The following is a 72,089-nucleotide window of genomic DNA, read 5'->3' as shown; positions in this document are numbered from 1 at the left end:
ATGGACGTACCCTTGCAGATTACAACATTCAGAAGGAGTCCACTCTGCACCTTGTCCTGCGCCTCCGTGGTGGCCTTTAAGCTTGTGATATGTTATTTAAGCCTTGGGTCTTGGATTATGTTTGCAATTGTTGATTGTTCTGTGGTTCTGTATTGTGGTCATTGGCCATTATTAAATGGCGTCAAATAAGTTGTTGGAACTCTTTTCAGTTGCTTTTGTATTTTGGTTTTCAGTCTAGTTACAGTGTTGCAATGGCCGTCAAAGTCGCTGCATGACCTCTGTTTCTATTCTGATAAATTTGTGTTTTGCATTATAGCAGAATTCATGGTGTTTGTTCCTTGGCCTTCTGTTAAATTGCTGTGGCGATTGTATACATTTGATACTGATATAAATTATACTTGGTAGTATGAGTTATCTGTTTTAATATTCGTTATTCGTACTGATGATTTATTCAGATATTGTATTGTTAGGCATTGGGTTCACTAATTTTCTTTTTCATTAGAATGTCTAAATTTGGTTGGATTGGGGCAGGGGTTTTACTGCTTGTTTGCTATGGGGGAATAGAAACTGGTTCCTTGTTTTTTTTCTGGTGAGGAAATAAGCTTGGTTCGCTGTGATGCGATATCCATGGTTCAGGAAATTGTTTGGTGTTGAGTAATAGTTATGAACATAAATGAGGTGTAAGGTGCTTCTGCAAACGATAATTGTTCCTGGTAAAATTGCAGTGCTGCATTTGGTTGGCTGCTACAAATTAAAAATACCCAAAGTAGAGATTCATCCAGTGAATGGAAGACTTATTGTAATACATTATTGCATAGCCATATTAAATATTATTTGTCTCCCAAATTAAAAAAACGCCTGCATGATTAATGAGTTAAAAAAGACTCTTGTTATCCAATTTAGATAATGGCATGATTCCGATGATTTCTGTATCTATTTGAAGAATGTTGATTCTAGTCCTAGAATCAAGCTTTGGCTTGGCTTCCATTCTCCTGGATTTAGCTTCCAGTTAGCTTTCCCTGCCACATAGTGGAGCCTTTTATCTGAATAAGAAGATGAAATGTTTTTCCAAGGGTTACATTTTCCCCAAGCAATGATAATGATATTAATCATTGCACGAATAAAGTCTGGACTCTACATGAACTTTTATAAAGTGAAGACTGGCAATGTCTAAAAAGGCCTTTGAATCCCATGCTGACAAGTTGGTATCGTATTTACATAATCTCGTGGAATTGAATAACGCCATGTTAGACAAAAATTTCTAGAAAATATTTCAGTGAGATCTAGTTACCGACAACTGAATTTATCATATTGGAGATATTGATCAGCCATCAGTGCAGAAGAATCCTGTAAAAATCATAAAATAAAAAATCTTATGCAGTTATGCTCCTGTTGTGAATATGGTGGCACCACAAATGGGGCATACGATAACAACCATAGAAACTCTCTCATGGTAACAGAACTTCACTAGTGGGCCGTATTGCTTTTAGTAGAAAGCAACTCTCTTTAAAGTATTATAAAAAAAAATCAAGTCTTTGCTGTGAAACTCAAATCCCATCAAGAATAGAACAAATGGGAAACACAAATCCTCTCAAGAATCCTCTGGTGAAATTTCTCCTGGTCATTGTTCTATTTTCTCTTTCCTACATTCTTGGAATCCAAACCAACACTTTGAGCTCTACTTCTCCTGCATCTACTCCTCTTCTCCAAAACCAGCAACATTCACTCAGTTGTCTCCAGCACAACTTCTCATTGCCTCATCTTGACTTTGAACCACACCACAGGCTCTCTGTCCCTCAAGAACCTGTCAAAGATCCCCCATTCTTCAATTTTTGCCCTCTAAACTTCACTGATTACTGCCCTTGCCATGACCCACAAAGGGAAATGCTCTTCTCAACTGATAAATTCTTCCATCGAGAGAGGCATTGCCAAGAACATAATACAAAACCACGGTGTTTGGTTCCAAAGCCCGTTGGGTACAAGAAACCGTTTCCTTGGCCCAAAAGCAGGGACTATGCTTGGTTCAAGAATGTACCATTTAAGAAGCTGACTGAATTCAAGAAATCTCAGAATTGGGTTAGATTGGAAGGTGACTTGCTGATTTTTCCAGGGGGTGGGACTTCGTTTACGAAGGGAGTGGAGGTTTATGTTAAGGAGATTACACGTATGGTGCCTTTGAAATCTGGGAGTATAAGGACTGTTCTTGATTTTGGATGTGGGGTGAGTAGTTGGTGGGAATTTAAAGGGACTTGTTTTAATTTTATTTCTGGCATGGTTGTGGTTATCTTTTATATTGAAATCTGATATATCTGTATATTTCAATTTTGCTGTTATGTTTTTTACATTAGATTTTTAATATTCACTCAAATTTTGTCTTCTTCTCTGCATTATTATTTTTTTTTTCTGCTCATTATTACTGATGAGGAAGAGGGGAACTGAAAGGGTATTAAATAATTTTGCCTTACTCATTACAAGGCAAGACTATAATTTAATATGATATTGAAAAATATTATAATGGATTGGGATTTGGGGAGTGTTTCCAATGAGGCAATGACTATTATCTTCCTTGTTTTAGTGACATGGATTCAGTGCTCTGGGGGACTATCAAGAAGAACAGGTGTTCTTGAGATTATTAGTTTTGCTTGTTTAATTATTGCCCTTCATAGTGAGAACGGGGGCTGAAGAGAACAACAATGCTAGTAGAAAACATAAGAATTGGTTGCTATTACAACTAATAGACTTCTAACTATGGTACTTGGGCTCTGCTCTATCTCAGAAAAGCAAGAGCGATAATTTGTTCCTCTGCTTTTCAGCACTTTCTAACCGAACGACTTGTTGGCTCGGGGAACCCTTCGGCGTCACTCTCTTTCTGCCCACAATTTCTCCCTATTCTTTTTCCCTGAACCATTTTTTTTTTCTTACAGCATAAATAACTTAGTTTGTGTTGCATTACAACATAAAAAATAAAAGATACTTTGTTGCTTTGTCTGGTAAAACTAATATTATTTCTTATGTGACTTTCCACTGATTTTACAGCTCTATTGGACTATTAATGGAAGTTAGCGACTCTTTTTCCACAATGAAAACCCAAATTTGGCTTATATTCATGTTTGAGTAGATTTGCAGATATTTGGTTTTCTTGATGCTGACTCTCTTCAGCCTAAAATTTCATGTGAAATTAGATACCATTGATCTTTGAAGTTTGAACTTTCTTTATCTCTCATGTCCTGCTTCATTTTGCATTGAGGTTGTGTTGCCAAATGCGCATTTGGCTTAATTTAAATGCAATACCAAATGTAGCTTTATATTTATGAGGTTATTCATGTGAATAAGAACATAATTTATCACTTCCTGAGATCTGGAAACCAATTAACATGCTTCTAGAATTTTCTTCTGGCTGATTTATTTGCCTATTTAGAGTAAATTTTTATCTTTGGTTTTTGGTTTATGTTTTCCACAGGTAGCAAGCTTTGGAGCATTTCTAATGGACTATAACATATTGACAATGTCAATTGCTCCAATAGATCAACATCAGGCTCAAGTACAGTTTGCCTTGGAAAGAGGTCTTCCAGCAATGCTTGGTATACTTAGTACCCATCGGTTGCCATTCCCATCAAGATCATTTGATATGGCTCACTGTTCTAGATGCCTGGTGCAATGGACTAATTATGGTACTCTTACTTAATTCTCTAAATTTAGTGTCTGTCACCATAACATTTTGTGGTGGTAAGAAAATTTTGATGTTTGATTTTAGCTTTGAAATGATAAAAGGAACATCTGGTTGTGGAATTAATTTCTATAAACCAATTGTTCCTTTTCTTAATTATTTTTGAAATGCAAATGGCTAGATGGACTTTATCTGATAGAGATTGACCGAGTGCTGCGACCTGGTGGCTATTGGGTATTGTCTGGACCACCTATAAGTTGGAAGGTTAGATCTAAGAAATGGGAGACACAACCTCAGGACATGGAAAAAGAGCAAAACAGATTGGAAGATGTTGCCAGGCGACTGTGCTGGAAGAAAGTTACAGAGAGGGGGCATATTGCTGTGTGGAGAAAACCCACTAATCATTTAAACTGCATAAAAATGTCAAGGACTTGGAAATCTCCTCGTTTTTGTATTAACAGTGATCCTGATGCTGGTTGGTGAGTTTGTTGATTCATTATAGTTACACTTAGCCTGTGGAATGAGTCATCATTTATAATATAGCAATTTGTCTCTGATTAATGCAATATTTTTAACATGAAAATCTTAAAAAAAAAAAAGAGATCTTGCACTTTGGGTTGACACCCATGTCAATTAATTTGACACGAAAGACTTGAAAGGAGAGATGGAATCTGCTGCTGTCATCTTAGCAATGTATCTAAAATGCCATCTTATTGGCATTTGTTGCAGCAGGGTGCTCCAAAATAGCATCAAGCAAGTGGTGCTGCTGGTGAAAATTAATTTTAAGTTACCAGCTGTCCCTTGTGAGCACATTCTCAGATAATACCCCCACAAACATTCATTTTGATTCCATTTCATCTTGTATTAGAAAAGGGCAGTGGATGCATTTTCTTTCCGCAGGTGTCCTTAACAGAGGCTAAGGTTAGTGCCTAATTGGAAATTCTGGGGCTAAAATTTTCTTCTCTTTCCCATTATATGTTAGATGCTCCATCCAAGTGCGAGGCCAATAGCTATTTAAAATTAGCTTCTACATGAATATTTTCAATGTGATTCCACTCTCTTTGTTTCATTAAACAAACTGAGCATAGAAATCACTTCTGCTAAAAAACTATAATGCTACATATTCTTCAATTGAGGTAAATGGAATTGCCATGAGCACTCCTCATTGAACATTATTGTTCTGTGAGTGTCAGCTTCCCATTATAGTTACTAACATCTGTCTTGTTTCTCAATGCTTTAATAGGTATAAAAAGATGGAACCATGCATTACTCCTCTTCCGAATGTGACAGACATCCATGATATTTCTGGAGGTGCTCTTTTAAAATGGCCAAAAAGGTTAAGTGCTGCTCCGCCTAGGCTAAGAAGTGAAGGAATTTCTGTCAGGGCCTATGATAAGGATAATCAGTTATGGCAAAGAAGAGTTGGATATTATGAGAAAATACTCAAATCTCTCCCTGAAGGTAGATATAGAAATATAATGGATATGAATGCTGGGATTGGTGGTTTTGCTGCAGCACTGATAAAGTATCCAGTATGGGTAATGAATGTCATACCTTTTGATGCAAAAAAGAACAATCTTAGCATTGTGTACGAGCGTGGCCTTATTGGAACTTACATGAATTGGTAAATACTAGTAGTTCTGCAGTTCATATTCTTACTAGTGTTTGTAACCCGGTTTTGTGCAATTTTCCTGCTCTTAATTTGTTTTATTATTTAGATAGAAGCAAAAAATACACTGCATAAATTTATTGATCTCTGCAATTCAATTCCTTGCACTGCTTAATATATGTGTTTAAGCAATTGCTTTTATTGCTTGGAATTAGATTTTCTGGTTTTTAACTTTATTCTTTTTATGTTCTCACATCAACCTGTATCTCCAGCAATAATGAATCATTTCCTTATGGAAGTGCAACAAAAAGCCGTAGAGTATTAATACATTTATCAGAAAATTTTCTTGTATTTCTAAAATTTCTTATTTATTAATCTAGGTATTTTAGCTGAAGAACTAAGGTGTACTTCAGAACAATTAATAATTCCTTTTTTTTTTTCAAGGTGAAATAATGAACAGTTTAATAATTCTTACTTGCAGGTGTGAGGCCTTTGATACGTACCCCAGGACATATGATTTGATACATGCCTATGGTGTATTCAGCATGTATATGAACAAGTAAGTGATCTAATTCTATTTCTTTTGTTGAGTGATTGCAGAAGTTGTTTACCAATGGTTGTGCGCCTGCGCCCATCTCCTGCAAAAGATCAATGAGAACGTGAAAATAAAGATCAAAAGATCAAAAGGGATGAAAAACTTATTGAAGAGAAAATTTGTCAACGTTAAGGAATGCAAAAATATCAGTTGCCCAACAAAGTTGCTGCTTCTATATACTCTTGTTTGTCAATTGTAAATAAAAATATCACGGAGAATAGAAATGCCCATGTTCAATTTGAATTTATCTTCTCTCGAGCAGGTGTGACATTCTTGATATCCTTCTTGAAATGTACCGGATTCTTCGACCAGAAGGAGCTGTTATAATAAGAGATCATGTTGATATCATTGTGAAGCTGCATGGCATTACAGATAGGATAAGATGGCATAGCAAGGTTTTGCACAGTGAGAATGGACCTCTTCATCCAGAGAAAATACTATTGATTGACAATTCTAAATAGGTATTATATCCTAATCATTCTGTGAACAGCAATCATTTGTTGCCAAGTGTATATTAGAAGCATATAGTAGTTATGATTTCTTAAAAACATTGTTGAAATCATTGTTAATATGGAGAACCATACAAGAGACCGTTATTCATTGTTTTTACAGAGTGCTGAGTGAAAAACATTGGATGGCTAGCTCTCAAATAAGAAACTTGGTTGAAATTCTATCAAAACATAATAATATTGATAAGATCAATATTAAAAGAAAAATAAAATCCAGTAATCTCCATGGTATAATCTGATTCCAAGATGAACAGAACAGATAATTAATACTTCTATATGAACTGACAATTAATAGTTAAAGTGATAGTATTGATAAAGATCAATGTTATGATCCATTACCAACGTTCATTGATAAAGCAGACCACCCATATATTTAAAGGAAAACCGCGCAACACCCTTTGTGATTCTTGCATCTTTGAAGGCATCAATCCAATCTTCTAATTTTGCAAATCAGATTCAAGATCAACTATAGATCTAAGGAATAGGAAGAATCAGCAGCAGCAAAAGAATCACCATTGTTGCTGCTGCCATCACCCATGCTGCTTTGCACAAAACTCTGATGTGCAGCTCCATCCAGAAACCCTTGAACCAGTACATCCACCACACCAGTTGTACCATTATTCCCCTGCATAGAAGGCGGAAGAACTCTATTCTCATGTTGCTGGTATTGATGATTCGTTCCTGGGAAATTCAGACATCGCTGAAAACGAGCCTGAGCCTGAGCCTGAGTCTGAGCCTGACCCCTTGGCATAACATTAGCACTCATTGCACACTCCAAGTGAGCGTCAAACTCGCATGGACCACACCGGTAGAGCCAGTGATTAGACCCGATCTTCTGGCATATATCGCAGGAGAAGCCTTTGGTGTGGTAAGGAGGGTGAAAGGTGAGATGCAGTGCGTGAGGGTGAGATTGATGGGCAAGTGAAAGTGGGTTTTGAGCACAAGTAGCGTGAATATCAAAGCCACATTTGTTGCAGTGGTAGCTGAAGCCATGGCCATCGCTGCCACAACCATCACAGTTGAAAGCTCCACCTGGGTAAGCTGGGGTGGGAAGGAGGGTAAGCGGGTGGATGGGATGGCCTGGGTGTTTGATTAAAGAGGGAAGTTGGCTGCATGACAAGTGGAGGGTGAAGTTGCAGGGCTTACAAGAGTATATCCACCCAGAAGACTGGAGCTTACAGGCTGAACATGGAGTTGTATGTGGAGATAGAGATTGAAGGTTGTTGTTTGATAGCTCTAGGGGATGAGGGTGGCTGAAGTGGTGGATTCTTGGATCATGATTGAGCCTTCCCATTTCTTTCCTTTACAGAGGACTTTCCATACTGTTTTTCTTGAAATATGAGAGAGATTAGGATTAGCAAAGCAATAATGGAGTTAGGGATGGCAAGAAGACTTTTGGGGGGGAGGTGTGGTGTGGGGAGGGGTGGGGAATTGACTTATTTATTTATTTATTTATGTTTATTATGGTAAACATTTTTTTTCCATAAATAATATCCATAAGAATACTTCAAATAGCTTTCCAAGTTATGACTTTCAATAGTTGAATAAATCTATTTATAAAATTAAAATATCAGGAAAAAATTTTTTTTAAAGGAATTGAGGATTGGGAACTCGAATATAATTTTTCGTCTTTAGTCATAAAATTAATCTGGAAAAAGGCGAAAAAACCAAGCAAAGCAAGAAAAACTGCAGCGTTCCTGGAAGGGCAAAGTAGGAAAAGCATATTAAAACACACACAGAGCAATAGGCCAAATGCAAAGCGGTGTCGTTTTGAAAGGCAGAAACACACGATAAAAAAAAAAAATTATACAGTCTCAATTGCCCTCGGAAAGATGGAAGAGGCTTGCAAAAACTTAAAAACAGCCTCAACACAACGGATACTTACGTAATTTACTTAAGTGAAATCATTTTTCACTATTCATTTGGAGTGTGCTTGTGTGTGTGTACCCATTTTACTCCCCTTTGAATTTTCAGATTTTTTTGTTATAAAAAAAATTAAGATATATATAATTATTGTCCTAACCTAATAATGGAATTGACTCAAGAGGGTAAGATGGTAAATGGAGGTCGACTTGTCAACATGGGACGCGGTTCAGGTTTCAGCCTATTGGCTACTTTCAGTTGGCTTTTTAATCTGCTGCACTCGTAGTAGTCTTCTTTCATACTTATCAATATAAGCCTATTCTATTTGACTAGAAATATTATACGGAGATAACATTTTACACTTTCTTAATATACACTATAAAATCAGGAAAAAAATATGTATATACTATAAAAAAAAAATATGTTAACAATTGATTAAATTACTTATTAATTTATTAAAATTATTTGCTAATCAATTCAACAAAAGATTTAACAACAATTTACAATCAATTCAGTTAATAAATTAATTAAATTTAAAAAAAAAGTAGTTAATGATTTTGTAACTGAAATCGATTGTTAATAGCAATCAAAATGTAATCAATTGTAAAAAATTTTAGTATTTTTAATTTTATAATTTTATAAAAATTTAAATATAAAAAATTTAAATATTTTAAAAAAATTAAATATAAAAAAATATTTATAAGACAAATTATTAAAAAAAGTCATCATATATAGTTGATGAGAATAAATTGAAAGAGAAGAGAAGAAAGAAAAAAAAATAGTAGCAAAAAAAAAAGTGTAGTGATTAGTATATGTGCATTAATAACTGATTTTCGCAATCAATTGTCGGTTATTAATTTCTTTTAAAAATTAAATGAGAATTTTTTGAGGAAAATTTTATAACCGATTTGTAATCAGTTGCAAATAAAAAAAATAAAATAAAAAATTGAACACAAATTTTTAGGAGAAAAAATTTAACAACTAATAATAAATCAGTTGCAAATAATAACTTATTTTGGTAATCGATTATAAATTGATCGCTAATTTTATAGTCAATTAAAATAATTTTTTAATTTAGCAACCACTTACCTAGATAAATTATTATTAGTAATCGATTTTGACAATCGATTTCTTAATCGGTTGCTAATAGCAACCGATTTTAAAATCGATTACTAATTGTATATTTAAGATTTTTTCAACATTAACTAGCAACTAATTTAGTAACTAATTATATATTAGTTGCTAATTCTTGAATCAGTTGCTAAATTTTTAAAAATTAATTATTTTATTAAAAATTAAAATCATAAATTGATTACAAAATCAATTACTAATAGCAATCAATTTCAGTCGATTGCAAAACTAATTGTTTTTCATAGTGATAATTATATAGTTGATGAGAATAAATTATTTATACATCTTGTATTACAATCTTAAATCAAAACACAAATTTATTTATTAATTATATAAATTATTTAGATAATTTTTGTATATACATTAATATACTAAAATTATCAAAAATATTTTATAGTTTAGATTTACAATATCAATTTTTTTCCAAAAAAAATTCAAAAATTTACAATGTATAACAATAAAATTATCAAATAATTAGCAATATATGGATCAACAATCATAGTTTAGGATATTAAACTCTTAGGCCATCAAAACTTGCACATGTTAAATTGTTAATGTTAGTATAGGTTTATTGATTTTATATTATTCGTATTTCATCATATAAGTAAAAATAAAAATAAAAAAATAAAAAAAAAACCTATTGAGTTTAAATAGCAGTTTGAGACAATATGAGTAAAAAAAGGAGAAATATTTGATTTAACTTTGTACTTATTGAAAAAGTTTAATTTAGGTTATTTTTATTTTTTTTAAATTAATTTAAAATTTTCATTTTAAATTTAATTTAATCTAAAAATTAAAATTTTAAGTTAAATATTTTGATTTAAATAAAAAATTAAAAAGTTTTATTTTTTAATATGAGACTAATTTTCTTAATTTCTTTATTTAAATTTAAAAATCAAAAAATTTAATTTTCTTAATTTTTTTATTAGATTAAATTTAAATTAAAAATTTTAAACTAAATTAAAAAAATAAAAATAACTAAATTAAACTTCACCATACAATGATATAGTTTAACTTCAAGCCATTCCAAAGCCCAAGGCTAATAATATTCCAAGTAAACGTAGGCCTGTCATCATGCCACCATTTGATTCTTCTATTTCCATTATTTTCCTAGAAATTTAAAGAGACTATGCTTCACACTAGTGTTCAATGCATTTACAAAATGTTAGTCTAATTGACGTTTTCTTCCTTTTACTGATTGTCCCTTGTACAGTTAGACTGCCTATAAAATTGATAATTTTGAAAAACGCTAATTTGAGTGACGTTTTCAATGGCTTTCTATCTCGGACCCATTTTTCCTAGTAACTGACATTTTCAGTGATATCTCTAATTTTTAAATTATTATTTTATATATAAATATAAATATTTTATTATATTAAATATTATGAAAATTTATTTAAAACCTTTTGAATTTAAAAGATAGAGTTTAATTTTCTTAAAATAATAAATTTCATTAATTTTTAAAAAATGAATTTAAAGACCACGTGATAAATTTAAAAATATATTTAAATTCTATAAATTTTTCTGAGTTTTTTAAAATTTTTTTTAAAAATTTTGAGCTTTGTTTTGGGTTTCAGGATATAGTAAAAATTTAATTTTATGTGTCCTGAATTTAACTGGTCAAATCGAACCAGATCAGATCAAATCGGTCGAATCAGATCGCTCCTCTTTTTCTTCTTTCTCTCTTCCCTAATGAGTCACCTGACCAGCCTCCTTCTCCTCTCATTTTCTCTCTCCTCTCTCCTCCCCTTGCTAGCTAATCACCGCTCCTCCCTTCCCCAGTCACCGGCGCACCTCCCCCAAGCCCCTGGGACGACAACTGTCAGCTGTTGTCCCAAGTGGCTGAAAAATCGTGCCAAAGTCCTCCTCTTCATGTGCACAACTTTTCAATTTCCAAGGCTAAATCCGATCAATCAGACCACCAATCAGACTAGGTCTTATCTCCAACACCTTCTACTCATTGAGAGCTTTTTATAGACATCAAGATCACAAATTTTTATCGAGCGGATTGTCTAATTTTAACTCGAGAATTTTAGCCTATTTTGATTTTTGGGTTAAATTTCTCTCAAACTGGGAACCCCACAAAAATTCCGAGAGTACCGGCATACTCCACTCGATGAGAGCTTCGCGGCAATATAAATTTCAAAAATTTTCGACACCAAAAATTTGGTGAGTCTCACGAATTTCGCAGTATTTTTCCAGGCTTTAAAAGAGCTTATTTATTTTTGTAAAAATTATATTCAAACCCTGGTACTATTGGCTTTGCGTAGGTACTTTCGTTTCGTGAAAATTCAACCGACGCCCAGATTTATAATTTCGGGTCAGACAGACAAGCTGCCGGAGCTGTTTCAAAATTTGATTGAAATTGCGATCCTCCCCATCATTTGCAAACGCCCCAGACGAGTTCTAAGCATTGGAATTGGCGTAGGTAAACCTGAATCTTATGTTTCTTCATTTACCTAGTGTCGGGTTTATAATAAAAATTCATAAAATATTCATGGGTAGCCAGAAAATTATAATTCTTTTTGCATGAGCTTTATATTATTGTTAAGGACCGTGGACAAAATTTTAGAAATTTTAGAGCTCGTTGCAATGATTTTATAAAATGTTAGTTTCAGGGACTAAAATATAAAATTTCAATTTTGTGACTATTACCTGTTTTGGAGGGCCCAAGAGAGGCCATATGATATTGATAAGATATGGATTGAGGTGTATGAGTTAGAAGTGTTATTTAAGCCCTTTGTACAGGTTGGATAGATCATACGTATAGAGGAAACTCTGTCAAATTTTCAGTAAAATTTAGGTTGTCTTTAACTCTTTCAAAGTTTTATTTTAAGTAAATATTGATCAGTTTATAATATAATTATTTAGGCGAGCTGGGCCAGTCTTCTTCCTTTGTCTAGCTGTCGCAGTGACTTATGAAGTACAATGAGTAGATATTAATTTTACTTATAATTTCAATATTATTATGTATTCAAGGTATGCTCATGTATCACTTATAGATATTATGTACATAGTTATTTACTAGGAATGCCTTATATTGCATTTGTATTTATTGACATTGCTGTGGTTATTGCTTTATGGCAATATGGAGCCCGTGTTTGAGTTGGTGTGCATGTAGTGTGTACATGGATATGAGTAGAACAGATAGACGCGGTAGGAGCTTGACTCGCTGGGACTCGATCCTTATTATGGATAAGTCGGGGTAGATATGGCTCGAGTTGATCCCGCTGGCCCCCGTATTTGGATATTAAGAGAAAGTTCGGCTTTGAGTTGATCTTGCTGACAGAGGTTGAAGCTAAGAGAGCTGTATAGAAGATCAGCTCCCATATATATATGTGTGAGTATAGATTTGACACACGGGTGTGTAAGTGCTCCAGATTACCTTTGTGTAATTATGACTTGACTTGTTTGAATTGTGTGAAGATGTTGCATTTCATTCTTGGGGATGCACTAGACTTAGATAGTTATAGAAATTATATATAAAATCAATATCTTACTCTATGAGTCGAACACTCACTTCTGTTTACCACTTTTTTCAGGCTACAGGAGGGCTTTTCTTTGTGACTTACTTGCTTTATTTCTCGTAGGTTTACTAGTCGTTGTATTTATATTTATATTATGTTATTGATTTAAATTCTAGAACTCTGCTGTAACAACCCAAAATTTTTAAATTATAAATAAAATAAAAAGAAAATATTATGTTATTAATATCATATGATTTATTTGAACTGATTTTAAAATAAAGGAAGATAATAATAATAAATAAAGTAATAATAAATAAATTAATTAAAGTTAATTTAGTAAATGAGAATAAAATAATTAAATTTTCCTAGACTATATTTATTTTTATCATTACTAGAATTTTATTAAATTTTAACATAATAAAATAATTTTAGACCTAATTGTAAACCCCTAAAAAGTTGGGGGACTAATAGTATAATTAGAAGTTAAAAAAAAAACACAGAAAAATTAGAAAATGCAGCAGCCTCTCTCCCCTTTCTCCCGCGTCACCCTCCCCCTCACCTTCTCCCTCTCGTCTTCCAGCCGGCCAGCCGGCCAGCCAGCACCAGTGCAGGTGGCTCTCCCCCACCTCAGGATGGCGCCAGGCGGCGACAGCGACGGCAGCAAGCTACAGTGAGGAAGAGAAAGAGAGAGAAGAAAGGGAAGGAAAAAGAAGAGAGACAGAAAGAGAGAGAGAGAAGTGGGTCGTTTTTCGGCCGATTCCGACCACCAACGCTGGCGATCCAAGGTGCCACCAACTCTCCATGAACCCAGCTCCATTTTCCGACCAGCCATGCCTGGAATGGTGGAGTCTCCGGTGAGTTTTGAAGAGAGAGAAAGAGGAGAGAGAAAGTGACGGCAGTGGCTTTTTGGCCACTTTTCAGGCGATCCGACCGTCGGATTGGAAATCCGAGGCCACCAATGGACTCAGGACGATGAGATCTTCGAGATAGGATAGATCTCGCTCCGATCAAACGCCGTTTGAAAAAGGCGACAATCGGACGTTCCAGATCGCTTGGTGAGATTTTTGAATTTTTTCGATTTCCAAAATTTAAAAATGATTTTATAATAATTATTAACACAATTTGGATTTAATTTAGGTGCAATCGGATCGAGGATAGCTCACCGACGCCGGAACCGCGTTTTTAGTTAAATCCGACTGCCTGGCAGTCGGTCTCAGAACGTGGTCAATATTACAGTCACTCCTAGCATTTTCAGACGTTCTGGACGCGTCCTAGGTGTTAGAATTGGTATAGGTAAACCCAAACTCCAAGTTGCTCATTTTCGGCTAATACCGATTTAGAATAAAATTCATAAAATATTCGTGGATGATCAGAAAATTATAATTCCTTTTGCAATATCCTTATAATATTATTAAGGACCGCGGGACAAAATTTTAAAATTTTTAGAGCTCGTTTAGGTAGTTTTTGAAAAAAAAAGCTAGTTATAGGGTCTAAATTGTAATTTCTCAAATTGTGGTTGTTGACTATTTAGGTGAGCCCAGGAGGGGCCTTGTGATGTGATTGAGTTGTGATTGTGTGATTGGCAGATATAAAAGTGTATTTTGAAGCCTTCTTGCAGGTTGGGTAGGTCCTAGATATAGGGGAAACTCTGCCGAATTTTGAGCATGAATTAGGCTGTCTGTTGCCTCTTTAGAGTTTTATTTTGACTTAGTACTAATAAATTTATAATTTAATTATTAGGTGATCGATGTCAGCTATTTTCCTCTCTCCAGCAGCCACAATAATCCTCGGTGTACTGTGAGTAAAATATTAATTTTAATTATAATTTCAATATTATTATATGTTCAAGCATGCCCATACATCACTTATATATATATATATATATATATATATCTATGTAGTTAAACTCTAGGCACGTTTTATGTTGCATTCACAACTGTTAAAGTGCCATGGGTGTTGTTGTGGTAATTTGGAGTAGTGAGCGTGCGTTGGCATGCGTGTGATATGGTGTTGGCTATGGACAGGACGGGTAGACACGGCTTGAGATCTTCACTGGGACCCGGTCCTTCAGGGTAGACACGGCTTGCGTTCTTCGCTGGGACCCCGATTTGGTTTATTAAGCGAAAGTCTGGCTTGAGTTCTTCGCTGGCACAGGTTGGATTAAGAGGGCTGTATAGGGGATTAGCTCCTATATATGTATTGTTTGACATTATTGGGTGTGTGAGTGCTCCAAATTACCTTTTTGCTGTTATGATGTGTAAATATTGACGATGTTGCATCTCACTCCACAGGGTGCATTAGCTTTAGATAGCTATAGAGATTACGGTTAAAATTAGTATTTTACTCTCTGAGTTAAACGCTCACTCCTATTCACCTATTTTTTCAGATTACAGAAGGAGACATTTTTCAGAATAACCTGTTCCTTTCCTCGCAGGTTATGGAGAAATTTACTTAACTGTATTATTATTGTCTAAATTGTAATTTAGAACTCCGTATGTACTAGTAGTAGCATTAATCCTGTCAGGGACTGCATGATTTCAAGTTTTTGTATTAACAAATGAAAAAATTTTATGAGTTTTAAATAGTTTGTAAATGATGTAACAGGGTTGAGCTGGGCTCCCCTAATTTTAGTTTCTGATAATTTCTGGGCTAAGTTGGCCCGAAATAAAATTATAACAGTTTAATTTAAATTATTTTTATATGTATATTGGGCCTAAATTGTGGGCCTGGTCATGGATTGAGGAATAGTTAGACTTACTACGGGCCTCAGGGGCTTTAAACTGGCCCAGGTCCTAGTGTCGGTCCGGCCCATAGGTTGGGTCGTGACATCCGCAAGTGCTAAAAATATTTTATTGATTTGGGGCTATAAAAGATTATTAATTGAGGTTGTAAACTTAATATTATCTATGTATGATTGAATGGGATGAACATATATGATGGATGAGGGAGCTGAGCTCCTATTAGACTTCATTAATTGATTGAGGATTGTAAGGATGAGCTGAGCTTTCCAAATTTGCATATTTTATTATTACAGGTCGGGTGAGTTGAAAAGTTCTCATTGGATGGTCCAGGTCATGGCCAGACTATCCAATTGATTTCTTGAAAATGGGCTTGGATTTGGGCTTTAAGGTTGGGCTAGAGAATAGTTAAGCTTACTACGGACTTTAGAGGCCTTATGCTGACCTAAATCCTAGTGCCGGTTAGGCCTATAATTTGGGTCGTGACCCCTACAACCAAACCCGAAGTGATACCGGCAAACTATTGGATAATTCGTCATTGCTTCCCATTGCACTCCTAAACAGCGATAATATTTAGTCATTGTGTTATTACTGAGAGTTGATATGAGGTGAAACAAAATTATCATACTAAGTTAATCACCAGATTATCACACTCGATGGTAGTTGTTTAAAGTGCTAAATTACGTTTTCTTGTATTCAACATTATTTTAATAAAATGTTTAATTTTCACATTACTTTAATAAATTCTTTTGTTTTTACTTTATTTTAATAAAACTACAAAGTAATTCAAATTCATTTGACGATACATTTATTTGATTTGTCAATTTAATTAAAATTCGTTTGGCCTAATGTAATTTTTAATTTGTTTATCACCGAATGATTCACAAAAATAAAAATTAATTTGGATTCAACTTGAATTTGATCAATTTAAATTAATATAAATGACTCAAATTTTGTTTAAAAATTAAATTAATTTAAAAAAAAATTATTTTGAACTAAACCAATTCATAAATTGATCTAACTTTTATTCAATTTTTTTTTATATAGTAAATTGATAAATTTATCTAAAAACAAAAAGATAAATTACTAAAATTAATCTGTAGCTCAAAATTAAATGATCTGAGCTAAATTCATTAGAAAATCAACAAGATTGAAATACTCTGATCTGAGCTATAATATATATATTAGAATTTCAACTCTAAATGTAACACCCCTAACTACATAGCCTGGTATATTTCACTGTTCCGGTGACCGGTGTCGGTCCGGACATTTAAGGGGATTAGAACCACAATTAAGACAATTAGATAAGCCACAAACACAAATAATTAGTAATGTTCAATTAATTAAGTATAAATAAGAAAAACAGAATATAAGAAGTTAAACGAGCCGAGAGTCACAGCGATGGGTGACCTTCTCGAGAACGACTGCGAAGTCGTTTTAAACTCATATTTCGAACCGTAAAAAGTGACGCTGCGGTCCTTAGGACCCTTATAAACACAGTGGAAAATAGAAAATTACGAAAAAGAACTGTTAAGCCAGTCAAATGATTAGGTCAGGGAGCCGAAAGAAATATTGGATTATTTACAAACCGGGATGAACCGGCGAGGGGCAATTTAGTCAATTGACCGAGAGTGACTCTGACCTAATCACAAATAAAATCGGAGAAAAGAAAATTTCGGAATCGAGAATTAAATTAAAGAACTAATAGAAAAAAATAAATAGAAAAAAAAAAAAGAAAGAAGAAAAGGAGAGGAAAATTGAAGATTTAGAATCCAAAGCAAAGGTTAGTGTGCTAACTTTTAATTTTCTACTTCAAATGCATGTTTAGGTATTTAAGTGAGCTTAGAACTTGATTAAATGAAACAAATATGGGGAAGGACCATTGCTGAAATTTTGGCCTGGTTGAAGGGAGTATGAATTGCATGAATTAAATGAGTTAAAATGAGTTTAAAACACTTAATTAGTTGAATGATGATAGTTTGGAATTTTGAATTTGTTAATGGCAACAAAGTAGTGAAATTAGGGTTTGAATGCTAGGGTTTGTGAACCAAATTTTACAGAAATGCTTGAATGATGACTTTGGTCTATCATGAGATGAAAAATGGTCAATAATGACCAAAAGAGATGTGTGGGAATTGTTGGAATGAAAACCAAATTCGTAGGTCAAACCAGCAGCATGACCAAACCAACTTTGAAGGACCAAAACGGAAATTTTACAAATCCAATTGATATACCACCAATTGGGGATGAAAATAGACATAAAATAGCACAATTTTCATTAAGGAACCATGGCCAAAAACTGACTAAAACTTGGTGAACCAATTGACCAAAGTGAAATGAGAGCAGGCTGCCTCTGCACCAAACTGACCAAATGAACAGTAACTGTTCATTTGGTCATAATTCGAGCTAGACAGGTCAAATTGACCTGAAATTTTACCAGAAGTTAGATAAGATATAGACCTAAAACTTTCATGAAGAACACCATCCCAAATTATGCCATTAACCTAGTCAAATTATGAGCAAAGTGGAGTTACTGTACCTGCGATTCTGCAGAATTGCCATTGAGCAGTAAAGTTCCAATGGCTATAACTCTCTCTAGAAAAATCCGATTTAGGCGATTCTTAAACCGATGGAAACCTAAGACATAGTAGAACATTTCATATGAAGAAAGTTAGACCAAATTATGAACTTAACTTGATCAAATTACTGAACAAAGTTAGACCAAAAATCTGCCAGAACCAAAATCTCAGCATGAACAGTGCATGTGAACAGTAATTGTATTTTGGCCATAACTTGAGCTACAAAACTCCAATTGGGGTGATCAAAAAATGAGAATACACTTAAGACAATAAGGAACATTTTCTATGAAGGAGATTTTGCCAAATTCCAACAGTAGATTAACTAATGGAACAGTACAACTTCGGAGCACCCAAAACCGAAAATTGGCAATTTTGCCAAAATGACTTAAGCTTTGAGAAAATGACCAAAACCAACAAGTTTAATGGCCAAAATGTGGTATGTGGGTGAAGTTGGAGTTCCCATACCTATTAAGCCTTAAAAAGTCAACAATTTGACTTGAATAGTATAGTGAATAGTAACCCCAAACACAAAAATTTCAAGAACGTCGAAATTAGCACGTTAGAGCTAGGTATAAATGAAGCTAAATTTATTTTGGATTTGTGTTAAGTTCTAGTAATGAAACATTGTAAAATTGTGTATTTCAGTGGAAAAGAATACCGGGACAGAACTCAAGGAGTCGAGTTAAGGCCAAAAGGTGACTCATTTGAGGTTTGTGCACAACATCACTATGCTTTAAAATGTGTTGATAAAGTGAATGAAATATGTATTTTACATTTGCTTTGAATTATTGAGAATTTATTTGTGACATTAGTTATGATGTTTTGACTTAAATTGTTGGAAGTTATTGTGTATATTTGAAATGACAATGTTTAACAAATTGTTAAGATAAGTTTTGAAACCACAGTATCATGACCATATATTTGAACACCTCACTAACACGATTAGTGGGGGTAATTAGTTTCGAATTTTGATTCCTTCTCTGGAGAAGTGTTGAGGTGTGCCAGTAGAAGAAGATGTGAATGGATATCCATATATTTGAGCTAGCTAGCCTTGTGATGTGATTTCTCTTTAGCCTCTGGCTATTGAGATTCTATTTGTTTCGAATGGCATGATCTAACTGTGGGATTTATGAAACGTGTTTTGATACTTCGAAATGAACTTGGTTTGCATTAAAACCTCATAATTCATATTTTGTGTTTAATGCTCATGTTTAATCAAATTTTTGAATAAGTGTGATTTATATTTTGCATAAAGATTATTTTAGTATGTTGTGCACCACTGAGTCCTAGTACTCAGCGATAGCTTCTATTGCTGTCGCAGATACAGAGACTAGAGGAGCAGCAGTAAATCTTGAGGTGTGAGGAGTCATCAGCTTGAAGTCTTCGGGTATAATTTATACCCTAACTGTAAATATTTCTTTTGATGTATATATTGCACATAAATGTATGGACATGTAAATGGGTCTTGAGCAGCTGTACAAAAATTTGTATGAAGTTTGTAATAAAGTTTAGTTTGTATTTCTTTTAATGTGAATTTTGTAATGTTGTATCTAAATTGTTTTGTTTCTAGTGAAATATGAATGGAACTATTTTATTTAATTTGAATGAAATGGATTGTTAGTATTTTGATGATCATTGGATACTGGATTTGAAATTGAAAGTTGATAAATGTGATAAATGTGTTGAGAAATTGTTTGAGATTGAGTTTGAAATTGAAGCAGTTGTTGAGAAAATTTTTAAAAGTGCTTTTTACAGGTATTTGAAGAACTGTATTCTCAAATTACAGAGGAAACTCTATCAAAATTTTTATAGAAATTGCGGAAAATTAAAATGGACAAAAAATTTTACTAGTATTTAAACTTGAATAAATGGTTTTTAATTCCAACCAAAATGCTCACCACTTCCAAAATGTAAGAAAATTGTTTTAAAATCCCTTATAGGGTACTTAATGAGTTATCGGTAGGTAAAGTTCGGTAGTTCATTAAGTATTCTACGGGATCATGTTATGCCTTATGGAGGGGTAAGGTGTGACATGTTTTAGTGGTATCAGAGCAAGTTTTTGAAGTACGTTTTAAATTGTGAATTTGTGTAATTCTTTGTTAAGTACAACTGCTCAATGTCCATAATTGTTACATACAGTGCATTACATCATAAATATGAACTAATGGAGGGAAATCTCCTTGTGTTACTTGTTCAGGAGATACCCTACTCCAAACTGTTATGGAAGAAGGGGATCGCTCAGTTGAGCAGTCTGTTGAAGCTGAGGCGCAAGGGGAAGCCCCAGTTTTACCGAATGGTAGTGGGTCGTGACAGACCCCACAAATGCCGCAGATTCTACTGAGTTTGCCTGATGAGATGCTGCGATGTTTCAACAAATGGCTGGGGTATGCTGCTCAAGCTCCACCCCAACCACTGTGGCACAACCACGCCTCGGCCGGACAATATGATAAACTCATGAAGTATGGGGTTTGCGAATTTAAAGTGCAGTGGACCCTTTAGAGGCAGAGCAATGGCTTGAAAGAATGGACAGAGTATTTAAGAAGCTACATTGCCAAGATGAACTGAAGTTTGAGTACTCTGTGTCGCTACTGCAAGGGGATGCGTATGATTGGTGGAAGACCATCCCCCACAGCTTGGCTGAAGCACCAGTGTTGACCTGGGATGACTTCATCAGAGAATTCAGACAGAAATACATCCCAGATGCATATATTGACCAGAAACTGTAAGAATTTTTGAGTCTAAAACAAGGAAATCGATCAGTGGCAGAGTATGAGAGGGAGTTCTCCCGCCTGAGTCACTATGCGGGGAGTCTCCTTACTACTAGTAAGGCAAGATGCAAGAGATTTTAGACGGGTTTGAAGCCCAGCATAAGGATGCAAGTTGTGGGATTCCGACACAGCAACTTTTCAGAGCTCATGTCTTAAGCACTTGAGTTGGAAAGAATAGAATCAGAAGCAACCCCAGTGAAAGAAAAATCAGAGAAAGCTGAGAAATCAGACAAAGACAAGGGGGAAAAGTCTGTAGAGCCGAGTTCTGGTGGGACTTCTGGGAAAAAGAAGAAGTTTAGTGGACCCAGCAGGGGTCGAGGTGGAAGATTTGGTAGGGGCCAATTCTCCGGACAGAGACCCCCTAGGTGCAGTCGTGATCGGCAGGGTTCACATTCTGCCCACCCCTGTGAGACTTGTGGCAAGATTCATGGGGGGGAGTGCTACTGGGCCACTGGAGCCTGCTTTAACTGTGATGGCAAGGGCCATATAGCTAAAGACTGTACTAGTGCTCCGAGATATAGTCCAGCTCCTACTACTGCCGAGGGATCTATTCAGAGTCCTGCTCTCAGAGGTTCACAGTCAGTTGGCAGAGGAAAAGGCAGAGGTAGAGGCATTGCTTCAGCGATCGAGTACGCGATTGGTCGATCGGGACAAGGAAGTGCTTCAACCAGAATCTACACAATGAGACAGCGAGAAGAGGCTGAGACTTCTGATGTGGTAGCTGGTACATTCTCTATCTCTGATCAAGAAGTATTTGTGTTGTTTGATCCGGGTTCAACCCATTCATATGTTAGTGCTAGCATAGTTAGTTCACTTGTTGTTCCATGTGTGCAAATGGATTTTGAAGTGCTAGTAACTAGTCCGTTAGGACAAGAGGTCCGGCTCAACAGAATTTATAGAGACTTTCCTTTGGTGATCCAAGGACATGTTTTCCTGTCAGACTTGATTGAAATGCCCTTCAGAGAGTATGATATTATCTTGGGCATGGATTGGTTAGCCAGGCATCATGCTATGATTGACTGTAGACTGAAGATAGTCACTTTTGGTCTCCCTTTGTACGGTGATGTGGTAATACATGGGGAGAGGCATTTACTGCCATCAAACATCATTTCGGCTGCACTAGCCAAAAGAATGATCAGAAAGGGGTGTGAAGTATACTTGGCACATGTGATAGACACCCAAGTGGGGAGTCCAGCACTAAGGGGCATCCCTACTGTATGTGATTTTCCGGATGTGTTTCCTGATGAATTGCCAGGATTACCTCCAGAAAGAGAGGTGCAGTTTGAGATTGATGTTATACCTGGTGTGGACCCAATCTCCATAACACCATATAGAATGGCACCTGCAGAATTAAAAGAGTTGAAAGTGCAGTTGCAAGAATTACTTGACAAGGGCTTTATTCACCCTAGTGTGTCACCTTGGGGAGCGCCAGTGTTGTTTGTAAAGAAGATAGATGGCACTCTCCGGTTATGCATTGATTATCGGCAGTTGAATAAGGTGACAATAAAGAACAGATATCCATTGCCCCGTATTGATGACTTGTTTGATCAGTTGAGGGGTGCAGCTGTGTTCTCCAAAATTGACTTGAGATCAGGTTATTATCAGTTGAAAGAACAAGAGCAGAGTATTGCCAAAACTGCCTTCAGAACTCACTATGGCCATTATGAATTCCTAGTCATGCCATTCGGGTTAACTAATGCTCCGGCTGCTTTTATGGATCTGATGAACACTATCTTCAGACCATATTCATAGATGATATATTGGTCTATTCTAGGAATGCAGAAGAGCATGATAGACATCTGCGGATTGTACTGCAGATTTTGAGAGAGAAATAGCTATATGCCAAATTGTCGAAGTGTGAATTTTGGCTGAAAGAAATATCTTTCTTGGGGCATGTAGTATCAGAAGAGGGCATCAAGGTAGATCCAAGTAAGATTGAAGCTATCCTTAATTGGAGGCCACCTAGAAATGTCACAGAAATTCGTAGTTTTCTGGGTTTAGCCGGATACTACCGTCGATTTGTGAAGGGATTCTCCATGTTGGCATCTCCATTTACCATGCTGCTTAGAAAAGATGTAAAATTTTAGTGGACGGATAAATGCCAACAGAGTTTTGATGAATTGAAGAAATGTTTGACTGAAGCTCCAGTCCTGATTTTACCTACTCCGGGTAAAGAATATACAGTTTATAGTGATGCTTCTCACAATGGGTTAGGTTGTGTGTTGATGTAAGATCGAAATGTCATTGCCTATGCATCACGCCAGCTAAAACCGCATGAGAGGAATTATCCAACACATGATTTGGAGCTTGCAGCTATTGTGTTTGCTCTTAAGATCTGGAGACACTATTTGTATGGGAAAAAGTGTTACATCTATACAGATCATAAGAGTTTGAAGTATTTGGGCACCCAAAAAGAGCTGAATTTGAGACAGAGGAGATGGTTAGAGTTGATAAAAGACTATGATTGTCTGATAGACTATCAGCCAGGGAAAGCTAATGTTGTGGCTGATGCCTTAAGTCGCAAGACTATGGCTAGTTTACGAGTTACTCCTTTGTCTTTGGTACATGAGTTGAGATCATTACATGCTAGTTTAGAGATTAATGATGATGGACAGACAGCAGTTGCATGGCATGTACAGCCAGTGTTGATTGATCAGATTAGAATGGCTGCTCAGAATGATCAGAAGTATCAGAAGTTGATGGAAGAAGTCCGACAGGGTAAGAAACCAGAATTCTCAATCAGAGATGATGGTTTACTATTACACCAGAGCAGAATGTGTGTTCCTAATAATGTTGATTTGAGACAGATTATTTTGAAGGAAGCACATGAATCTCCTTTTGCCATGCACCCTGGTGGCACAAAAATGTATAGGGGGCTAAAGGAGCATTACTGGTGGATGGGTATGAAATGAGATGTGGCAGAGTTTGTATCCAAATGCCTAACTTGTCAACAAGTAAAGGCAGAGCATCAAGTACCCACTGGGTTGTTACATCCACTACCAGCGCCCGAATGGAAACGGAAAAGAATAACGATGGATTTTGTGATGGGACTTCCGAGGACACAGAAGAGTCATGATGCAGTATGGGTCATTGTCGACAGACTAACTAAGTCTGCTCATTTTCTGCCAGTCCGGATGGATTATAGTTTGGAAAGATTGGCCAAGGTATACATCGATGAGATTGTGAGACTGCATGGAGTGCCAGTATCCATTGTATCAGACAGAGATCCTAGATTCACTTCTAGATTCTGGGGTAGTATTCAGAGAGCCCTAGGAACTAGATTGAACTTCAGTACTGCATTCCACCTACAGACAGATGGCCAGTTTGAGAGGGTAATTCAGATCTTGGAGGACATGCTATGGGCTTGTGTGATTGAGTTTGAGGGTAGCTGGGATACACACTTGCCTTTGAATGAGTTTTCTTATAACAACAGCTACCAATCAAGCATTGGGATGCCTCCATATGAAGCTTTGTATGGCAAAAAATGTAGAACCCCATTATGTTGGGATGACGTGGGTGAAAGAAAGATGATTGGACCCGAAATCGTTCAGCAAACTGAAGAGAAAATCAGGGTGATTAGAGGTCGACTTAAGACTGCATCAGACCGTCAGAAGTCCTACATTGATTTGAAAAGAAGGGATATTCAGTATACAGTGGGTGAGAAAGTTTTCCTCAAGGTTTCTCCTTGGAAGAAAATTATGAGATTCGGCAGAAAGGGGAAACTGAGTCCTCGTTTCATTGGGCCATATGAGGTTCTGGAAAGAGTGGGTCCTTTGGCATATCGGTTGGCACTACCTCCAGAGTTGGTGAAGATACATAATGTCTTCCATGTATCTATGTTGAGGAGGTATTGATCAGACCCATCTCATGTACTACCAGTAGAGGAAATTGAAGTAAATCCAGACCTCACATATGAAGAAGAACCCATAGAGATTCTGGCTTATGAGGTGAAGCAGCTACGAAATAAGCAGATACCGTTGGTAAAAGTGCTGTGGAACCATCATTCGGGCCAGGAGACTACTTGGGAACGAGAGGAGGACATGAGGAGACAGCACCCACAGCTGTTCATAAATTGATAACAGGTAAAATTTCGAGACGAAATTTATTTTAAGGGGGGGAGAATTGTAACACCCCTAATTACATAGCCTGGTATATTTTACTGTTCCGGTGATCGGTGTCCCGGACAGTTAAGGGGATTAGAACCACACTTAAGACAACTAGATAAGCCACAAACACAAATAATTAGTAATGTTCAATTAATTAAGTATAAATAAGAAAAACAGAACATAAGAAGTTAAACGAGCTGAGAGTCACAGCGATGGGTGACTTTCTCGGGAACGACTGCGAAGTCATTTTAAACTCATATTTCGAACCGTAAAAAGTAACGCTGCGATCCTTAGGACCCTTATGAACACAGTGGAAAAGAGAAAATCACGAAAAAAAACTGTTAAGCCAGTCAAATAATTAGGTCAGGGAGCCGGAAGAAATATTGGATTATTTACAAACTGGGATGAACCGGCGAGGGGCAATTTGGTCAATTGACCCCGAGAGCTGACTCCTGACCTAATTGTCAAATAAAATCGGAGAAAAGAAAATTTCAGAATCGAGAATTAAATTAAAGAACTAATAGAAAAAAATAAATAGAAAAAAAAAAGAAAGAAGAAAAGGAGAGGAAAATTGAAGATTTAGAATCCAAAGCAAAGGTTAGTGTGCTAACTTTCAATTTTCTACTTCAAATGCATGTTTAGGTATTTAAGTGAGCTTAGAACTTGATTAAATGAAACAAATATGGGGAAGGACCATTGCTGAAATTTTGGCCTGGTTGAAGGGAGTATGAATTGCATGAATTAAATGAGTTAAAATGAGTTTAAAACACTTAATTAGTTGAATGATGATAGTTTGGAATTTTGAATTTGTTAATGGCAACAAAGTAGTGAAATTAGGGTTTGAATGCTAGGGTTTGTGAACCAAATTTTGGAGAAATGCTTAAATGATGACTTTGGTCTATTATGAGATGAAAAATGGTCAATAATGACCAAAAGAGATGTGTGGGAATTGTTGGAATGAAAACCAAATTCGTAGGTCAAACCAGCAGCATGACCAAACCAACTTTGAAGGACCAAAACGGAAATTTTACAAGTCCAATTGATATACCACCAATTGGAGATGAAAATAGACATAAAATAGCACAATTTTCATTAAGGAACCATGGCCAAAAACTGACTAAAACTTGGTGAACCAATTAACCAAAGTGAAATGAGAGCAGGCTGCCTCTGCACCAAACTGACGTAACTGTTCATTTGTCATAATTCAAGCTAGACAGGTCAAATTGACCTGAAATTTTATCAGCAATTAGATAAGATATAGACCTAAAACTTTTATGAAAAATACCATCCCAAATTATGCCATTAACCTAGTCAAATTATTGAGCAAAGTGGAGTTACTGTACCTGCGATTCTGCAGAATTGCCATTGAGCAGTAAAGTTCCAATGGCTATAACTCTCTCTAGAAAACTCCGATTTAGGCAATTCTTAAACCGATGGAAACCTAAGACATAGTAGAACATTTCATATGAAGAAAGTTAGACCAAATTATGAACTTAACTTGATCAAATTACTGAACAAAATTGGACCAAAAATCTGCGGAACCAAAATCTCGGCATGAGCGATTGCACGTGAGCGTAATTGTATTTTGGCCATAACTTGAGCTACAAAACTTCGATTGGGGTGATCCAAAAATGAGAATACACTTAAGACAATAAGGAACATTTTCTATGAAGGAGATTTTGCCAAATTCCAACAGTAGATTGACTAATGGAACAGTGCAACTTCGGAGCACCAAAACCGAAAATTGGCAATTTTGCCAAAATGACTTAAGTTTTGAGAAAATGACCAAAACCAACAAGTTTAATGGCCAAAATGTGGTATGTGGGTGAAGTTGGAGTTCTCATACCTATTAAGCCTTAAAAAGTCAACAATTTGACTTGAATAGTGTAGTGAATAGTAACCCGAAACACAAAAATTTCAAGAACGTCGAAATTAGCACGTTAGAGCTAGGTATAAGTGAAGCTAAATTTATTTTGGATTTGTGTTAAGTTCTAGTACTGAAACATTGTAAAATTGTGTGTTTCAGCGGAAAAGAATACCGGGACAGAACCCGAGGAGTCGAGTTAAGGCCAAAAGGCGACTCATTTGAGGTTTGTGCACAACATCACTATGCTTTAAAATGTGTTGATAAAGTGAATGAAATATGTATTTTACATTTGCTTTGAATTATTGAGAATTTATTTGTGACATTAGTTATGATGTTTTGACTTAAATTGTTGGAAGTTATTGTGTATATTTGAAATGACAGTGTTTAACAAATTGTTAAGATAAGTTTTGAAACCACAGTATCATGACCATATATTTGAACACTTCACTAACATGATTAGTGGGGGTAATTAGTTTTGAATTTTGATTCCTTCTCTGGAGAAGTGTTGAGGTGTGCCAGTAGAAGAGGATGTGAATGGATATCCATATATTTGAGCTAGCTAGCCTTGTGATGTGATTTCTCTTTAGCCTCTGGCTATTGAAATTCTATTTGTTTCGAATGGCATGATCTAACTGTGGGATTTATTAAACGTGTTTTGATACTTCGAAATGAACTTGGTTTGCATTAAAACCTCATAATTCATATTTTGTGTTTAATGCTCATGTTTAATCAAATTTTTGAATAAGTGTGATTTATATTTTGCATAAAAATTATTTTAGTATGTTGTGCACCACTGAGTCCTAGTACTCAGCGATAGCTTCTATTGCTGTCGCAGATACAGAGACTAGAGGAGCAAAGATCGAGTGCTAAGGTGTGAGGAGTCATCAGCTTGAAGTCTTCGGGTATAATTTATACCCTAACTGTAAATATTTCTTTTGATGTATATATTGCACATAAATGTATGGACATGTAAATGGGTCTTGAGCAGCTGTACAAAAATTTGTATGAAGTTTGTAATAAAGTTTAGTTTGTATTTCTTTTAATGTGAATTTTGTAATGTTGTATCTAAATTGTTTTGTTTCTAGTGAAATATAAATGGAACTATTTTATTTAATTTGAATGAAATGGATTGTTAGTATTTTGATGATCATTGGATACTGGATTTGAAATTGAAAGTTGATAAATGTGATAAATGTGTTGAGAAATTGTTTGAGATTGAGTTTGAAATTGAAGCAGTTGTTGAGAAAATTTTTAAAAGTGCTTTTTACAGGTATTTGAAGAACTGTATTCTCAAATTACAGAGGAAACTCTGTCAAAATTTTTATAGAAATTGCGAAAAATTAAAATAGACAAAAAATTTTACTAGTATTTAAACTTGAATAAATGGTTTTTAATTCCTACCAAAATGCTCACCACTTCCAAAATGTAAGAAAATTGTTTTAAAATCCCTTGTAGGGTACTTAATGAGTTATCGGTAGGTGAAGTTCGGTAGTTCATTAAGTATTCTATGGGATCATGTTATGCCTTACGGAGGGGTAAGGTGTGACACTAAATCTCACATTTCTTGAGATGATTTCATTTCTATATCACTGAATTAAAATTTATTGGAAAACACTTGTGTATTAATTGATAAGAGTCTTTCAGTTTCTAAATTAACCAAGCATCAAATGATCTAATTTTGCCAATCAAATATATTATCCAAAAATGAAGATTGATCGGATGAGGAAGAAGGAAAATCACCACCACCCCCATGATTTGGATCAGCATGACAGATGCCATTCGCAAAATTCTGACCAGCCTGTTGGCCAACCCCATAAGCAAACCCATGAGCCACATCATATATCATAGGGAGCCCAAGGCCACCACCATGTGGACTGTTGATTCTATTCCCATACTGCTGAAATTGAGAATTGGCTTGTGGTGAAGAGTTGTAATGCTGATGAACCAATTTTGCACAATCCACATGTGCATCAAAGTTACAGAGACCACAGCGGTAGGAACAACGGCGACCGATGTTTTGGCATATATTGCAAGAAAAGGCTTTAGATGGGTAAGGAGGCAGAAAGGTGAGGTGAAGTTGGTGATGAGGGTGAGAATGGTGAATAAGTGAAGGTGGGTTTTGAGCAGCAGCACAAGCAGTGTGTAAATCGTAGTTACAATGATTGCAGCGGTAGCAAGAGTCACGGCCGACGCCACCGCAGCCATTACATGTGAAAGTTCCACTAGGGTAAGCTGGGGAGGGGATGAGGGTAAGTGGGTGCACGTGAGCTGGGTGGCCAATTGAACTGGGCAATGTCTCCATTTCTGTGGAATGAGAGTGGCTAAAATGGTAGCTATTGAATATGCATATTTATCTTTCTTGCTTTTGCATGCATATATATAAGGAAAATTTTAAAGAAAATTTCTGAAAATTGCGCAGATGAAGACTTGGGAACATGGATGGAGTCATGAAGGGTGAAGGCTTAATCAACGCGCTTTTTATTTCATTTTCTCACACGATAGTTAAGAATTTTCCTAGTAGTAGAGGAGAAAGTAATTACTCGTACTAGAGGGGGAATGGTTTGATGTGATCGAGTCAACTATAATTATAATTTTTTTTTTAATTTTTATATGGTAATTAACGGTAACTAATTGCTATAATTTTAATAGTAAATTAATCCTATCACTAACTCTTATGCATATGTTTTTTTTTTTTACCAAAAAAAAGCCGTAAATAGATTTTTTATAATATTTATATATATATTACACTGTTTATCTATTTTTATTTATCTTATTTAAATTTTATATGATGATAAAAAAATAATTAAATAATTTTTTTATAAAAATATATTAATAATTGATTAAATTATTATTTATTTTATTTAATTATTTATTATATAAATATTTATTTTATTTATTAAAAATAAAAAATAAAACTGAAAAAAATAATTAATACTCTATAATATTTAAAATGTGACAAATAATTATAAAAAAAATTTTAAATATCAAGTGTGATAGATAAAAATAAATAATAATTTTAATATAAAATTTATTTTTTAAAATATATATTTTTGTCTTTATACATGAGAATATTTATAATGTTTATTATATCTGTAAAAATATATATATATATTTTTTAAACTAATACTAAAATTTTATTATAGAATAATAATATTAATTACTTTTTATTTTTATTATTCAATAATTAATTTTTTTTAAAAAAAATATTAAGTGGGTGCACATGGGCTGGACGGCTGATTGAAAGGACAATTTCTCGGAAATGGGAGCGACTAGAGTGGCAGCCATGGAATGTGCAAAATTTCTTCGAAATTATGCAAATAAAAATGAGGTCACCAGTATTCAATTTAAATGAAAAAAATTAACGAAATCATTTTAATTCAGAAATTTAATTAGGTTTTTAATAAATTAATTTTGTTTAATATTAAAATTATAAAAAAATATAATTATAATTATTTTTATTTTTATATTGTGATCAGAAGGAAATTTATATATATATATATTATAATTATATTAAAACACTTATTTTTTATATATATAATTAGATTTATGATTTTTTTATTTTTGTTTTTATTATTTAATAATTAATTTTTTTAAATAAAATATTTTTATTTTTTAATATCATTGCAACACAAAATAAATCAAAAAGTGTGATTTTCCCATTTTTTGACATTGAATAGCTCCTCATCGTCACTATCCTTGAAGAGGCAGCTTCATGAGGGCCACGTCACTCCATTCCATTGGCTTTAAGCCCTCTAGTTTTAGAGAAATTTTATAATACATCGGTGATTTTATATCTTATATGAAATGACAAATTAATTAAAATTAAATACATAAATAAAAATAGTCTATAAATATAAAATTAAAAAAATAATTAATCTATTATCACCATAACCATCACCACTACTACCATGACCATCATATTACCATATCGCTATCACCATCATATTATCACCTTATTATCACTTAATTATTTTTACTTACCACTTGATCATTACTACTACTATTACTTCACCTTGCCGCCGCCACCACTATGACCATCATTATTTAATTAATGTTGTTACCACCATCACTACTTAGCCACCATTACCATTTAATTACCAATCACTGTAATTAATACTGATTATTATTAACAATATAAATAAATTACATATTAAAATAAAAATTATCATTACATTCTGCTACTTATATTTTTATTTTACAATCAAACAAATGAATGTAATGATAATTTCATATTTATTTATGTTTATTATGGTAAACATTTTTTTTTCCATAAATAATATCCATAAGAAGACTTCATATAGCTTTCCAAGTTGTGACTTTCAATAGTTGAATAAATCTATTTATAAAATTAAAATATCAGGAAATTTTTTTTTTAAAGGAATTGAGGATTGGGAACTCGAATATAAGTTTTCGTCTTTAGTCATAAAATTAATATGGAAAAAGGCGAAAAAACCAAGCAAAGCAAGATAAACTGCAGCGTTCCTGGAAGGGCAAAGTAGGAAAAGCATATGAAAACACACGCCGAGCAACAGGCCAAATGCAAAGCGGTGTCGTTTTTAAAGGCAGAAACACGCGATAAAAAAAAAATTGTACAGTCTCAATTGCCCTCGGAAAGATGGAAGAGGCTTGCAAAAACTTAAGGGCGGCCTCAACACAACGGATACTTACGTAATTTACTTAAGTGAAATCAATTTTCACTATTCATTTGGAGTGTGCTTGTGTGTGTGTACCCATTTTACTCACCTTTAAATTTTCAGATTTTTTTTTTCGTTATAAAAAAATTAAGATATATTCAAAGGGGAGTAAAATGGGGACAAATCTACTTGATTATTGTCCTAACCTAATAATGGAATTGACTCAAGAGTGGAAAACCGAGGTTGACTTGTCAACATGGAACGCGGTTTAGGTTTCAGCCTATTGGTTACTTTCAGTTGGCTTTTTAATCTGCTGCTCTCGTAGTAGTCTTCTTTCATACTTATCAATATTTACACATTCTTAATATACACTATAAAATCAGGAAAAAAAATGTATATATTATAAAAAAAAATATGTTAACAATCGATCAAATTAATTATTAATTTATTAAAATTATTTGCTAATCAATTTAGCAATGAATTTAACAATAACCAACAATCAATTCAGTTAATAAATTAATTAAATTTAAAAAAAATAAAATTTTTGATAAAAAATTATTGATCGTTGGTAGTTATCGATTTTACAATTGAAATCGATTATTAATAACAATCGAAATATAATCAGTTGTAAAAAATTTTAGTGTTTTTAATTTTATAATTTTATAAAAATTTAAATATTTAAAAAAATTTAAATATAAAAAAAATATTTATAAGACAAATTATTAAAAAAAGTTATCATATATATATATAAATAAAAAATAACCAAAAATTAAGACTACAAATAATTTACTAAAAAATATATTTGTACAAAAATTTTTATTTTATATCAAATAAAAGTAAATTAAATTAAAAGATAAGAAAGAAAAAGATTATGAGAAAGGAAAATTATGAGAAAAAAAGATGATGAATAAAATGAATGAAAAAAAAAAGATAAAGAAAATAGATGAGAAAGAAAAAGATGATGAATAAAATAGATAAGAATGAAAAAGATGATGAAGAAATTGAAAAAGAAGAGAAGAAAGAAAAAAATGAATTAATAACTGATTTTTGCAGTCAATTGTCGATTATTAATTTCTTTTAAAAATTAGATGATAATTTTTTGAGAAAAATTTTATAACCGATTCGTAATCAGTTGCAAATAAAAAAATAAAATAAAAAACTGAATACAAATTTTTAAGAGAAAAAATTTAACAACCGATAAGAAAACAGTTGTAAATGATAACTTATTTTAGCAATCAATTATAAATCGATTGCTAATTTTATAGTCAATTAAAATAATTTTTTAATTTAGTAACTATTTATCTAAATAAATTATTGTTAGCAATCGATTTCTTAATCGGAGGCTAATATCAACCAATTTTAAAATCGATTACTAATTGTATATTTAAGATTTTTCTAGCATCAACTAGCAACTAATTTAGTAACTAATTATATATTAGTTGCTAATTCTTAAATCGGTGGCTAAATTTTTAAAAATTAATTATTTTATTAAAAATTGAAATCATAAATTGGTTATAAAATCAAATACTAATAGCAATCAATTTCAGTCGATTGCAAAACTGATTGTTTTTCGTAGTAATAATTATATAGTTGATGAGAATAAATTATTTATACATCTTGTATTACAATCTTAAATCAAAACACAAATTTATTTATTAATTATATAAATTATTTAGATAATTTTTGTATATACATTAATGTACTAAAATTATCAAAATTTTTTATAGTTTAGATTTACAATATCAATTTTTTTCCAAAAAAAATTCAAAAATTTACAATGTATAACAATAAAATTATCAAATAATTAGCAATATATGGATCAACAATCATAGTTTAGGATATTAAACTCTTAGGCCATCAAAACTTGCACATGTTAAATTGTTAATGTTAGTATAGGTTTATTGATTTCATATTATTCGTATTTCACCATATAAGTAAAAAAAAAAAAAAAAAAAACCTATTGAGTTTAAATAGCAGTTTGAGACAATATGAGTAAAAAAAGGGAAAATATTTGATTTAACTCTGTACTTATTGAAAAAGTTTAATTTAGATTATTTTTAATTTTTTAAGTTAATTTAAAAATTTTATAAAAAATTAAAAAGTTTTATTTTTTAATTATAAGATTAAATTTCTTAATTTCTTGATTTAAATCAAAAAATTAAAAAATTTAATTTTCTTATTTTTTTAATTTTTTTATTAAATTAAATTTAAATTAAAAATTTTAAACTAAATTAAAAAAAATAAAAATAACTAAATTAAACTTCACCGTACAATGATGTAGTTTAACTTCAAGCCATTCCAAAGCCCAAGGCTAATAATTTTCCAAGTTGGCGTAGGCCTGTCATCATGCCACCATTTGATTTTTCTATTTCCATTCTTTTCCCAGAAATTTAAAGAGACTATGCTTCACACTAGCGTTCAATGCATTTACAAAATGTTAAGTCTAATTGACGTTTTCTCCCTTTTACTGATTGTCCCTTCTACTGTTAGTCTGCCTATAAAATTGATAATTTTGAAAAACGCTAATTTGAGTGACGTTTTCAATGGCTTTCTATCTCTGACCCATTTTTCCCAGAAACTGACATTTTCAGTGTCAAATTCTCTCTCATGAAAATAATATTTTATTTATTTGTTTTTTTTAACATATAAAAAATAAATTTATTTAAATATGACATTCATAACCTTTTTAAATTTAAAATTTAAAATTATTAATTAATATTTTTAATTTAATTCAACCCTATAAAAAAAATCGGCTGCAATATCTCTAATTTTTAAATTATTATTTTATATATAAATATAAATATTTTATTATATTAAATATTATGAAAATTTATTTAAAACCTTTTGAATTTAAAAGATCGAGTTTGATTTTTTTAAAATAATAAATTTTATTAATTTTTTGAAAATTAATTTAAAGACCACGTGATAAATTTAAAAATATATTTAAATTTTATAAATTTTTCTGAGATTTTTAAATTTTTTTTAAAAAATTTGAGCCTTGTTTTGGGTTTCAGAACATAGTAAAAATTTAGTTTTATGTATCATGAATTTAACTGATCGAATCGAACTAAATCAGATTAGATCGATCGAATCAGATCACTCTTCTTTTTCTTCTTTCTCTCTTCCCTAATGAGTCACCTGACCAGCCTCCTTCTCCTCTCAATTTCTCTCTCCTCTCTCCTCCCCTTGCTAGCCAATCGCCGCTCCTCCCTTCACCAGTCACCGGCGCACCTCCCCCAAGCCCTTGGGACGACAGCTGTCAACTGTTGTCCCAAGTGGCCTAAAAATCATGCCAAAGTCCTCCTCTTCGCGTGCACAACTTTTCAATTTCCAAGGCTAAATTCGATCGATCAGACCACCAATCAGACTAGGTCTTATCCCAAACACTTTCTATTCCTTGAGAGCTTTTCATAGATATCAAGATCACAAATTTTTATCGAGCGGATTATCTAATTTTAACTCGAGAATTTTAGCTCATTTTGATTTTTAGGCTAAATTTCTCTCAAACTGTAAACCCCACAAAAATTCCAAGAGTACCGGCATACTCCACTTGATGAGAGTTTCGCGGCAATATAAATTTTAAAAATTTTTGACACCAAAAATCTGGTGAGTCTCACGAATTTCGCAGTATTTTTCTAGGCTTTAAAAGAGCTTATTTATTTTTGTAAAAATTATATTCAAACCCTGGTACTATGGGCTTCGCGTAGGTACTTTCGTTTCGTGGAAATTCAACCGATGCCCAGATTTATAATTTCGGATCAAACAAACAGGCTGCCGGAGCCGTTTTAGAATTGGATTGAAATTGCGATCCTCCCCATCATTTGCAAATGCCCCAGACGAGTTCTAAGCATTGGAATTGACGCAGGTAAACCTGAATCTTATGTTTCTTCATTTACCTAGTGTCGGGTTTATAATAAAAATTCATAAAATATTCATGGGTAGCTAGAAAATTATAATTCTTTTTGCATGAGTTTTATAATATTGTTAAGGACCGTGGAACAAAATTTTAGAAATTTTAGAACTCGTTGCAATGATTTTATAAAATGTTAGTTTCAGGGACTAAAATATAATTTTTCAATTTTGTGACTATTGCCTGTTTTGGAGGGCCCAAGAGAGATCATATGATGTTGATAGTATATGGATTGAGGTGTATGAGTTAGAACTTTGAGCCCTTTGTACAGGTTGGATAGATCATAGGTATAGAGAAAACTCTGTCAAAATTTCAGTAAAATTTAGGCTGTCTTTGACTCTTTCAAAGTATTTTAAGTAAATATTGAGCAGTTTATAATATAATTATTTAGATGAACTGGGCCAGTCTTCTTCCTCTGTCCAGCTGTCGCAGTGACTTATGAAGTACAATGAGTAGATATTGATTTTACTTATAATTTCAATATTATTATGTATTCAAGGCATGCTCATGTATCACTTATAGATATATGTACATAGTTATTTACTAGGAATGCCTTATATTGCATTTGTATTTATTGACATTGCTGTGGTTATTGCTTTATGGCAATTTGGAGTCGCGTGTGTGAGTTGGTGTGCATGTGGTGTGTACATGGATATGAGTAGAACAGATAGACGCGGTTGGAGCTTGACTCACTGGGACTCAATCCTTATTATGGATAAGTCGGGGTAGATATGGCTCAATTGATCCCGCTTGCCCCCGTATTTGGATATTAAGAGAAAGTTTGGCTTTGAGTTGATCTTGCTGACAGAGGTTGGAACTAAGAGAGCTGTATAGGAGATCAGCTCCCATATATATATGTGTGAGTATAGATTTGACACACGCGTGTGTGAGTGCTCCAAATTACCTTTGTGTGATTATGACTTGACTTGTTTGAATTGTGTGAAGATGTTGCATTTCATTCTTGGGGATGCATTATGTAACATCATCCTGGTAGCAACTCCGTACATTTTACTGTTCCGGTGACCGGTGTCGGTTCGGACAGCTAGAACGTCCGGAAAAATATTTAAACTAAAGTGAGGAACCATAATTAACTCAAATATTAATGAGAAAAATTTAGTAAAAATTTTAGAAATAAAATACAGTTAAGTCAAATGAGCTGGTGCCCAAGCGATGGGTAACCCAGAGGGAAGTTGCGGTTCTCGCAACGATGAGCCCTAGACCCGGAAAAAATTTATAAAATAATTTTTGGGACTCCAGAGAAGGGTCATTGAGGTTCCTATGGCATTAGAATGCCAAGAAAATATTTAGAAAAATTTTTCAATCGGTACAGACAATTTTGACCCGTTAAGCCAAACGGAGGGCATTTCGGTCATTTCGCCTTCAGAGGTGATTTTTGGTCGACTTGTCCAGTTAAGTAAATAATTATTATGACTCAAAATATGAATAAATATTGCTAAAAATTAAATTGAAATGTGGTAGAAAAGAAAAGAAAAGAAAAATAAAAAATTAAGCAAATTATGACATATTATGATGTCACTCACTTACTTCCAACCAATCACAATTAAACAACCTATTAATTAATAAATAAAAAGAGATAAATATGGCCAAAAACAAAAGAAATCAGCAGCCCTTCTTCTCCTTAGAAAAACGTTTTACACCCCCTCCCCTCTTCCTCCATTGAATCTCAACCAAAGCTCCATTTTCATCCTTATTTCATCACAAACTCTCCTAAGTCCTTTCACTAAAACCTTGTCTATACCTCTTGGGAAGTGTTTGGCAGCCAAGAAGAAGAAAGAAAGTGAAGATTGGGACTTGGAAAAATCTGCCTACAAGAGGTTAAAGTGAGGTTAGTGCACATATGTATTTAAAACTCCTTAATTCCATGTTAGAGATGTGTAATAGGTAAGAAATTGTGAAATAAATGAACTAAACTCATGTGTATGAAGCCCATGGATTTCGGCTGCCCCTAAGGAAGGAACAAGATTGAGTGTTTGGATGGACTTGGAGTGCACTAGAGATTATGTTTAAAGTGTATGAACATAAGGATAATGAAGTAGTTGGTTGATTAAGGTAAATTGTGTAAATTTTGAATTTAAGCTAGGGTTTTGGGAGTGAAAATTTGATTTGGATTATGGAATGATTAGTGGACATTTTAATGGTCAATTAGTGACCATTTAAGGCAAGTAAATCATAATTTGAAGTGAGCTAATGCATGGTAAACTGAAATGGGGAGGCTGCCAAGAGATAGCAGAAATGAGGCTGTGAGTCCAGCATGTTTGGACTGCCATATCCTTGGCTGTGTAGGTCCAATTGGTGTTTGACCAATTGGACATGAAACTAGGCTTATAATGGCACATTTTTGCTGAAGAAACCATGCCCAAAAGACCAAAGCAAGAGGACCAAAACTTGGCCCCAATCCGGATACCATGCAAACAGCCCCTGCAGAAATGACCAAATGAATAGTAACTGTTCATTTGGCCATAACTCACTGTAGATATGGTCAATTGACCTGAAATTTTTACAGCAATAAGATAAGATATATACAAACAACTTTCATGAAGGACACCAATCTAAATTATGCCATTAACCTAATCAAATCATTAAGCAAAGTGAAGTTTACTGTATTGAGATTTCCAGAATTTTCATTTGAGCAGTAATGTTTGGATGGCTATAACTCTCTCTAGAAAACTCGGATTTAGGCGATTCTTGAACCGATGAAAACCTAAGGCATAGTAGAACATTTCATATGAAGAAAGTTAGGCCAAATTATGAACTTAACCTGATCAAATTACTGACCAAAGTTGGACCAAAATCTGCCAAAACCCAAAAGTGTAGCATGAACAGTGCACGTGAACAGTAAAATTATTTTGGCCATAACTTGAGCTACAAAACTCCAAATGGAGTGATTCAAAAAAGGAAATTCAACTAGACAAAATAAGGAACAACTTTCATGTTTACCATTTCCTCAAATTTCCACTGTAAAAATAACAAATGTAACAGTAAAAATGAAGCACCAAATCTGAAAATTTTGTTCAATTAGCATTAAGCTTAAAAATGGTATTGGCAACCAATACCAACAAGTTTTAAATACAAAATGTGGTATGTTTGGGGTGTTAAAACCAATACACCTATTTTCTATCCAAAAGTCAACATTTTTGTTGACCAATGAGGTGAATAGTGACACCAAAACCAAAAATTGGCAATTTTGCCAAAATGACCTAAACTTTGAGAAAGTGACTAAAACCAACAAGTTTTGAATACAAAATGTGGTATGTTGGGAGTACTAAAACCAATGTACCTATTGTTTATGCAAAAGTCAACATTTTAGTTGACTAATGAAATGAATAGTGACATGAAAACTTGAAATTCAAAAATTGTGAAACTTAAAAGTGCAAAATGCCCTAGTAGGCCTAATGTGATTGGTTTGGATAGGTTGGCATGCCAATAGGGTATTGTTTTAGCAGTACTGCGAAAGGCTTTATGCCTGTATTCACGGCTTTATGCCCGTATTCATGGCTTTATGCCCGTATTCATGGCTTTTATGCCCGATTATGTGATATCATGGCTTTTTAGCCATACTGACTGCATACGTGGTTGACGTTCTGCGTCCCATGGTATGACGGCCCGAGGCACCGCGGTGTCCAGTGCCAACGACCCGTTATCCAGTCCAGTCGTCCAGTATAGGTTACTTGGGCATGGAAAAGTATAACTGTGATTGAACTGATTATTAAAGAAAATACGAAAATTAAGTATCAGGAATGATTACAAAAATACAAAGAAGCTCAATATCATGAAGAAAATAATTAACGAAATGCATGAAGAAGTTAATATCATGAAACATGATTAGCCTCGACTACACAATAAGTTAGTAATTATTCATTTCTTATGAACACAATAGCAAGGAAATTATTATTTTTATTTGCATATTGTATTTTCTTGTATTATTGGCACCACTAAGCTTTATGCTTAGCGCGTCGTTTTTGCAACGCGTAGGTACTGAAGATTTGGACAGAGGGCCCAGTAGACCACAGATTGGGTAAGGTCGTTCACAGTTCTGCACAGTGTCCGTGTCACCTCAACTTCTGCAGTGCATTGGTAGGACACTAGGTGTCATTTTGACATTTTGTAACTTAATTTTGATTTTCTCATATGTAATTAAACTTGTGTAATGTATATTGAGGTTTATGTAAATTATGAAAATTGTATTTGTGAATGGAAAAGTAAATGGTTATTTATGAATTATATGTGATCATCACATGTGATGGATGGTTGAGAATTGAAATTGAAATGTGAGATCTTGATATTGAGTTTTGTGATGATATTGGAGTTGAGAATGAATGAATTTGTTTATTGGAAGTGTTTTTCACAGGTTCCGAAGAACTGTTTTCTCCATTTTTAGCCGGTATTCTGCCGGATTTTCTTTAAACTTTACGGAACCTCAAATAAATTATGATTTCAATAAATGACTTAAATGAGTTATATTTTACAAGTTATATTCAAAATTATGATGAAAATTAATTAGGGTATATTAGAGTGTGCCAGTACACCGTGTGACATTACTTACTCGGGTATACTGTACACGGATACGGGGTGTCACACATTAGACTTAGATAGTTATAGAAATTATATATAAAATCAATATCTTACTCTATGAGTCGAATACTCACTTCTGTTTACCACTTTTTTCAGGCTATAGGAGGGCTTTCTTTGTGACTTAATTGCTTTATTCCTCGTAGGTCTACTAGTCATTTTATTTATATTTATATTATGTTATTGATTTAAACTTTAGAACTTCGCAAGTGCTAAAAATATTTTATTGATTTGGGGCTATAAAAGATTATTAATTGAGGTTGTAAACTTAATATTATCTATGTATGGTTGAATGGGATGAACATATATGATGGACGAGGGAGCTGAGCTCCTATTAGACTTCATTGATTGATTGAGGATTGTAAAGGTGAGCTGAGCTTTCCAAATTTGCATATTTTGTGATTACAGGTCGGGTGAGTTGAAAACTCCTCGTTGGATGGTCCAGGTCATGGCCAGACTCTGTCCGATTGATTTCTTAAAAATGAGCTTGGATATGGGCTTTAAGGTTGGGCTAGAGAATAGTTATGCTTACTACGGACTTTGAAGGCCTTATGCTGACCTAAATCCTAGTGCCAGCCAGGCCTAGAATTTGGGTCGTGACCCCTACCACCAAACCCGAAGTGATACCGGCAAACTATTGGATAATTCGTCGTCGCTTCTTATTGCACTCCTAAACAGCGATAATATTTAGTCATTGTGTTATTACGGAGAGTTGATTTGAGGTGAAACAAAATTATCATACTAAGTTAATCACCAGACTATCACACTCGATGGTAGTTGTTTAAAGTGCTAAGTTGCGTTTTCTTGTATTCAACATTATTTTAATAAAATGTTTAATTTTCACATTACTTTAATAAATTCTTTTGTTTTTACATTATTTTAATAAAACTACAAAGTAATTCAAATTCATTTGACAATACATTTATTTGATTTGTCAATTTAATTAAAATTCATTTGGCCTAATGTAATTTTTAATTTGTTTATCACCGAATGATTCCCAAAATTAAAAATTAATTTGGATTCAACTTGAATTTGATCAATTTAAATTAATATAAATGACTCAAATTTTGTTTAAAAATTAAAGTAATTTTTAAAAAAAATTATTTTGAACTAAACCAATTCATAAATTGATCTAACTTTTATTCAAATTTTTTTTTATATAGTAAATTGATAAATTTATCTAAAAACAAAAAGATAAATTACTAAAATTAATATGTAGTTCAAAATTAAATGATCTGAGCTAAATTAATTAGAAAATCAACAAGATTGAAATACTCTGATCTGAGCTATAATATGTATATTAGAATTTCAACTCTAAATCTCACATTTCTTGAGATGATTTCTTTTCTATATAACTGAACTAAAATTTATTGGTAAACACTTGTGTATTAATTGATAAGAGTCTTTCAGTTTCTAAATTAACCAAGCATCAAATGATCTAATTTTGTCAATCAAATATATTATCCAAAAATGAAGATTGATCGGATGAGGAAGAAGGAAAATCACCACCACCACCATGATTTGGATCAGCAAGAAAGATGCCATTCACAAAATTCTGACCAGCCTGTAGGCCAACCCCATAAGCGAACCCATGAGTCACATCATATATCATAGGGGGCCCAAGGCCACCACCAAGTGGACTGTTGACTCTATTCCCATACTGCTGGAATTGAGAATTGGCTTGTGGTGAAGAGTTGTAATGCTGATGACCCAATTTTGCACAGTCCACGTGTGCATCAAAGTTACAGAGACCACAGCGGTAGGACCAACGGCGACCGATGTTTTGGCATATATTGCAAGAAAAGGCTTTAGATGGGTAAGGAGGCAGAAAGGTGAGGTGAAGTTGGTGATGAGGGTGAGAATGGTGAGTAAGTGAAGGTGGGTTTTGAGCAGCAGCACAAGCAGTGTGTAAATCGTAGTTACAATGATTGCAGCGGTAGCAAGAGTCACGGCCGACGCCACCGCAGCCATTACATGTGAAAGCACCACTAGGGTAAGCTGGGGAGGGGATGAGGGTAAGTGGGTGCACATGAGCTGGGTGGACAATTGAACTGAATGTCTCCATTTCTGTGGAATGAAAGTGGCTAAAATCTTAGCTATTGAATATGCATATTTATCTTTCTTGCTATTGCATGCATATATATAAGGATAATTTTAAAGAAAATTTCTGAAAATTGCGCAGGTGAAGACTTGGGAACATGGATGGAGTCATGAAGGGTGAAGGCCTAATCAACGCGCTTTTTATTTCATTTTCTTACACGATAGTTAAGAATTTTCCTAGAAGTAGAGGAGAAAGTAATTACTCGTACTGGAGGGGGAATGGTTAGATGTGACCGAGTCAACTATAATTATAATTTTTTTTTTAATTTTTATATGGTAATTAACAGTAACTAATTGCTATAATTTTAATAGCAAATTAATGCTATCACTAATTCTTATGCATATGTTTTCTTATTTTTGACAAAAAAAGAGCCGTAAATAGATTTTTTATAATATTTATATATATTACACTGTTCGTCCATTTTATTTATCTTATTTGAGTTTTATATGATGATAAAAAAATAATTAAAATATTTTATTTTTATAAAAATATATTAATAATTGACTAAATTATCATTTATTTTATTTAATTATTCATTATATAAAAATAAAACTGAAAAAATAATTAATACTCTATAATATTTAAAATGTGACAAATAATTATAAAAAAAATTTGAAATACCAAGTGTGATAGATAAAAATAAATAATAATTTTAATACAAAATTTATTTTTTAAAATATATATTTTTGTCTTTATACATGAGAATATTTATAATGTTTATTATATCTGTAAAAATATATAATTTGTTTTAAACTAATACTAAAATTTTATTATCAGAATAATAATAATAATAATAATAATAATAATAATAATAATAATAATAATAATAATTATTATTATTATTATTATTATTATTATTATTATTATTAACAATTACTTTTTATTTTTATTATTCAATAATTAATTTTTTTAAAAAATAATATTAAGGGCATATTTAGATTAACTGTTGAATACAACTGATAGCTGTTAGTTGATAGTATTCTTGTTAGTGATAGCGATAGTGATGATAAACATTTTATATTAAGTGTTTGGTAAAATTATATTTAGCTGTTGCTGTTAATATGTGAAATAACTAATAAGGCTATATATTATATAATTTATTTTATTATTTAAATAAATCTAAAATTATAAATTTATTACATTATATTATTTATTTTATTATTAAATTAAATATATAATTATTAAATTAATATATTATATTATTTAAATAAATATATAATTATTAATGTTTTATATTATATCATTTATTTTATTATTGAAATAAGAAAATAATTATTTTTTTAAGATAATTAAATAATTTTAAAAATAAAGATAAAATAATAAAATAATTATTATTGTTAATAGAAAATTTTATAATTAATTTTAAGTTTTTGGATATAAATAAATATTTTATATTTTATGTTATTAATAAAAAATATTTTAACAAAGTTGAAATACGTTAATTAAAATATTAAAATTATAAATAAAAAATAAAAATATTAATAATATTAATTTTCAAGTTAAATAAAAAAGATAATACGATCAAAATAAAAAATAAAATCAGATCAACTATCAGCTGATGAGAAATAGCTCTAAAAATAGAGTTGATACAAACTGAAGCTGATGGGTTTCATATCAGTTGCCCATCAGCTATCAGCTCTATTTTTTTAAACATGCCAAACACCACAATTTACCTATTTGGGTGTCTATCAGCTATCAACTGCATCCAATAAATAAACTAAACACCCCTAAGGGCCTGTTTGGATTAACTGTTGAATACAACTGATAGCTGTTAGCTGATAGCTGTTACTGTTAGCTGATAGCTGATAACTGATAGCTAATGATAACTGTTTTATATTAAGTGTTTGGTAAAATTATATTTAGCTGTTGCTGTTAATATGTGAAATGACTAGTAAGGGTATATATCATATAATTTATTTTATTATTTAAATAAATATAAATTATAAATTTATTACATTATATTATTTATTTAATTATTAAATTAAATATATAATTATTAAATTAATATATTATATTATTTAAATAAATATATAATTATTAATCTTTTATATTATATCATCTATTTTATTATTGAAATAAGAAAATAATTATTTTTTAAGATAATTAAATAATTTTAAAAATATAGATAAAATAATAAAATAATTATTATTGTTAATAGAAAAATTTATAATTAATTTTAAGTTTTTGGATATAAATAAATATTTTATATTTTATGTTATTAATAAAAAATATTTTAACAAAGTTGAAATACATTAATTAAAATATTAAAATTATAAATAAAAAAATAAAAATATTAATAATATTAATTTTCAAGTTAAATAAAAAAGAATAATATAGTCAAAATAAAAAATAAAATCAGATCAGCTATCAGCTGATGAGAAACAGCTCTAAAAATAGAGCTGATATAAACTGCAGCTGATGGGTATCATATCAGTTGCTCATCAGCTATCAGCTCTATTTTTTTAAGCTTGTCAAACACCATAATTTATCTATTTGGGTGTCGATCAGCTATCAGCTAAACTCAACAAGTAAATCAAACACCCCTAAATGGGAGCACATGGGCTGGACGGCTGATTGAAAAGGACAATTTCTCGGAAATGGGAGCGACTAGAGTGGCAGCCATGGAATGTGCAAAATTTCTTCGAAATTATGCAAATAAAAATAAGGTCTCCAGTATTCAATTTAAATAAAAAAAATTAACGAAATCATTTTAATTCAGATTTTTAATTAAGTTTTTAATAAATTAATTCCACTTAATATTAAATTATTTGTTCAATTCGATTTTACGGATTAAAAATTTTGATTGAATAGAATTGAATTAAATTAGATAAAATAAATTTATTCTAATAAATCAGTACATCTTAATAAATTTTTCTATTAAATTGTTCTAAATTTCTATGCAAATTTACTTTTCCTAAATATTATCTCTTTAAAATACATAAATTTATTAAATTAATAACTTCTAAATTGCGTAATAAAATTGGGTAATTAATATTTTAATTTAATTTAATTTCAACTCCTTTAATAAAATTAGCTCGATCCATGTTTTAAAAACTCGTTAAATTCGATTTTAATTTTTTTTTATTCGATTGGGAACGTGAATGGATAGAGAAAGCTCAGTCAATGCGTTTTTATTTTATTTTCTTACATATAATTATATTTATTTCAAAAAAATATAATTATAATTATTTTTATTTTTATATAGTGATCAGAAGTAAATGGATTTTTATATATATATATATATTATAATTATATTAAAACACTTATTTTTTATATATATAATTAGATTTATGATTTTTTTTTATTTTTATTTTTATTATTCAATAATTAATTTTTTAAATAAAATATTTTTATTTTTTAATATCATTGCAACATAAAATAAATCATAAAGTGTGATTTTCCCATTTTTTGATATTGAATAGCTCCTTATCGTCACTATGCTTGAAGAGGCAGCTTCATGAGGGCCACGTCACTCCATTCCATTGGCTTTAAGCCCTCTAGTTTTAGAGAAATTTTATAATACATCGGTGATTTTCTATCTTATATGAAATGACAAGTTAATTAAAATTGAACACATAAATAAAAATAGTCTATAAATATAAAATTAAAAAAAAATTAATCTATTACCACCATAACCATCACCACTACGACCATGACCATCATATTACCACATAGCTATCACCATCATAGTACCACCTTATTATCACTTAATTATTATCACTTCTGCCACCACTTGACCATTACTACTACCATTACTTCACCTTGCCGCCGCCACCACTACGACCATCATTATTTAACTAATGTTGTTACCACCATCACCACTTAGCCACCATTACTATTGGATTACCAATCACTGTAATCACTACTGATTATTATTAACATTATAAATAAATTATATATTAAAATAAAAATTATCATTATATTTTACTACTTATATTTTTATTTTATAACTAAATAAAGGAATGTAATGATAATTTCATATTTATTTATGTTTATTATGGTAAACATTTTTTTTCCATAAATAATATCCATAAGAAGACTTCATATAGATAAGAATGAAAAATGCGATGAATAAAATAGATAAGAATGAAAAATATGATGAAGAAATTGAAAGAGAAGAGAAGAAAGAAAAAAAAAATAGTAGCAAGAAAAAATGTGTAATGGTTTGTATAAGTGAATTAGTAACTGATTTTAACAATCAATTGTCGGTTATTAATTTCTTTTAAAAATTAGGCGATAATTTTTTGAGGAAAATTTTATAACCGATTCATAATCAGTTGCAAGTAAAAAAATAAAATAAAAAACTTAACACAAATTTTTAGGAGAAAAAATTTAACAACTGATAAGAAATCAATTGCAAATAATAACTTATTTTAGCAATCGATCGTAAATTGATTGCTAATTTTATAGTCAATTAAAATAATTTTTTAATTTAGCAAACACTTACTTAAATAAATTATTGTTAGCAATCGATTTTTTAATCGAATGTTAATAGCAATCAATTTTAAAATCGATTACTAATTGTATATTTAAGATTTTTCTAGCATCAACTAGCAACTAATTTAGTAACTAATTATATATTAGTTGCTAATTCTTGAATCGATTGCTAAATTTTTAAAAATTAATTATTTTGTTAAAAATTAAAATCATAAGTTGATTACAAAATCAAATAATAAAACCAATCAATTTCAGTCGATTGCAAAACTGATTGTTTTTCTTAGTGATAATTATATAGTTGATGAGAATAAATTATTTATACATCTTGTATTACAATCTTAAATCAAAACACAAATTTATTTATTAATTATATAAATTATTTAGATAATTTTTGTATATACATTAATGTACTAAAATTATCAAAAATATTTTATAGTTTAGATTTACAATATCAATTTTTTTCCTATTTTTTTCCAAAAAAAATTCAAAAATTTACAATGTATAACAATAAAATTATCAAATAATTAGCAATATATGGATCAACAATCATAGTTTAGGATATTAAACTCTTAGGCCATCAAAACTTGTACATGTTAAATTGTTAATGTTAGTATAGGTTTATTGATTTTATATTATTCGTATTTCACCATATAAGTACAAAAAAAAAAAAAACCTATTGAGTTTAAATAGCAGTTTGAGACAATATGAGTAAAAAAAGGAAAAATATTTGATTTAACTCTGTACTTATTGAAAAAGTTTAATTTAGATTATTTTTAATTTTTTAAGTTAATTTAAAAATTTTAATTTAAATTTAATTTAGTCTAAAAATTAAAATTTTAAGTTAAATTTTTTGATTTCTTGATTTAAATAAAAATTTAAAAAATTTTATTTTTTAATTATAAGATTAAATTTCTTGATTTAAATCAAAAAATTAAAAAATTTAAATTAAATTTAAATTAAAAATTTTAAACTAAATTAAAAAAAATAAAAATAACTAAATTAAACTTCACCGTACAATGATGTAGTTTAACTTCAAGCCATTCCAAAGCCCAAGGCTAATAATTTTCCAAGTTGGCGTAGGGCTGTCATCAGGCCACCATTTGATTTTTCTATTTCCATTCTTTTCCCAGAAATTTAAAGAGACTATGCTTCACACTAGCGTTCAATGCATTTACAAAATGTTAGTCTAATTGACGTTTTCTCCCTTTTACTGATTGTCCCTTGTACTGTTAGTCTGCCTGTAAAATTGATAATTTTGAAAAACGCTAATTTGAGTGACGTTTTCAATGGCTTTCTATCTCTGACCCATTTTTCCCAGAAACTCACATTTTCAGTGTCAAATTCTCTCTCATGAAAATAATAGTTTATTTATTTATTTTTTTTACATGTAAAAAATAAAATTATTTAAATACAATAGCCATAACTCTTTTAGATTTAAAATTTAAAATTATTAATTGACATCTTTAATTTAATTCAACCCTATAAAAAAAAATTGGCTGCAATATTTTTAATTTTTAAATTATTATTTTATATATAAATATGAATATTTTATTATATTAAATATTATGAAAATTTATTTAAAACCTTTTGAATTTAAAAGATCGAGTTTGATTTTTTTAAAATAATAAATTTCATTAATTTTTAGAAAATTAATTTAAAGACCACGTGATAAATTTAAAAATATATTTAAATTCTATGAATTTTTTTGAGTTTTTTAAAATATTTTTAGAAAATTTGAGCCTTGTTTTGAGTTTCAAGACATAGTAAAAATTTAATTTTATGTATCCTGAATTTAACTGGTCGAATCGAACCAGATCAGATCAGATCGATCGAATCAGATCGCTCCTCTTTTTCTTCTTTCTCTCTTCCCTAATGAGTCACCTGACCAGCCTCATTCTCTTCTCATTTTCTCTCTCCTCTCTCCTCCCCTTGCTAGCCAATCGCCGTTCCTTCCTTCCCCAGTCACCGGCACACCTCCCCCAAGCCCCTGGGACGACAGCCGTCAACTGTTGTCCCAAGTGGCCGAAAAATCGTGCCAAAGTCCTCCTCTTCACGTGCACAACTTTTCAATTTCCAAAGCTAAATCCGATCGATCAGACCACCAATCAGATTAGGTCTTATCCCAAACACTTTCTACTCTTTGAGAGCTTTCCATAGACATCAAGATCACAAATTTTTATCCAACGGATTGTCTAATTTTAACTTGAGAATTTTAGCCCATTTTGATTTTTGGGCTAAATTTCTCCCAAACTGGGAACCTCACAAAAATTCCGAGAGTACCGGCATACTCCACTTGATGAGAGCTTCGCGGCAATATAAATTTCAAAAATTTTCGACATAAAAAATCTAGTGAGTCTCACGAATTTCACAGTATTTTTCCAGGCTTTAAAAGAGCTTATTTATTTTTGTAAAAATTATATTCAAACCCTGATACTATAGGCTTCGCGTAGGTACTTTCGTTTCGTGAAAATTCAACTGACGCCCAGATTTATAATTTCGGGTCAAACAGACAAGCTGCTGGAGCCGTTTCAGAATTGGATTGAAATTGCGATCCTCCCCATTATTTGCAAACTCCCCAGATGAGTTCTAAGCATTGGAATTGGAGCAGGTAAACCTGAATCTTATGTTTCTTCATTTACCTAGTGTCGAGTTTATAATAAAAATTCATAAAATATTTATGGGTAGCTAGAAAATTATAATTCTTTTTGCATGAGTTTTATAATATTGTTAATGACCGTGGGACAAAATTTTAAAAATTTTAGAGCTCGTTGCAATGATTTTATAAACTGTTAGTTTCAGGGACTAAAATATAATTTTTCAATTTTGTGACTATTGCCTGTTTTGGAGGGCCCAAGAGAGGCCATATGATGTTGATGGTATATGGATTGAGGTGTATGAGTTAGAAGTGTTATTTGAGCCCTTTGTACAGGTTGGATAGATCATAGGTATAGAGAAAACTCTATCAAATTTTCAGCAAAATTTAGGCTATCTTTGACTTTTTTAATGTTTTATTTTAAGTAAATATTGATCAGTTTATAATATAATTATTTAGGTGAGCTGGGCCAGTTTTCTTCCTCTGTCCAGCTGTCGCAGTGACTTATGAAGTACAATGAGTAGATATTGATTTTACTTATAATTTCAATATTATTATGTATTCAAGCCATGCTCATGCATCACTTATAGATATACGTACATAGTTATTTACTAGGAATGCCTTATATTGCATTTGTATTTATTGACATTGCTGTGGTTATTGCTTTATGGCAATCTGGAGCCGCGTGTGTGAGTTGGTGTGCATGTGGTGTGTACATGGATATGAGTAGAACAGATAGACGCGGTTGGAGCTTGACTTGCTGGGACCCGATCCTTATTATGGATAAGTCGGGGTAGATATGGCTCAAGTTGATCCCGCTGGCTCTCGTATTTGGATATTAAGAGAAAGTTCGGCTTTGAGTTGATCTTGGTGACAGAGGTTGGAACTAAGAGAGCTGTATAGGAGATCAGCTCCCATATATATATATGTGTGAGTATAGATTTGACAGACGGGTATGTGAGTGCTCCAGATTACCTTTGTGTGATTATGACTTGACTTGTTTGAATTGTGTGAAGATGTTGCATTTCATTCTTGCGGATGCACTAGACTTAGATAGTTATAGAAATTATATATAAAATCAATATCTTACTCTATGAGTCGAACACTCACTTTTGTTTACCACTTTTTTCAGGCTACATGAGAGATTTTCTTTATGACTTACTTTGTGACACCCCTTACCCGTCTACAGTGTAGCTGAGCAAGTTATGCCACTCAGTGTGTCGGAACATCAATTCATGTTTCAATTACAATTTATCCCTTTTAATTCATTTATTTATAATTTTTAATAAATCTGAATTTTTCCACAAATTTTATAGAAAATCCGGCAGAGTGCCGGCTATAATTTGGAAAACAGTTCTTCTGCACCTGTTTAAAAACACTTCCAATATAATTGTAATCTCAGTCTCAATCAACCACCAATATTTTTCAACCATTTCTCAAATCAATTCAATATCTCAAAATTTACATTCATCTCATATCACACCAAATTCAATGTGAAATACTCATATTTATTTCTGAACACAGTTCATAGATAATTACAGCAAAAATATGATTACATGAGTTTATAATGTACATAACAAATCTTTACACAATACAAAATATCAAAATATCCCAGGTGGTCTAATGTCCTACCAAATGCACTGCAATGTGAGGTGACTCTGAACTCTGAGTGCAGTTATGATGGCTCACCCAGTATGCGGTCTGCTGGACTCCCCAGCTACGTCTCCAGTACCTGCGCGTGGCAAAAGCGACGCGCTAAGCAATTCTGCTTAGTGGTGACAATATAAAATAAAATAAAATAAATTAAAATAAAATATGCAGAATGTATATTTACATTTCTGAGTAGACTTAGTTTCTGATATTTATTGCAGTGTTATTCGATTTAAGTTTCGTAAGATTTATTAACATTGCCCGAGTAACCTAATTTAGTCAACTGGACTGGACAAACGGGTAAACTGGCACTGGGTACTAAGTACCTCGGACCATCACACCATTGGTCACATTGTGTCTCCTTGTGCAATGTAGCGACTAATAAGCTGTAATAATTATCGGGGATTAAACCCAAGTATAATAACTCAATATCATAGCCAAAGGCTATTATGTTACAGAATGGCATGGGAAGCCATGAAATACAGAATGGCATGAAGCCATATGCAGTACTGCTAACAGAACCCTATTGGCATGCCAACCTATCCAACCCAATCACATTAGGCCTACTAGGGCATTTAGCACTTTTAATTTGTGAAATTCTTTGAAATTGAACTTTTTATGACTACTATTCATTTCACTAGTCAACCAAAATGTTGACTTTTGCATTGATAATAGGTAAATTAGTTTAAATATCATCAATAGACTACATTTTGCATTTAAAACTTGTTGGTATTGGTTGCCAATACCATTTCTAAGCTTAATGATAATTAGACAAAATTTTCAGTTTTCATGCTTTGATTTTACTGTTCCATTAGTCATCTTTGCAGTGGAAATTTGGAAAAGTGATCAACATGAAAGTTGTTCCTTATTTTGTCTAGATGAGTTTCTTTTTTTGAATCACTCCATTTGGAGTTTTGTAGCTCAAGTTATGGCCTAAACACCATAACTGGCCGGATTGGACAGATTCCAAATTTCTGGGCAAAACTGGTTCTGCCAGATTTGGTAGCTCAAGTTTGGTTGGCAATTTGACTAGGTTATGGTCATAATTTGGGTCAGGTTTCTTCATGAAAGTTGTTGGTCTATATGTCACCTTATTGCTGGTAAAATTTCAGGTCAATTGGACCTTTCTACATTGAGTTATGGCTAAATGACCAAACACTGTTCATTTGGTCATTTTGCCCAGGCAGAGTGCAGGTCACCCGGATTAGGGCAAGCTTTTGGTCAAGTTGGTTTGGTTTTCTGGGCATGGTTTCTTCATCAAAGTTGTGTCATTATGTGTCTAGTTTCATGTACAATTGGCCAAACACCAATTGAACCTCTACAATTCAAGTTATGGCTGTCCAAACAGGCTGGACTCTCAGCCAAACCTGCAGGTTACACAAGGCAGCCACTCCAACCTCAAATCCCACAACCCAATTCACTTCATTTCTGGTTCAAACCAAACCAAATGGTCACTAATTGACCATTAAAACCTACTTCCATCATCACAAGATCAAAGTCTCATTTTTCAACCCAAACCCTAACTCAACAATTTCAAACTCATGCATTTTCACTTTATTTCATCAATCTACTTAGCAAATACATATTGTGGGCAGCCCTAATACCCTTTTAAACTTCATTAAATTCAACACCATCAAACCCTAACCATGGCTGCCAAAAAAAAGGGATGGCATTGGTCACCGGAACAGTAGACCGTATGGACTAGCTAAAGTGAGGATGTTATATACTTGCTTTATTCCTCGTAGGTCTACTAGTCGTTGTATCTATATTTATGTTATGTTATTGATTTAAACTTTAGAACTCCGTAAGTGCTAAAAATATTTTATTAATTTGGGGCTATAAACGATTATTAATTGAGATTGTAAACTTAATATTATCTATGTATGGTTGAATGGGATGAACATATATAATGGATGAGGGAGCTGAGCTCCTATTAGACTTCATTGATTGATTGAGGATTGTAAATGTGAGTTGAGCTTTCCAAATTTGCATATTTTGTGATTACAGATCGGGTGAGTTGAAAACTCCTCGTTGGATGGTCTAGGTCATGGCCAGACTCTGTTCGATTGATTTCTTGAAAATGGGCTTGGATATAGGCTTTAAGGTTGGGCTAGAGAATAGTTAGACTTACTACGGACTTTGGAGGCCTTATGCTGACCTAAATCCTAGTGCCGGTCATACCTAGAATTTGGGTCGTGACCCCTACCACCAAACCCGAAGTGACACCAACAAACTATTGGATAATTCGTCGCCGCTTCCCATTGCACTCCTAAACAGCGATAATATTTAGTCATTGTGTTATTACGGAGAGTTGATCTGAGGTGAAACAAAATTATCATACTAAGTTAATCACCAGACTATCACACTCGATGGTAGTTGTTTAAAGTGCTAAGTTACGTTTTCTTGTATTCAACATTATTTTAATAAAATGTTTAATTTTCACATTACTTTAATAAATTCTTTTGTTTTTACATTATTTTAATAAAACTACAAAGTAATTCAAATTCATTTGACGATACATTTATTTGATTTGTCAATTTAATTAAAATTCGTTTGGCCTAATGTAATTTTTAATTTGTTTATCACCGAATGATTCCCAAAATTTAAAATTAATTTGGATTCAACTTGAATTTGATCAATTTAAATTAATATAAATGACTCAAATTTTGTTTAAAAATTAAATTAATTTTTAAAAATTAATTTTAAAAAAAAATTATTTTGAACTAAACCAATTCATAAATTGATCTAACTTTTATTCAATTTTTTTTATATAGTAAATTGATAAATTTATCTAAAAACAAAAAGATAAATTACTAAAATTGATATGTAGTTCAAAATTAAATGATCTGAGCTAAACTCATTAGAAAATCAACAAGATTGAAATACTCTGATCTGAGCTATAATATGTATATTAGAATTTCAACTCTAAATCTCTCATTTCTTGAGGTGATTTCATTTCTATATAACTGAACTAAAATTTATTGGAAAACACTTGTGTATTAATTGATAAGAGTATTTCAGTTTCTAAATTAACCAAGCATCAAATGATCTAATTTTGTCAGTCAAATATATTATCCAAAAATGAAGATTGATCGGATGAGGAAGAAGGAAAATCACCACCACCACCATGATTTGGATCAGGATGATAGATGCCATTCACAAAATTCTGACCAGCCTGTTGGCCAACCCCATAAGCAAACCCATGAGCCACATCATATATCATAGGGGGCCCAAGGCCACCACCATGTGGACTGTTGACTCTATTCCCATACTGCTGGAATTGAGAATTGGCTTGTGGTGAAGAGTTGTAATGCTGATGACCCAATTTTGCACAGTCCACGTGTGCATCAAAGTTACAGAGACCACAGTGGTAGGACCAATGGCGACCGATATTTTGGCAAATATTGCAAGAAAAGGCTTTAGATGGGTAAGGAGGCAGAAAGGTGAGGTGAAGTTGGTGATGAGGGTGAGAATGGTGAGTAAGTGAAGGTGGGTTTTGAGCAGCAGCACAAGCAGTGTGTAAATCGTAGTTACAATGATTGCAGCGGTAGCAAGAGTCACGGCCGACGCCACCGCAGCCATTACATGTGAAAGCACCACTAGGGTAAGCTGGGGAGGGGATGAGGGTAAGTGGGTGCACATGAGCTGGGTGGCCAATTGAACTGGGCAATGTCTCCATTTCTGTGGAATGAAAGTGGCTAAAATCTTAGCTATTGAATATGCATATTTATCTTTCTTGCTTTTGCATGCATATATATAAGGAAAATTTTAAAGAAAATTTCTGAAAATTGCGCAGGTGAAGACTTGGGAACATGGATGGAGTCATGAAGGGTGAAGGCTTAATCAACGCGCTTTTTATTTCATTTTCTTACACGACAGCTAAGAATTTTCCTAGTAGTAGAGGAGAAAGTAATTACTCGTACTAGAGGGGGACTGGTTAGATGTGACCGAGTCAACTATAATTATAATTTTTTTTAAAAATTTTTATATGGTAATTAATGGTAACTAATTGCTATAATTTTAATAGCAAATTAATCCTATCACTAATTCTTATGCATATGTTTTTTTATTTTTGACCCAAAAAAAGCCGTAAATAGATTTTTTATAATATTTATATATAACACTCTCTTCCTCTAATTTTATTTATCTAATTTGAGTTTTATATGTTGATAAAAAAAATAATTAAATAATTTTATTTTTATAAAAATATATTAATAATTAACTAAATTATCATTTATTTCACCTAATTATTTATTATATAAATATTTATTTTATTTATTAAAAATAAAAAATAAAACTAAAAAAAATAATTAATACTCTATACTATTTAAAATGTGACAAATAATTATAAAAAAAAATTTAATACCAAGTATGATAGATAAAAATAAATAATAATTTTAATACAAAATTTATTTTTTAACATATATATTTTTATCTTTATACATGAGAATATTTATAATGTTTATTATATCTGTAAAAATATATAATTTTTTTAAACTAATACTAAAATTTTATTATCAGAATAATAATAATAATAATTATTATTATTATTATTAACAATTATTTTTATTTTTATTATTCAATAATTAATTTTTTTAAAAAATAATATTAAGCGGGTGCACATGGGCTGGATGGCTGATTGAAAAGGACAATCTCTCCATTTGTCGGGAATGGGAGCGACTAGAGTGGCAGCCATGGAATGTGCAAAATTTCTTCGAAATTATGCAAATAAAAATTAGGTCACCAGTATTCGATTTAAATGAAAAAAATTAACGAAATCATTTTAATTCAGAAATTTAATTAAATTTTTAATAAATTAATTTCACTTAATTTTAAATTATTTGTTCAATTCGATTTTACGGATTAAAAATTTTGATTGAATAAAACTGAATTAAATTAGATAAAATGAATCTATTCTAATAAATCAGTACATTTTAATATATTTTTCTATTAAATTGTTCTAATTTTCTGTAAATTTGCTTTTCCTATAATAAAATTGAGTAATTAATATTTTAATTTAATTTAATTTCAACTCCTTTAATAAAATTAGTTTGATTCATATTTTAAAAACTCGTTAAATTCGACTTTTAATATTTTTTATTTGATTGGGAACGTGAATGGATAGAGAAAGCTCAATCAATGCGTTTTTATTTTATTTTTTTACACATAATTATACTTATCTCAAAAAAATATAATTATAATTATTTTTATTTTTACACAGTGATCAAAAGTATATGAATTTATATATATATATGTTATAATTATATGAAAATATTTATTTTTTTAATATATATATTTAAATGTATGATTATTTTTTATTTTTATTATTCAATAAATAATTTTTTAAAAAAATAATATTAAGTGGGCGCACATGGGCTGCATGGCTAATTGAAAAGGATAGTCTCTCCATTGTCGGGAATGGGAGCGACTAGAGTGGCAGCCGTGGAATATGCAAAATTTCTTCGAAATTGTGCAAATAAAAACCTATTACCACCGTAACCAACACCACCGTATCACTATTCTATTACATTATCATCATTTGATCACATTATCATCACTTAGCTATTAACACCTCTATCATCACCTGACTATTATCATCACCACTATTTTATTTTATCATGATTATCACCATTTAATTAATATTGTTATCACCAACATCACCATTTTATCACTACTATCATCTAATTGCCAATCACTACAACTGTTATTATTTATTGTTAATATTATAAATAAATTAAATATTAAAATAAAAATTATCATTACATTCTATTATTTATATTTTTATTTTATAATTAAATAAAAAAATATATTGATAATTACATTATAATTTTAATTATAATACATAATTAATTAAATTGTATTATATTATATTCTATCAAACGTAACGTGAGAGAAATAAAAGCTAAATAAATGAGTCCACAAGTGTAATGCGTAGAGATAAAAGGCACATTAACTTATATTTAATGATGGATAATAATATTAAAATTATGAAAAATACTTATCTAAGTCTTATTTATTATAAATTTAAAAAATAAATAAATATATTTTATTTATTTTATATATAAATTTTATTATATATATTATATTTTAAGTTTATAATAAATAAGATGTTATTAAAAATTTCCCATCTCAAATTTCGTAAACAAGTAAAGGAAAAATTCTATCAACCTGAAGTCTCTTTAGTTTCAATTGAGGAAGAGTTTTAAAATCCTCTGGAACCAAAGTCTCTCATTGATAAAAGAAAAAAAAAAGGAAAAGAAAAATAATTTAAAAGAAAGGGTGGCCAACCAAGTGCGGCTGAGCCCATTTGAAGAAGTCCAATAATGTGAGCCAGCCTTATATTAATGTTGACTGCAAATAGCAACCGGGATAGGGGGTATGCATATTATATGTGCGCACACAATTTTATAAATTTTTTTATTAAAATTATTAAATTTTAATTATTTTTATTAAAATTTTTAATTTCAATATAATTTCATAAAATCATTATGATTAAAAATTAAAAAATTTTTAAATTAGACATGTTAACCATTTTACAAATGAAACTATTTTATTTTATTTTTTTTAAAAGAAAATAAAATATATAAAATATATTCAATTACCCCTTTCGTCATTAAATTTCTCTATTTTTTCATTTATTCTTCATTAATAATCACTAGTTAAATAATTTTATTTGTAAAATAATTGATAGGTTAGCAGATTAATCTAAGAACTTTTAATTTTCGATCACAGTATCTTTTATAAAATTAAATTGAAATTCAATAAGTTTTATAAAAGAAATTAAAATTCATTGATTTTTATAAAAACACTAATAAAATTAAGTGATAGCCTATGATAATTACCCATTTAAATTTAATTAAAATTCATATTAAAGTATTAGTATTTAGTTCAGTGACCTTTCTCCTTTTGCCCTTTTCTGTTGAAGTAATGGATTCAATGCATGGCTTGGTTGAATGAGAATCTGAGGTGAACTTTTATTGTTCTTATTGCTTATTTATTAAATTCTTTTAATGGATTGTAAGTCCATTGATGTGGCTGCACAAAAATCCAATTCAGTGCGACTTAGCATAAAAGTTCTTTGTAGATGATACTCTGTTTTCATGCTTCGGCAAAAGTCTTGTATTATGGCCATTCAAGAATCACGATCTATACTTGCACTTTATTTCCATTTGCTGGCTCAAAGGAGAAAGTATGAAGTGGCATTAGAATTTTGCATTTCATGAACAATTGTTATTATATTTCTAGTTGAATGATCTAGCAATTGCTTTGGCTGATCCTATTACAAAATGCCTCTCATTGAGCATGGTGCGGTACTTCCAGTATGCACCAAACCATGTTTATTGTTTTTTGGCATCATATTATTAAGTCTATTTCCTCACATTAAAACAGTCCAGAGGCTTGCTGTATCTTTTGGATCCCTTAAACACTTTTTATTTGGTTGTCTTTGAATTTTTTAGACTCTATGTATGTTTACCTGTGGTGATTCTAATAAAATAATTATGATTTTTTTAAGCAAAAATGATATTAATATAAGAAAAGCAAGGGCCAAAGAAAAGGATCTCCCATTAATCTCATGCTTTCGTACACCCAAAATTAACAAAGCAATCGAATCCTTGGCACAAGGGGAATAAACACAAGGCTGGGAACAATCAAAATTCAAAAGTAAACACCAAGGACTTCAACCAGTGAAGCACCGTGCTTTGATTGTAAGATTTTGTTTAGTAATTAATATTACCATATGGGCCAAAATCAATTTCTTTAATGTGACCCAATATTAATTGATATTTATTTTAATTAATATAAATCCTAATTATACAAGGATTACTTTGATTAAGGTAAATTCTAATTCTAATTGTATAAGGATACTTATGGACGTACCAGATTAAGTCTTAGAGAGGACTAGCTTATATATATATATATATATAAGCTAGTCCTCTCTCTACTCATAAGATCACAAACATTCTCTTTCATAAAGTAAGAGATATTAGGGTCATCTTAAGAAAGTCTTCCATCACTAGAGTTTTGTGTGTGAATTAAGAAGAGTCAAGAGGGAGAAATCGGTTAATTGAATCAAATGGTCTCTCTCAATTACTACCATGGCTCAATTAAAATTTCGCATCGGGTACACTTTCTAGATATGTGAGAATTTATTTGTTCAAGATCCATTATTAGAGTGATAGTTGAATATTACGTTTATAATTTACATTATATTTATAATTGTTATGATCTAAGATTTATTTTACATGCGGTATCAAAGTCCTAGGTTTTGAACAATTAAATTTTTTCATTAAATTTATGATGATGAACATAATGTTGAAGTTCTTACTTGTTATTATATATGGGTAAAATTAAAGTGTAGATTGTAAAAGTTTTATGATTAATGTTAATAATTAAAATAATTATAATAATATTGTTATGAAAATTTGATCCAATTAAGTTTTGGACATGAGGATTATTAACACGATGAAAAATCATGTTATAAAGAGATTTAACTATGAGTTCATGTTTTCTCAAAAAAAAAAAAAAAGAAATTAAAAGAAACAAAACCAAAATTATATATCAAAGTGGCTTAATTATTTTGGCCATGAATTTCAAACTACAAACTACGTGAAAATATGTTTATGATGGAAGATGCTTAAAATTAATTAATTAATTACTAAATTAAAGTTTTGTCCTAAATTTAATTAGGCCATGAAAGTTCAACATGATGAAGAAAACGTATTAGAAAGAATAATTCTTTTAGGAACATGTTCTTCTGAAAGCAAGGAAAGCGAAAAAAAAAATTATGTTTTCTACCTAATCTAATTAAGATTTGTAATTAAACCTCATGAATAAATAAATATTAGGTTTATTAAGATACAAAATTTATATGCATGCCTTATGATATTTGTTTTAGTTTGTTAGTCACTAAAGTGGCCAAGCTAAAATAAAATAAAATTAATAGTTTATTAGTCACCAAAGTGGCCGAACTATGAATAATGTTTACATGTATATAAAAATTATCAATTATCCATACTAATAGATGCCTATGATGAAAAATGAATTAATTGATACCCACTAGTCATCAGAACTTAAGGATTTTATCCAAAGGTAAATCAATTATTCTATGATAGTGAGAATTATGAGGATAATAATATTTTATCAAATATATATTGGATGTCCAAAGACAATATGTATATTTGAAGTTAATTATTATCCAATCAAGTTTAAGGGCATTTAATTTAGGATAATATATTATAGTATCTACCCAAAGGAGAACTATAGTATACTCTAATTATTAAAGTTATCTAAATCTATTTTGAGCATGTAAATATAATATTGTAACTTTTTCTCTTCATTCGTGAGCTTAATCTGTTATTATTTTAATGGGTTGAACTTCTTTGAATGGTGTGAGCAAGTCAAGTTCCATTTAGGTGTCTTGGACCTTGACTTCATATTATTGGAAGGCTAACTCGCTACCATTATGGATACAAGCAGTGAGGAAGAGAAGTTATACCATAAGCAATAGGCATTGGTAAACAAATTGAGCCTTATGTTTTTGCGAATGACTATTGCCAATAATATTAAGACTATTGCGAATGACTATTCCACAAACTAAAAATGCAAAAACATACCTTAAACTTATGAACCTTAAACTTATGAAAGATATGTTCTATTATGAGGTTAAGTCACTCACTGTTACTCTAATTGCATAACTCATGACCATAAAGTATGAGGGGTCAAAGAGTTTGCAAGAGCACAGTATTGAAACGAGTGATATTGCAGTAAAACTAGAAACCTCAAGGATGACAGTTGATGATTCCTTCTTGGTGTAGTTCATTACCTCTTGAACATGGGTCATTTCAAATTAACTACAACACTATTAAGGATAAATGGAATGGTAATGAATTGGCCAATAAGCTAGTTTAGGAGGAAATAAGACTAAAAAATCAAGAGACTCATTCTATCAACATTATGGGGTCAAGAATCTAACAAAGGACTTAAAGTTAAAGCCTACAAATTTAAGAAAGAAAAGAATGGATCTTCAAATGTTATTCAAGCTGAGTAAAATGAACAAATGATAGATGAGTGTTGCTTCTGTATGAGAGTAGGACACTATCAGAAAGATTGCCTAAAAAATAAAGCTTGATTTGAAAAGAAAGGTAATCTTTATGCTTATGTATGTTTCAAATCAAACTTATTTGAAGTTCCTAATAATACTTGGTGGCTTGATTTTGGACCTACTATTTATGTCTCTAATGTGATGAAAGGATTCCTTACGGTCCAAACCAAAAACTCAACTAAAGACTTTCCATTTATGGGAAACAGAATGAAGGCCCCAATTGAAGGCATAGGGACTTACCGTTTGATCTTGGACAATAGTTATCACTTAGATCTTTTATAAACTCTTAATGTACCTTTAGTTTCTAGGAATGTTATTTCTATTTCAAAACTTGATGAATCTGGGTTTAATGTTAAGTTTGAACATGAATGTTTCAATTTATTTAATAATAATAATAATTCCGTTATTGGTTCTGGAATTCTTATTGATGGTTTATATAGGCTGAAACTTGATGATAATTTTGTTGAATACTTACTTGTCACTTATTGCAATATTGGAATCAAGCGTATTAGACAAAAAGAAAATTCTGCTTTTTGGTGGCATAATCATTTGGGTCACATATCCAAAGAAAGATTAGAGAGGTTGGTAAAAAATAAGATTCTATCAAGTTTAGATTTTATTGATCTTGATGTGTGTGTGAATTGCATTAAGGGAAAGCAAACCAAACATAATAATAAAGGAGACGCAAGAAGCAGTCAACTTCTTAAAATTATATACACTGATATATGTGGGCCTTTTGATACTCCATCTTTTGGTGGAGAAAAGTACTTTATTACCTTTATTGATGATTTTTCACATTATAGACATATTTATTTACTTAATGAAAAATCTCAATCAATAAATGCACTTAAAGTGTACATAAATGAGGTTGAGAGGCAATTAGATAGAAAAGTGAAAATAGTAAGGTTAGATAGAGGTGGTGAATACTATAGGAAACACACTGAAATGGGACAATATCCCTGTCCATTTGCAAAGTTCTTAGAAAGTCATGGCATGTGTGCACAATATACTATGCCAGGTTCTCCTCAACAAAATGGGGTGGCGGAAAGGCGAAATCGAACTTTAATGGATATGGTTAAGAGTATGACGAGTAACTCTTCTTTACCTATATCTTTGTGAATGTATACACTTAAAATCGTTGTATACTTCTTAAATAGGGTTCCTAGTAAGGCAGTATCAAAAACCCCTTATGAATTGTGGATTGAAAGGAAACCTAGTTTAAGGCACCTGCATGTTTGGGGTTGCCGAGCAGAAGTAAGAATTTATAATCTACATGAAAAGAAATTAGATTCTCGAATAATAAGTTGATACTTTATTAGTTATCCAGAGAAATCTAAAGGATATAGGTTTTATGTTCCAAACCATAGTCCAAGAATTGTGAAAACTGGTAATGCAAGATTTCTTGAGAATGGTGAAGTTAGTGGGAGTGTTGAGAGACAGGATATGGATATACAAGAAAATAAAGTTGATTTACATGTGCCTATTAATGTTCCAATTTCCACTCCTACTCCACATGATGTTCCAGCAGTTGATGAAGGACCTAACAATGCTACACAACATAATGATGAAACACATCCTGAAGAAGCTAACCCACAAAGAGTTAATGAAGGTGAACCACAAGAAATGCCATTAAGAAGATCTCAAAGAGAAAAGGAGATTTGTAATTACTAATGATTACGTGGTTTACTTGCAAGAGTCAGATTTTGACATGGGAATTAATAAAGATCCAGTTTCCTTTTCATAAGCTATAGAAAGTAATGAGTCTCATAAGTGGTTAGATGCCATGAAAGATGAGTTAAAATCTATGGAACAAAACAAAGTATGAGATCTCATGGAATTGCCTAAAGAATCTAAACGAGTTGGGTGTAAATGGGTCTTTAAGACCAAGCGTGACTCAAATGGCAAAATCGAATGATATAAAGCAAGACTTGTTGTCAAGGGTTATACTCAGAAATATGGTATTGACTATAAAGAAACATTTTCACCAGTCTCAAAGAAAGACTCATTAAGAATTATTATGGCATTGGTGGCTCATTATGACTTAGAGTTGCACCAAATAGATGTGAAAATAGCGTTTCTAAATGGAGAACTTGAAGGGGAAGTTTATGTGGACTAACCTGAAGGTTTCTCAGTTAAAGGAAAAGGCCATATGGTGTGTAAACTTAAGAAATCAATATACAGACTTAAGTAATCTTTTCATCAGTGGTATATTAAGTTTAATGATACCATGGAGTCTTTTGATTTAAAAAAAAAAGTCATTAATTGATGTATATACCTTAAGATCAGTGGGAGTATGTTTATTTTCTTAATTTTGTATGTTGATGATATCTTACATGCTGCAAATGATTTGAGCATATTATATGATACTTAAGATTTTCTCTCAAAGAATTTTGAAATAAAAGATATAGAAGAGGCATCCTTGGTGATTGAAATAGAAAATTTCCATGATTGATCACAAGAACTATTAGGATTGTATAAGAAAGTCTATAGAATTCTACAGAGATCTAATATGCATAAATATTCAGCAGGAATTATTCCCATATAGAAAGGGAACAAATTTAGTCTCAATCAAAGTCCAAAGAATCGTATGGAATGTAAAGAAATGGAATCAATTCCTTATGCTTCAGTTGTGGGCAATTTGATGTATGCTTGAACCTGTACAATTCTTTATCCAGAAATTGATCACTAAAGAGCTATAAAGAAAGTTTTATGGTACTTGCAATGAACTAAAGATTTCATACTCACATGTAGAATATCTAATCATTTAGAAGTGGTTGGATATTCAGATTCAAATTTTGCTGGATGTGTTGACAATAAAAGTCTATTTTGGCTACTTGTTCTTATTAGCTAAAAGGGTAGTATCATGGAAAAGTGCCAAACAGTCTATTATTGCTTCATCCACTACAGAAGCAGAATTTGTGGCATGTTTAGAAGCCACAATTCATGCATTGTGGATGTAGAACTTTATCTCAAGACTTGGGGCAGTCGACACAATTAGCAAGCCACTGAAAATTTATTGTGATAATTCCACAGTAGTATTTTCTTCAAGGAATGACAAATATTCCAAAGGTGCAAAACACATGGAATTAAAGTATTTTGCCGTTAAGGAAGAAGTTCAGAAACGAAGAGTGTTTATTGAGGACATTAATATTGATCTCATGATTGTAGATTCGTTGACTACAGGTTTATAACCTAAGACATGTAAAGAATATTTTCTTATAATGAGTCTTAGTTGTATTAATGTATAATGTATTAGCTTGACACTCTGAGCTCATTGATGTGTTTCTGATATACATTAAAGCATTTTTTATTTCTCATAATTGTGTGCAAATAATATCGAGTGAATGATAACAAGAAAAGTCTTTTCAAGACATTATTGTGGAAGATATTATTGTGGACCATGATATGATATACATATATCCATTATACACCTACTATGGTAAGTTGCTAGTGTTATGGTATATGGAAGGAAGTATGTTATTAAACAATGTACAATCGCCATAACCCACACTTAGTAATTTATTATAGTAAGGTAATTATGAAGTATATTATGAAAATGATTTGTTTATTCCATGCGTGCTTAATGTTTATGTTATTAAAGTTTATATCACTTAATTATTGTGTCCAGTGAGAGAATGTAAGATTTTGTCCAGTAATTAATATTAGCATATGGGCTTAAATCAGTTTTCTTAATGTGACATAATATTAATTGATATTTACTTTAATTAATACAAATCCTAATTATACATGAATTACTTTGATTAAGGTAAATCCTAAATTTAATTGTATAAGAATACTTGATTAACGTACCAGATTAAGTCTTATATATATATATATATATATATATATATATATATATATATATATAAGCTAGTCCTATCTTTAGCCATAAGGTCACACACATTCTCTTTCATAAAGTCAGAGTTCTTAGGGGTTATCTTAAGAAAGTCTTCCATCATTAAAGTTTTGTGTGTGAATCAAGAAGAGTCAAGAGGGAGAAATCAATTTATTGAATCAAAGGGTCTCTCTCAATTATTACCATGGCTCAATTAAAACTCCGCATCAGGTACGCTTTCTAGATCTGTGAGAATTTATTTATTCAAGATCTATTATTAGGGTGATAGTTGAATCTCATGTTCATAATTCACATTTTATTTATAATTATTATAATCTATTAACATTTATTTTACATTGATAAGGAGTTAGCCACTGAATTAGCTTCACAAGTCTACAGACTGATCAAACCATAGCAAGAAGCAAATTAGCGAAGAAGATAAACAGGTCCAAAGCCTTTGAGATGACCTTAACTCAGCTTTATTTGGAATATTCTCTGGAATTGCAAGATCTCATAGCTACCATCTCCTGGAAGGGTCAATGATATGGATGAATAAACACAAATACTCCATCTTGAAACCACCCACACAGCATACAAAAATCAAAGCTCCACAAAAAAAAGGAGAATTTGCTGGGGAATAATTTCCAATGGCAGTAGCTCCTCTCAAACCAAACAAGAATAGCAACCTCACCTACCTACAAGATTCACTGAAAAAATAAGCTGTCCAAATAAAGACACCCCCAAGATGCTAGCGGAAGATTCAGAACCTAGAAGCCACTTGGCACTTGCACAACTATGATTATGAAAACCAAGTTTGGAGCCTAAGCATAGACAGTGACACTCAGCAAGAACTAAGAGAAACTAGGGAGATCAAACAAAGCAGTGTAACAACGACCCTATTCAATACTCGCGGAACATGATAAACACAAAAGATGGCAAACCTTAAAGTTCTAGACACTTCAGACTAGATTTTTATAATTCATCCAGTTACCAGAGATGTTTTTCATCAAATGCTCCAAGATAAGAGATTCATCACCTTCAAAAATTAAACCCAAGTTTTTCCCCGTTTCCAGAGTAAGAGCTGCTTCTTTATGAGGTGAGAGGAGTAACGACTTAGGGAGCAGAACAATGACGATTGTTCATCCTCTTAATATCCTTATTTGTGGCAACGAAAGGCTTTGTGGATTTTGGTTTGGGCTTGTCCTTTTCACTTGAACCAAGCTTAGGGTAAAATTCCTAAAGATCCTTGATTGGCCTAGTGCTTTGTCTTTGTTTGAGCAACCTATTTACGTTGTAGTTTGAGAGAGGAATGTCACTTAGAAGACTTGGGCTTTCATTAGCTGGGCTTGAGCTGGTGATCTAGGAGGGTTACAGGTAGCAAGAAATACACTACTATCATACTCCTGTGATCTATTGCAGACAGTTGTAGTGTGTGATGATGACTATTCTCTTTCAAAAATCTTAATATTTAAGGGGGGAGGTTCGGCTGTCAATGGTTGTCGATAAAGCATATCAGTTGCAAATTCTTCAGATTCGAAATTTAGGCCTGAAGTTGCCGATGCAGCTCTTGAATCCTCATGATTCTCAATTACATTCTGGAAATTTGAGAGCCGCAACGCATTACTACAAGAATTGCGGCTATTTTCATGAATCGATGCAATGTCATCATTCATTATGGGACTGCCATAGAGGGAGAATTCATTCGCGGCATTGGCCACAGCACCACCATTTGACATGTCAAGGAGAGGCCACTTCATCGTCTTCTCGAGACCACCCTTCCTCTTCTGGACTTTCAAACTTTGATACTTGGCGATGGAGGACCTGCGGTGCAAGGAACTCATGGCAAGGTTCCTCAGTAGCCACAATATAAAAATGCAGGCTGTCAATGTCTACTGCCATTGTATTATTAATAAAACTAGCAATTTCTGTGGTTATTAAAGTTCTGGCTGAATCTAATCTTGCTCTTGATTGAGTATTGCTATCCATCAAAATGAGATCCCCATAAAAACTTACAACGCACTTGAAGAAATCATAATCCCACACATGCAGAGGCACGCCTTGTAATCTTAACCATATCAACCTTTTCGAGGGTGTGTTAACCTCGTCAAACCATTGATTGAGCCAAGATTTCTTTTTTATGGAATGTTCTATTGACTCCTTGTTTTCAAATTGGGTTCTGTTTTGTCTTGGATGCAGGGGAGAATTGAGAGGAGGGTATTCAAGAAGGTTTTGGGTGGCCATGCCAACTTCACAGACTTAATCTTAAGGCATGGGACATTTAGAGTATTACAATTCATGGAATGCCAAATAATTATGAAGTTTTTGGTCCTCATAAAAAAAAAAGTTCTCTCTCCATGGTGGCAAAAATTGGAAATTAAATTTGATTTAGTATAGCAAAGGAAGTCTTTCCTACTTGGGCGACTATGCTTTGTTTTTCTTCTTGGTTTGATTTTAGATGAGGTTAAATAAATTGAAAGACCATAGAATATGATACTATTAGTTTATGAAATAGAATCATAGAATATATGGAATTATTGGTTATCAAAAAAGAAATGGCTCAATTAGGGATGGCAACGGACAGGATATTTATAAAAATCACGTTATTCAAACTCGAATTTGATTAATATTCTCAAAATTCGAATCCATCCAAATCTAATTAAAATTTATTATCAACTATCTGAACTTGATTATTATAAAAAACTACTCAAACTCATTTAATTTTATAAATTTAATAATCTATGTAAATTTTTTTATTAATAATTTATATTTTAAAAATTAAATAATTTCATAAAATATTTAAATTTTATTTTATTTCAAATGAAATATATAAAAAATTATAAATATTATTAAAAAAATATATTTTATATTTAATTAAGTATTTATATAAACGAGTTATATAATGGATTTCTAACATGTAAAATTCAAACTCGTTATGGATATTATTCTTCAAACTCAAACTTATTTTATATTCGATTATATACTATCCAAACTTATCTTATTATAGTTGATTGAGTTGAGTACTCGTAAAACCTAATCCACTGTCATCTCTAGGCTCAATTTTTAGAGCTAACAAGTGTACAACAAGAGGAGGACTTATTGATAATTAAAATATTATTTTTATATTTTATAATTAATATTTTTTTATTAAAAATAAAAAAATATTAATTTTATATATCCATATTAGTAATTAAAATAAAAAATATCATTTACATATTTTGATATAATTAATTAAAAATCAAAAATATTAAAACATAATATTTATAATAATTAAAATATTAACAATATTATTTTTATATTTTTCATATAATTAAGATTAAAAATATAAAATTAATTAATTATAATTAATTAATTAACATTAAAAAATAATTAAGTAATTAATTAACGTTAAAATATATATAAAAAAAAACTCGTGCACCAATTCAAATAGATTTTTGGGCTAAATTCAGTTTAAATTGGAATTTCTTGTCTAATTTGGACATAAAATTAAAAATGAACTAAATTAAATAACTCCAGTAAGTACAGGGATGAAATTTCCATACTTAATCTCATAATAACTTTGTGTATCTAGTTAAATTCATTTATTATTTTCTTATCCATAGTTAAAAATATATTGAACTTGATCTTATTTTTTATTTATAGATTTCAATTGATCATTAAATTAAATGACTTTCATTTCCAGGTACTAGCCATTTGTGCAATCTACAGCTTTCAATTTCTCTTTGGCATTGTAAGGAAATTTAATCAGTAGGAGAAGCTGACAATAGGAATAATTTAAAAACCTAGTAAGTAAATATGTTAAAAGCTATTATACAACTTCAATTTGGCTGCCTCTACTTGCTTTTTTATGTGTTTTTCTTAAATATACATCTGTAGCAAGTATTAAGATATGTGTAGATAAGTATAAGTTGATTACTAAACTATGCTCCATTTGATAATATATATTTTTTTCTTCTCCATTTTATTGTTTTTTAGAATATTATTATGGATAAAAGTTGGATGCAATGTGAAAGAGATAGCAGAGCATTTCTAGAGGGCCTCACACAATTTCTTGATCTTGCTTTCTCCAACTCAAGTTGCAATGATAAGATATTATGTCCTTGTAAAGTCTGTTATAATCGTTTTTGGATGTTACGGGACGAAACATATAATCACTTAGTGTGCGATGGGTTTATAAAGGATCATACACATTGGATATTACATTGAGAGTGTTCATCTTATTCATATGATAATGATCCCAAAAATGATTTTTTTGAGGGCGATCGAAATGCTTAACATGATATGCAACAATTACTGCATGATATTATAATGGGTGACCAATCATAATCAACGGAAGGTCCAAATGCAAAAGTTACAATTACTGCATGATATTACAAGTTTTATAAAAGATAGTCAGGTTGAACTTTATCTTGGATGTACCAATTATTCCAAACTATCATTTCTCACCCAATTATTATATATAAAGTGCCTTGGAAGGTGTAATGCCCTCGCCGTAGGTAGTCCGTACATTTTACTGTTCTGACGACTAATGTCTGTTCGGATAGTCAAAATGTCTGGAACTACACCTAAACTATAGTGAGGAGGCATAAATTGAAGAAATAAATGTTAAGAAAATATAGGAAAAATTTAGAGAAAAAAAAAATTAAAGTTTAGAGGATTTATAAATTAGTACAAAAACAAAATTTAGAGAATAAAAATAATTAACACAAATTAATATTATGAGTTGAATTAGGAAAGAAGAAGAAAAGAAAAAGAAAAGAAGAAGAAAAGCAAAAAAAAAAGAAAAAAGAAAAATAAGCTTATGAAAATTTAAAACAAAATTAAGCATAATAAAAATATAAATATATAAGCCACATAAGATAAACCCCCAACCACCTTTATCTTCTTCCTCCACTTCTTCTCTCTCTCCCTCTCCCTTGTGCCGCCCACCTTGGCCCCTCAAGTCCTCAATTGATATTCAAGCTTCCAAGCTTGATTTTCCAAGCTTTCACTCACCAAAACCCATAACACTCTTTATTAAAATTACTCCCCACACCCTAAGGAAGCTATAGATACTAAAAAGAAGTAAAGAAAGTGAAGTTAACAAGTTACAAAAAAGGTTAGTGCTCAAAACTCTTAATCTCTTCTTTAAGCATGAAAATCATGCTAAACCAAGTGAAGATTTATATGAAATTAAAAAGAAAAATTTGGGAAAAAAACCCTTGAATTCGGCAGCCCTAGAGGAACCATGAAAATGATGGATTTTGTTAGCTTTAGTTTAGTTAGGGAATTTAATTAACAAGGTATTTTATGTGGGAATCGATTTCATGGTTATATATGTGAGTTTGATGTTTGAAATTAGGGTTGTACACTTGAAAGTGGGGATTTTGTGACATTTTTGAATTTGACATAATTGTGTTGAGATTGATGATAATAGAAGTGAATGTATGCTTATTTGGAGTTTGGAGAAGGAGGAGATTGAATTTTGGGAGTGTCAAATTTTCTGCAGGTTGGGACTCAATGAGTCCAGTGTGTTTGTTGAACCCTAACTGACAATGTGTGACTCCAATTGGTATGAGGCCAATTGGAGGTGTTTTGGGACATCCAAACCTTCATTTTTCAAGAAGAAACCCTGCCCAAATTCTGTCAAAATCATGACCAATTCTCTGCCCAAACCCGGATGACCAAACACTGCCAACCCAGAAAATGACCAAATGAACAGTACGTGTTCATTTGGTCATAACTCTCTCTATACTGGTCCAAATGACCTAAAATTTCATCAATGGAAAGCTTAGACATAGGGCTACACTTTTCATGAAGACCACTTGACCCAGTTTTGCCTTTAACCAATTCAAATTGTTAGCACAAGTTGGGTCACTAAAACTGCCAACCCAGAAAATGACCAAATGAATAGTACGTGTTCATTTGGTCATAACTCTCTCTATACTGGTCCAAATGACCTAAAATTTCATCAATGGAAAGCTTAGACATAGGGATACACTTTTCATGAAGACCACTTGACCCAGTTTTGCCTTTAACCAATTCAAATTCTTAGCAAAGTTTGGGTCACTAAAACTGCCAATCCAGAAAATGACCAAATGAATAGTACATGTTCATTTGGTCATAACTCTCTCTATACCAGTCCAAATAACCTAAAATTTCATCAATGGAAAGATTAGACATAGGGCTACACTTTTTGTGAAGACCACTTCACTCATTTTTGCCTTTAACCAATTCAAATTGTTAGCACAATTTGGGTCACTAAAACTGCCAACCCAGAAAATGACCAAATGAACAGCGTTCATTTGGTTATAACTCTCTCTATACTGGTCCAAATGACCTAAAATTTCATCAATGGAAAGCTTAGACATAGGGATACACTTTTCATGAAAACCACTTGACCCAGTTTTACCTTTAACCAATTCAAATTGTTAGTAGAAGTTGGGTCACTAAAACTGCCAACCCAGAAAATGACCAAATGAACAGTACGTGTTCATTTAGTCATAACTCTCTCTATACTGGTTCAAATGACCTAAAATTTCGTCAATGGAAAGCTTAGATATAGGGCTACACTTTTTATGAAGACCACTTGACCCAGTTTTGCCTTTAACCAATTCAAATTATTAGCACAATTTGAGTCACTAAAACTGCCAACCCAGAAATTTGTCCAAAATACTGTTCCTTTGGTATTTTGACCATAACTTGAGTTCTATAACCCCAAATTCAGTGATTCAAAAACTGAAATTCAAGTTTAAACATAGAGGAGCAATTGTTATGAAGGAAGTGTGACTAAATAGACATCCTAACCTAGTCAAATTTCTAGATAAAGATAACACATCAACATGAACCTAAAGAAAGGTTCATGGGAAAAATACTATATAGGATAATTAAAATACTCATAAGGAAAATTAAATATTAAAAATGATATGAATATGTAAATTAAGACTAATGTCCTATTAATATGAAATTAATGATACCAATGAACAGTACTAGAAAATAACAATAGTGAATAGTGCTAAATTAATTAAAAATGTTTAATTGCCCATAGTATACCTAGACTTATTTATTTAGTTTGGATAAATTGGTATACCAATTAGGGATTACAGATAGCAGTACTGCCTACCGAGAAAATCATGAACTGACAATATATATCTGGTATGATTGTTCTACAGGCTATATGCCTACTTACTGGTCATTGTGCCTATTTTATTTCTGGCTTTACAAGCTGACGGAGTCTCATGCCCGGTGGCCTCGTGCAGCGGACATATCTTTGGATAGACATATGGCTGTCTAACCAGTATACACTTGTGCATCCAGCTTTTATAATTTGTTATAGGTTTCTTGGGCACTGATAAAAAAATT

The 72,089-nt window shown here is 31.7% G+C and overlaps 6 protein-coding genes across 6 annotated transcripts in view; 2 read left to right on the top strand and 4 right to left on the bottom strand.

The window, feature by feature from the left end:
* LOC110654121 (polyubiquitin) overlaps positions 1-321 on the top strand; it is a 2,324-nt gene extending 2,003 nt beyond the window's left edge. The window contains exon 2 of the mRNA XM_021810009.2: positions 1-321. This exon is cut by the window's left edge and continues 1,066 nt beyond it. Within this exon, the coding sequence (XP_021665701.2) occupies positions 1-80 (80 nt within the window). The 3' untranslated portion in view covers positions 81-321.
* Positions 322-1,144: 823 nt separating this feature from the next.
* LOC110654118 (probable methyltransferase PMT19) lies at positions 1,145-6,482 on the top strand. The gene is made up of 6 exons (XM_058148417.1): positions 1,145-2,220; positions 3,461-3,671; positions 3,849-4,146; positions 4,911-5,291; positions 5,758-5,835; positions 6,134-6,482. The coding sequence occupies exons 1-6, from the start codon at positions 1,573-1,575 to the stop codon at positions 6,330-6,332; spliced, it is 1,815 nt and encodes a 604-aa protein (XP_058004400.1). The 5' UTR covers positions 1,145-1,572; the 3' UTR covers positions 6,333-6,482.
* LOC110654120 (protein VACUOLELESS GAMETOPHYTES) lies at positions 5,606-7,778 on the bottom strand. Its single transcript, XM_058148418.1, has 2 exons — positions 6,720-7,778; positions 5,606-5,914 (listed from the first exon to the last, which is right to left on the bottom strand). The coding sequence occupies exon 1, from the start codon at positions 7,672-7,674 to the stop codon at positions 6,847-6,849; it is 828 nt and encodes a 275-aa protein (XP_058004401.1). The 5' UTR covers positions 7,675-7,778; the 3' UTR covers positions 5,606-5,914; positions 6,720-6,846.
* A 20,690-nt stretch (positions 7,779-28,468) lies between these two features.
* LOC131180960 (protein VACUOLELESS GAMETOPHYTES-like) lies at positions 28,469-29,326 on the bottom strand. Its single transcript, XM_058149277.1, has one exon. It carries the CDS (start codon positions 29,199-29,201, stop codon positions 28,572-28,574), a length of 630 nt encoding a protein of 209 aa, XP_058005260.1. The 5' UTR covers positions 29,202-29,326; the 3' UTR covers positions 28,469-28,571.
* Positions 29,327-41,480: 12,154 nt separating this feature from the next.
* Positions 41,481-42,098, bottom strand: LOC131180589 (protein VACUOLELESS GAMETOPHYTES-like). The gene has a single exon (XM_058147933.1). It carries the CDS (start codon positions 42,096-42,098, stop codon positions 41,481-41,483), a length of 618 nt encoding a protein of 205 aa, XP_058003916.1.
* An 11,609-nt stretch (positions 42,099-53,707) lies between these two features.
* On the bottom strand, positions 53,708-54,620 carry LOC110654101 (protein VACUOLELESS GAMETOPHYTES). The gene has a single exon (XM_021809984.2). It carries the CDS (start codon positions 54,491-54,493, stop codon positions 53,873-53,875), a length of 621 nt encoding a protein of 206 aa, XP_021665676.2. The 5' UTR covers positions 54,494-54,620; the 3' UTR covers positions 53,708-53,872.
* Between the last annotated feature and the right edge of the window lie 17,469 nt (positions 54,621-72,089).

The sequence above is a fragment of the Hevea brasiliensis genome, chromosome 6 (assembly GCF_030052815.1).
Source record: "Hevea brasiliensis isolate MT/VB/25A 57/8 chromosome 6, ASM3005281v1, whole genome shotgun sequence".
Lineage (NCBI taxonomy): Eukaryota > Viridiplantae > Streptophyta > Magnoliopsida > Malpighiales > Euphorbiaceae > Hevea > Hevea brasiliensis.
Note: the sequence above shows the minus strand (reverse complement) of the source record. Positions and strands in the feature narration are given on the sequence as shown.

What these genes read in the sequence shown, in the direction of transcription:
- LOC110654118 (XM_058148417.1), top strand. Translation starts at nt 1,573, where the DNA reads ATGGGAAACACAAATCCTCTCAAGAATCCTCTGGTGAAATTTCTCCTG. An exon ending in GGTGCAATGGACTAATTATG is followed by an intron (nt 3,672 to 3,848) that starts GTACTCTTACTT and finishes GCAAATGGCTAG; the next exon opens with ATGGACTTTATCTGATAGAG. An exon ending in TTCAGCATGTATATGAACAA is followed by an intron (nt 5,836 to 6,133) that starts GTAAGTGATCTA and finishes TCTCTCGAGCAG; the next exon opens with GTGTGACATTCTTGATATCC.
- LOC110654120 (XM_058148418.1), bottom strand. Translation starts at nt 7,674, where the DNA reads ATGGGAAGGCTCAATCATGATCCAAGAATCCACCACTTCAGCCACCCT.
- LOC131180960 (XM_058149277.1), bottom strand. Translation starts at nt 29,201, where the DNA reads ATGGAGACATTGCCCAGTTCAATTGGCCACCCAGCTCACGTGCACCCA.
- LOC131180589 (XM_058147933.1), bottom strand. Translation starts at nt 42,098, where the DNA reads ATGGAGACATTCAGTTCAATTGTCCACCCAGCTCATGTGCACCCACTT.
- LOC110654101 (XM_021809984.2), bottom strand. Translation starts at nt 54,493, where the DNA reads ATGGAGACATTGCCCAGTTCAATTGGCCACCCAGCTCATGTGCACCCA.